The following is a 72,089-nucleotide window of genomic DNA, read 5'->3' on the forward strand; positions in this document are numbered from 1 at the left end:
TGATCAAGGTGGTGATGAGGCCAGATTAAAGCGGTCCCCAACCTTTTTGGCACCAGGGACTGGTTTCGTGGAAGACAGTTTTTCCACCCGGTGAGTGCGGGGGGTGGGGTGGGGGGATGGTTCAGGCAGTAATGGGAGCGACGGGGAGCGGCACATGAAGCTTTGCTTGCTCACCTGCCGCTTAACTCCTGCTGTGCGGCCTGGTTCCTAACAGGCCGTGGACCGGTACCGGTCCACAGCCTGGGGGTTGGAGGCCTCTGATGTAGGGTCTTGCAGTTCCATGTGAAGCCTTTGGCTTTTGCTCTGAGAGAATGGGGAGCCAGTGCAGGGTTTCAGCAGAGGAGAGACATGATCTGACTTAAATTCTAAAAAGGATCACACTGTGTGAACAGTGTACTGTACGGGGCTAAAGTAGAAGCAGGGTATTTCAGCAATTCAGGAGACAGGTGTACATGTCCTTCACAGCGGTAGTGGTAGCAGCAGTGGGAGTGGAGAGAAATGGTTAGACTCTGGATATATATTTAAAGTAGAATGAGAATGATTTCCTAACAGATTAGATGAGGGGTGAGAGTGAGACAGAGACAAGGATAACTCCAGGGACCTGAGTGTCTAGAAGAATGAAATTGCCATCAAATGAGATGTTGTGGTTGTTGTATAATACATCTACAAATTCTCTGATGTTTCTCTCCTCAAGAGGAGGAACTTAATTTCCTTCCTTTTGAGTGTGGGCTGTATTTAGTAACTTGCTTCTATTGACTAGATTATGGTGGAAGTGATGATGTTTGACATCAAAGCTAGGTCCTAAAAGGCATTGTGCCAGGCTCTCGTTTTTGGATTAGTTACTTGGAGAGAGGCAGCTGCCATGTTGCAAGGATACTCAAGCAATTGTAAGGAAGGGCCCACATTGCATAGAACTGAGGTGTCCTGATGGCAGCGATAAGTTGTTATACAGTAATCCATAGCCAGTTGAGATGGGTTAAGCCAGGAAGAGCAGGTTTGGTGGTGAAGATGAGGAGTTCAGTTTGGGGCATGCTGAGTTTGAAATGTCTATTAGATATGAAAGTGTAGATGTCAAGTAGGCAGGTGGATTTATGTCTAGAGTTAGGGCGATGTCTTGGCTGGAGATATGAATTCGGAAGTCATCATCATGAAGATAATATTTAAAGCCATGGGATTGAATGAAAATATACTGGAGTGAGTGTATGTGTTTGTGTATATTCTAAAATGTTGCCAGCGGTAGTTTCTAGGTGATGAGGTCATTTTATTTTCAAAAATGTTGCTTATCTTTTCTGATTTTCTACAATGACCAAATATTATTTAATTTAAAAAAGAATTTAAAAAATTGGGTGTCTGTGTGAAAAGCACTGGTAGAGTTGTTAAAATACAGGTTTCCTTAAGGTCTGCACTTTATTTCAAAGAGGATGGGGACCTCTGGAAGGTGAGCGAGTGAAGCTTCATCTGCCGCTCCCCATCGCTTGAATTACCGCCTGAACCATTGCACCCTCCCCCTCCCAGTCCGTGGAAAAATTGTCTTCCATGAAACCGGTCCCTGGTGCCAGAAAGGTTGGGAACCACTGCTGTAGTGAATTTAGCAGTTTCCTGATTGTTGCACATTTAGGTTGTTTCCAAATTTTCAGTATAGTGGGGTTTTTTTGTTGTTTTTTTTTGCAGTATGCGGGCCTCTCACTGTTGTGGCCTCTCCCATTGCGGAGCACAGGCTCCGGACGGCAGGCCCAGCGGCCATGGCTCACGGGCCCAGCCGCTCCGCGGCATGTGGGATCTTCCCGGACTGGGGCACGAACCCATGTCTCCTGCATCGGCAGGCGGACTCTCAACCACTGCGCCACCAGGGAAGGCCCAGTATAGTGTTTTGATTAAGATCTTTGTGCAGAAATCCTTTTCTCCATATACTGGATTTGCAGAAGTGGAATAACTCGGTGAAAAGGGTAAACATTTTAAAGGTTTCAATACATATTGCTAAATGAATGTAATTTTTCTCTATTCTGACAACAGGTGGAAATTTAGGTTGATTTTAGGTTAGAAAATTCAGGTTGAAACAATTGCCTGGGCAATATAAGAGAGCATAAAAAGCACTGCCTAATAATGTTCCAATTGTATGCACCATTAATGTATACATGTGGTGTATAATGTATGGTTTATAATATTGAATGAAGCTAGTATTTCTTATTCATTTATATTTTTCTATTTGTAAATAGAAATAATTTTGTCTAAGTAGTTTGATATCCATTGATTAATAATTTATTTATAAGGCATTGTTAATTCTTTTTTTTTAACTGAAATATAGTTGCTGTACAGTATTATATAAGTTACAGGTGTACAATATAGTGATTCACAATTTTTAAAGATTAGATTCCACTTATAGTTACTATAATATATTGGCTATATTCCCCACATTGTACAATATATCCTTGTACCTTATTTTATACCTAATAGTTCGTACCTCTTAACTCCCTACTTCTTTATTGCACCTCCTCCCTTCCATCTCCCCACTGGTAGCCACTAGTTTGCCCTCCATATCCGTGGGTCTGCTTCTTTTTTGTTATATTCACCAGTTTGTTGTATTTTTTAGATTCTACATATAAGTGATATCATACAGTATTTGCATTTCTGTGTCTGACTTATTTCATTTGGCATAATGACTTCCAAGTCCATCCATGTTGTTGCAAGTAGCAAAATTTCATTCTTGTTTATGGCTGAGCAGTATTCCATTGTGCAATCTACAAATTCAGTGCAATCGCTTTCAAAATACCAATGACGTTTTTCACAGAGCTAGAACAATTACATTTAAAATTTGTATGGAAACACAAAGACCCCAAATAGCCAAAACAGTCTGGATAAAAAAGAACAGAGCTGGAGGAATCACAGTTCCCAACTTCAGATTATACCACAAAGCTACAGTAATTAAAACGGTATGGTACTGGCACTAAAACAGACACAGATCAATGGAACAGAAAGAGAGCCCAGAAATAAATCCACACACTTATGGACAATTAATCTGTGACAAAGGAGGCAAGAATATACAATGGAGAAATGATAGTCTCTTCAATAAGTGGTGCTGGGAAAACTGGATAGCTGCATGTAAAAGAATGAAATCAGAACATCCTCTAACACCGTATAAAGCATTGTTAATTCTTAGCTATAGTAATCACAAGCATTTTTCAGAGCTGTCCAATTCAATAATTGGCCAAAGGCAAGACATTGGCAAGTAATAGACTTTATGTGTAATGTAAGTTGGATTTTGTAATTTTTAATTACTTTGCACGAGTATTCCTGTTGTATTTCATATGTTCTTACCTCTATTAAAGCTTATCCAATGTTAGGTTTTTAAGTATTTGTCTCCTTCGCTAGTCTCAATTTCCTTCTATCTGGCATAACATATTTTGTCTGTATGCATACTCGGTATTATAGCACAGTTTGTAGCGCATAAGTGCTCAGAATTATTAATTATTAGTAGTAAATGAATTAATTTCATGTCAGGTTTATATTTTAGAATCCTGTAAAGCAAAATTTTTTTCTAATATTTCATTATGTAGGAAGGGGAAGAAAGCTAATATTTATTGATTACTTATTATGTGCCAAGGACGAGGCTCTATGCTTCATATATATTATCCCATTTCACTATCACAAAACCCCTGTGAGGTAGAAATTACTACTCTCATTTTCTACATGAAAAGATAGGCCCAGAGGAATCCTGGTTAAAATATAAATCAGATCATGTCACGCCTCTGCACAAAACTTTACTTTTGTCCAGCATGGTAGCCTTTAGCCATATGTGTATCTGATCTGAAATACGGTTTGTCTGAATTAAAATACACTGTAATTGTAAAATACACTCTGGATTTCTAAGACTTAGTATGAAAAATAGAATGTAAAATATCTTGTTAATAATTTTTATGTTGATTACATTATCATTGAAATGATAATAGTTTGGATATATTGGGTTAAATAAAATGTTATTAATGTTACTTTTTTGCCTTTTGCTTTTTGATAATGGCCACCCTACCATGTATGAAGTGACATTTCATTGTGATTTTGATTTGCATTTCATGATGATTAGATGATATTGAGCATCTTTTCTGTTGGCCATTTGTATGTCTTCTTTGGAGAAATGTCTGTTCAAATCTTTAGCCAATTTATTAATCAGGTTATTAGGTTCTCTTTTTATTTGTTTTTGTTTTTCTTGCCCTTTAGTTGAGGGAGTTCCTTATGTACTTTGGAAATTAACCCCTTATCAGATATATGGTTTGCAAATACATTCTCCCATTCCTTAGATTGACTTTTCACTCTGTTGATTGTTTCCTTTGCTGTGCAGAAGCTTTTTAGTTTGATGTAGTCCCACTTACCTATTTTTGCTTTAGTTAACTGTACTTTTGGTGACATATTCGTGAAATCATTGCCAAAACCAATATCTAAACCTTTCCTCCTGTGTTTTCTTGTAGAAGTTTTACAGTTTCAAGTTTACATGTAAATTTTTAATCCATTTTGAGTTGATTTTTGTGTATGGTATAAGATAAAAATCCAATTTCATTCTTTTGTATGTGGATACCCAGTATTCTGAGCACCATTTGTTGAAAACACTGTCTTTTCCACATTGTGTATTCTTGGCACCCTTGTTGAAGATCAGTTGCATAGACTGATTTCTGGGCTCTCTATTCTGTTCTGTTGGTCTGTATGTCTGTCATTATGCCAATATCATAATGCTTTAATTACAGAAGACCTTAAATATCCCAAACAATTTTGAAAAAGAACAAAGCTGATCACACTTCCTGATTTCAAAATATATTACAAAGCTAAAGAATCTTTCAGTATCTTAAAGCATAACTTTACTCTTGTGAAAAACTGTTGTGCTGAGTTCCAAATAACACTGGGATAATGGCAGCTGCCTAAATCCTAATCTCTCCACATATCCTCCCCCAAAGCCTGTTAATTCAACAAGGAGCACAAGTAAACACATTCATGAAATTATTCTTACAGCATTAATAGGAGACCAAGGATACCACAAACTTCAAATAATCTGTAAATAGAAAAATAAACAAAATTTCAAACAGAGCTCCTGTCACTGCTGCAAATATGGAGAATGGAGGAGGAGTCTTTAGAATCTCTGTGGAAAAGAGGAGAGGGGAGCAGGAGGCTTGGAAGAAGCACAGTGAAAATCTCCCTTAGAAAGAGAAAATCTAAACTAAAGTGTTAAAAGTCTAAACAGAGGTCAGGTCTGGGAGTTGGTAATTCACAGGGAAGGAATACAGGGTATTCCTGTATTCCAGGAATACAGGGAAGGAATTTGAACATTAGCAGGAATAGAGGAGGCAGCCTTAGCAAAACATTGCCTCTGGAGTAGAAGGAGATAAAAAAGCAGTGGAAATGCCCCTCAGATCCCTGGAAGTAAAGAGAAGAAGGAAAGTAACAGGGGAGAAATTGAAGATTCTGCAGAAATGGAAAAGAACCAGAAGACATGCCAGTTACTCCCTATGACCCCTGATAACACAACATCATCCATTAAATAAACTGAACTTCACTGTGCTAACAGAAGGAAATACTGTCAAACTAGGATCCCTGTCCATGAAATGCCTAGCAATAGGAGATATCATAAATAAAGAATAAATTACAAGGTGTCTAAGGGAAATATTGAAATGAAAATTTAAGTCATTGAATTTCAAAAAAGAGTTTAAATGAGGTAAAGAAAGACAGTAAAAGGGTTCTAGAGAAAGTAGTTGAAATGGAAGACAGACAACAAAGATCCAGCATGTAATTGGAATCTCTAAAAAAGAAAAACAAAATATTTAAACCAAACAAATGCTTAAAGATATAATCCAAGAAAATTTTCCAGAAATAAAGAAAACCTAAATCTGTATATCAAACAGACCTACTTTGTACCCTTTTGACTCAGACTGCTCAACCCTAAGACATAAAATAAAACCATTAGACTTTTAAAACAAGGGAAGATTCCTCAGGACCTCAAGCGAAAAGAACAAATTATGTAATGGCTGAGAAAATTAGTTTGACATAAGACTTCTCAAGAATAGCATACAAGGTAAAGTAAGAGTAGAGCAGCATTTTCCAAGAAACTCAAGGGTAGAAAGTATGAGCCAAGGATGTTCTGTCTAGCTGTCCTTCATATCAAGGCTATAGAATATAGTTTAAAACATACAAAACTTCAGGGAATACTGAGCCCATGAGTCCTTCCTGAGCAATCTACTAGAGCACTGGTTCTCAGAGTGTAGTCCCCAGACCAGCAACATCAGAGTCCCCTGGGACCTTGTTAAAAATGTATATTCTCAGGTCCACCTCAGACCTGCTAAAATCAGAAGCTTTGGCATGGAGTATATCAGTTTGTGTTTAAGCAAGCCCTGCAGGTGGTTCTGATGCACATTCTATAGGAGAATGAACTTCTTCCAGCAAAGGGATGATTGAGGAAACTTTGGCAGAGGACTGATCACAAGCATTTAACACATTGATTGTAGATTTAAGTCTAAGACATGAGTGGCGACATGATTGAACAACAGTATGTAAAGCATTTTGTAAATTGCCAAAGTAGATAGAAAGAATACAACTGAAAGATGAGAGAATAAGAGACACAGAAAGGCAAAAGTAGAATTAGACCATTAATTGTTGTATAGGTGGAAGTCAGAGGACACCATTTAAAACTGATAAACAAGATAGTAAAAGAATAAGAATGGGCTTCCCTGGTGGCGCAGTGGTTGAGAGTCCGCCTGCCAATGCAGGGGACACAGGTTCGTGCCCTGGTCTGGGAAGATCCCACATGCCACGGAGAGGCTGGGCCCGTGAGCCATAGCCACTGAGCCTGCGCGTCTGGAGCCTGTGCTCTGCAACGGGAGAGGCCACAACAGTGAGAGGCCTGCGTACCACAAAAAAAAAAAAAAAAAGAAAAAAGAGGATTAAGGGCACCATAAAAGCTAAAATGACAAAGGTAACTAGTAGAATAGCTCAACTAAATGCAATACATGATCCAAAAAAAAATTACTAAGAGAACCTTATTAGTACAGTTGATGAAACTGGAAAATAGAATGTAGATTAAGTAAAAGTATTGATCAATATTAAACTACTTGAACTTAATAACTGTACTGTGAATATTCAGGAAAATATTCTTGTTCATAGGGAATACATGCTAGTGATAGGGTAAAATGGCATGATATATGTAACCTACTCAAATAGTTAATAACAAGTGATAAACATTTGAGAGAGAAAAAGAAAACATGACAAAATGTTAAAATTTGTTGAGCCTGTAAAGGGTACATGGGAGGGTTTTCTATACTATTCATGCACATTTAATGTAAGTTTGAAATTATTACAAAATAAGTTTTAAAAAGTTATGTCAATCAGTCATTTCCAACTAAATCATTTAGGTTACCCCAATTCCCTGTTACGTAGGTTTATTGTATGTATTTGAATGGAACAAACTTTCACTTCTTTAAAATATCCTATACTTCAGACCTTACTAATGCATATCAGTCATCTCAATAAATTTGAATTTAGTGAATTTTACGAGAACAAGACAGACAGTAATGACTAGTGTTATCTTTCTCCTCAGAAGGAGCAAAATCATGCTAAAAATTGCTAGATATAAGAATAGATTGTGGTACTAAAAATTTAAAGATTGGAATGGCTTTATAATTTTCTTAAAGCATTTAAAATTATGCTTGCCAGCAATTCCACTCCTGGGTATATGTACAAAAAAACCCAAAACACTAATTTGAAAAACTACATGCACCCCAATGTGCACAACAGCATTATTTACAATAGCCAAGATATGGAAGCAACCTAAGTGTTTATGAACAGATGGGTGGATAAAGAAGATGTGGAATGTATGCACAATGGAATACTACTCAGCCATAAAAAAAGAATGAAATTTTGCCATATGCAACAACATGTATGGACTTGGAAGGTATTATGTCAGACAGACAGATACTGTATGATATCACTTATGTGGAATCTAAAAAATACAACAAACTAGTGAGTATAACAAAAAAGCAGACTCACGGATATGGAGAACAAACTAGTGGATGCCAGTGGGGAGAGGGAAGGGGGAGGGGCAATATAGGGGTAGGGGATTATGAGGTACAAATTATTAGATATAAAATAAGCTACAAGGATATAGTGTACAACATGGGGAATATAGCCAATATTTTATAACTATAAATGGAGTATAACCTTTAAAAATTGTGAACCACTATACATACACCTGTAACATATAATATTATACAACTCTACTTAAGTTAAAAAGTTTTTTTAATTTTTAAGAATAAAAATAAATAAAAATATGATTATCATTTATGTACTCAGTATGATTTGAAACTAACAAGAGATGGAAGTTCATTTTATTATTTCTTCACATTTTTCACCCATAATTCTATCATCATTTACTATAAACCTCAGGTAGACAAAACAGAAAACATTTTGCATTAAATACTTATGCTTTTCACTTTGCACTGCTTAGTCCAAACCAAATATCCAGCAAATGAGTCTAGTTGTTTCTTTCTAAATACGGTAGAACTCAAAAGTATTAATGTGAATTAGGGTGGAAATAGTAAAGATGCGTACAAATGGCATGTCCTACTATTAAAACTGTTATTTATACCAGCTTTAAGCCAAGTTTTAAAATGGTAGTGAAGCACTTTTTCTTTTTAAAGATATGGATATAATGAGACCCTTAATAAATGAGCAAAACTTTGATGGGACATCAGATGAAGAACATGAGCAAGAGCTCCTGCCTGTTCAGAAGCGTTACCAGCTTGATGGTCAAGAGGGTATTTCGTAAGTGTTAAGGTTAAATGTCATTTTCTCTTTTCACTCAGTGTATATTTTTGTAATCATCTTCTATGGGCCAGGCACTTAAGTAGATACTACAGAAGACACAAAGATGAATAAGATACGGTTCTCACCCTCAAGGCGTTTATAGTCTATTTGGGAAAGAAGAAATACATCTAAATTACAGAGCCGTGTGTAGGAATTACTAAAATGATGATATGTATCAAATGCTATGGATCTTGAAAGAAGGGAGATCAGATTGAGAGGAAGAGAAATTTTAAGAGAAGGGGCTTCTGAAATGGTTAGGAGTTAGACCATGGGAAGTAGGTAGTAAACGCTTCTTTATGTTGAGTCAATGGTATGAAACAAAGTCATGGTCCCAGGGAAGCAGTAGAACATTTATTAAACTTTTTTTGTTATTTTGTCATCATTAATAGATTTAAATAAGGTGTTATTCTAATAGTGATTTAACAGTTAAGCAAAGTAACATTTTAATTGATCAAAAAAGAATAAAGTAAAAAAAAATTTTTGTTTCATAAGTTAAAAATTTGTGCTATCCTTCCTAGTTTAATTTGTTTTTTCTTGGTCAAGAGACCTCCTTCAAATGCCTCTTGGAAACTTTTCTTAGGTGAAATCCCTTGGGAGTTCATGTTGTCTGAAAGTTAATTAGCTCTTACCTGATGACACACATCTTACCTGATGATACATCATCTTACCTGATGATACACATAGTTTTAGAAATTGTGTGGTTTTTTTCTTTTAATTAACTTCCTCTGAGGTTGATAATCATAGATCAGCTATGTTTAATAACATGATTACATAGATAGTGCAACAAATTGCTGTTTTACCAGCTTAGCTGTATATAGTCTTCAACATTGTTCTGAATATCATAGCAGCAAAGAATCTTATGAGAAAATTACCTTTTCTTTATTACTTTAATAAATACAAAAATACTTTCACTTAAATAACTCATTTAATCTCCATAGTAACCCTCTGTATTCCACTTTTAAGTAGCAAAGATAGGACTTGAACCAAATATAACTTTTGGCTCATTCAACTTCTGGTTGAATGGAAATGTTAATTTGATTCCTTGCCTAGATTAATTTTTAGTTCCCTTCTAATGCTAAAACCATGGTCATGTGATTTTAATAGCTTTTGTTCTAAAATGTTTAAATCTTACAACTTTTACTTTTCAGATTTGTACAAACTCTTATGCATCTTCTTAAGGGAAATATTGGAACTGGTCTTTTAGGACTTCCACTGGCAATAAAAAATGCAGGCATAGTGGTAAGACTCATCTTTGTAATCTCTAGTTAAAATACAGTTATCAGTCTTAATTTACAGCAAAAATTACAAGTTAACATCTGACCTAGTCAAATATAACCTGGTCAGGTGACAACTAGATAATCATTTAGCTGTTGCTGATAAAATTATGTGAACTGTGATAATAATATCTAAAAATGAGAGTTAATTTACTCTTTTCATTTCTACTTAATTACTTATTTATAATATTTGACAGAAAGATCCTAAATCACTATTTGATTTTTCCAGGTATGGTTATATCTTATTATTCTTTTGGATTTTCAGGAATTTAAGTAATATGTTCATATCAACAAACATTTATAGAGTATTTGTATTGGTGAAATTTTATAGTTTTTTAGATTCCAAATATGTAGTTTTCAGACTTAAAGAATAATAGTTAAGAAAAGGAATAACAATATCTTTTTTTGTTGTTTGTTTTTGTTTTTTTTGCGGTACGTGGGCCTCTCACTGCTGTGGCCTCTCCCGTTGTGGAGCACAGGCTCCGGACGTGCAGGCTCAGCGGCCATGGCTTATGGGCCCAGCCGCTCTGCGGCACGTGAGATCTTCTCGGACCGGGGCACGAACTCAAGTCCCCTGCATTGGCAGGTGGACTCTCAACCACTGCGCCACCAGGGAAGCCCCTAGGAATAACAATATCTTTTGAAAACAAATATTCATAGTTTTGTTAGGACCAATTATTGTAATTATAGAGAATCCTGATAGGGGAGAATTCACTTATGAGGTAGTGAAATTATATTTAACTTTTTTTAACTGACCAGTTTTCTTAACAACAGTTGTAACTATCATCTTTCTCTGCATTGGACTTTGTCCACCCTAATTTAGAGAAACTTTAAAATTTCTGATTATAAAAATAAACTTTGGCAACATTTTGTCTGTCTCTCAATAATCAGGCATCATTTTAATTTTAGTAAATAAATACTTGAAAATTTTTATGTACCACTTTTTCAAATAATTATTTTCTAGGCACAGTTTCTCACACATAATTCTCAACAAGCAATCTATGGAAGAAGTAGATTGCCCACAATGCCAGATGATGCAGTGCTTTGTAGTCATTTAGATAATGATTCATAGTTGCGTATACTTATAATGGTGAGACACTGAGAGTCACAGATTTGCCATCCGATGTTAAGTATGATGTTGTATTCTGTTCTACTTTGTGGCATACCTATACTCTACGTTCATAGCTTTGGACAGCCAAGTCGATAAGATGGAATCGTATGTGGTTGTCTTAAATATTACTAAATTCTTTCTGTATCAGGTTCACTAATTTCCCTTATGCAAATGACTCTCTAATCATTTTGTCTAACATATTTACTCACTGCAAATTAGTAGTCTGTTGTCTCATTGTTTGTAAGGTAACTTGATTTTTATTAAACTGAAATATTTAAATATTATAAAATGTTTCCCTCACAGCTTGGACCAATCAGCCTTGTGTTTATAGGAATTATTTCTGTTCACTGTATGCACATTTTGGTACGTTGCAGTCACTTTCTATGTCAGAGGTAAATGTGGATTTGTCAAGTCTATTTAATTTATTTTAAATCTATATATTTATTTAAAGTATCAGATAGTCTTATATTTCTACTGTGCTTTGCAACTAGAAGTTGTATTTCCTATAATCTGTTACATAGACAAGTCTAGGATAATGAATATGGAAGAACGTAGGATGTCATATAATTGCAATCTAGTCAGAATATATATACTTCTTTTAAAAGAAGTGAAATAGAATGGTTTCTTTTATTTAGTGTAAGTGAAAAAAATCAGGGAAGTTATATGAGGAAAGTGGAGGCAGCAGGGCTACTTTTAGTTAAAGAATAATGGTCTTTAATTTGTTAGTAATTTCATTTTGGGTGTAATGCCTTTGCTGCTCTTTGCTGATATGTGGGTTGGTAGATAGTCAATGAAACAATATTTTGTTTTCTTTATTTTTGCATCATAAAATGATTCTATTGGATAGTGAACCAACTTTTTAAAAAAACGAATATTGTCTATTCTGATAAACTAACATTCTAATCTTAACTCTTTTTTGTTGTTGCTAAATGTTCTTAAAACTTCGGGCACGTCATTTATGATCTTTAAATAACAATATATACTTAAAAAAAATAGGAGAGACAACATGGCTATTTTGATGATTAAATAGGGTAGTTTGTGTAACAATATATTATAAAGCCCTGTAAAGATGTATTAAATAATGCTGTTCTAAGAATGGAATAATTTAAGCATGAACAGTGTAGTTGATATTTTTAGATAATTGAAACATTTAAATCAGTGAAACACAAATACTACGTTATATGAATTCAACAAAAACATACACTTTAACAGTGGATAAAAACTAATATACCGGTAAGAAGGGTATATAAAAATTTTTAATTTCATGAGATAACTTTAGAAGTATGCAGATCTCAAAATTTCGAAAACTCCTCTGTCAGTGTATAGCCGATTTATCTGATGTTCTTTTCAAGAAATGGATTTATGGACCAGTTAAAAAATTTTCTTTTTCATATGCATGTATGTCATTAAATTTCAGGTTTAAAAGGTCAACATTAGGGTATAGTGACACTGTGAGTTTTGCTATGGAAGTAAGTCCTTGGAGTTGTCTGCAGAAGCAAACAGCATGGGGACGGTAAGTACTTGCTATGTTATTAGTAATTATTTTAAGTATTAATAATATTTAAACTTACACTAATTTTAAGTATTCTAACCTGGCAAGATACATTAACAAAAGTGTGATAAAGTTGGGAGGAAACAATATTTAGAGTTAGACAGACTTGGATTCAAATCTCAACTCTACCATCTTACAAATTTATGACCTGGGTCAAAGTATTTTTATTTTGTTTTAGTTTTTCACTATCAAATGAGTAATCCTGTGAAGTATTATTATGGTAGTCTAAATAAAATGATATTTTTAAAGCACCTAGCTAACCTCTGGTATAATCATGATCAATAATTAAGTAAAGGAAAAAGAGCAAGAGAAATGTTGCTGTCTCTATTTCAAATAAAATTGTGGTGTTTAGCTACATGTTCTTAAGACATCCGAAGTATGTATTTTAGCATAATCTTGTTTTTATTTTTGTATTGTTTAAATGTAACTTTATTATTGGTGGACATGGCTAATCAAAATCAGGTAAATACAGGACTGGAAAATAAGCACAGGCAATTCACAACATGCTGACTATGGTACAAATGATACATGCGGTGGAAATTAAAAGAAGGGAAAGAACAGTGTTAGTAGAGTAGTTTATGGTTCAATATGGCCTTTCTGGGGATTTTCAGGGTGTTAGATGTGTTTATGAGCTGCTCAGAGTTCACAGCCTGATATGCTGTGTAGGAGAAGGAAGAAAACAGAGCCTAATGCCCTAGGGATTTGCCCCCAGAACACTGTCTTCTTCCTCCTTTGCCCCCAGTCTATAGGCAACTTTGTCTATTTTTTTCTATCAAAAAGAATGGCTTTCAGATAGAAGTGGCTGGAATGATTGTTGGTAAGGATACTAAAATCAAAGGTGGATGAAGAGATCTTAAGGGAATACCTTGTATGTAATTCATCAGTGAGAGGAAACTTGAATTCATTTCAAGGTACCAAGATTACTAACTAAATGAGATCCCTGAAGAACCATAGAGAACTAGAGAGTTATGGCAAGAATGAAGATGGGCACGGGCGCTTCAAGTTTCAGATGGGAGGAGGAGGGTCTGTAGATTTTTTAGACTAGGTTGCTTGACAGCTTGACATTAATGGTCAAACAAGAGACTATAACGAATTAGTAAGTGCAAGCTCTTGTGTCACTAATTGTTCCCAGAACAATAGGGAAAGGTATGGGCTGTATACTAATAACATGTAGGCCGACTTTTGATTATAATAATACCCAAATAAAGCTCATTTGACCGGTGATTCCCCTTTCCTACTCCCATATGCTATTTTATGTAGCTGGAATTTTTTAGAGTACCTAAAAAAATATGGACAGAGCTAAGCTCCTGGAGAGGTCTCTGGTGGAATGACTTAGGGCCATGCCCCCAGTCCTCTCCTATTCCTGTGCTTATTAGGGATTTGGACAGTAGGGAATATGTTCATCCTGTTTGCTGGGAAATACACTGGGTTGATCTGAAAAAGATCTTGAGAAGTAGGAGAGATGGGCTTAAAGTAACTGGTGAAATGTTCTCATGAAATCATTTTATAGACAGATACTCTTTTTTTTTTTTTTTTTTCTTTTTTGCGGTACGTGGGCCTCTCCCTGTTGTGGCCTCTCCCGTTGCGGAGCACAGGCTCCGGACGTGCAGGCTCAGCGGCCATGGCTCATGGGCCCAGCCGCTCAGCGGCATGTGGGATCTTCCCGGAGCGGGGCACGAACCCGCGTCCCCTGCATCGGCAGGCGGACTCTCAACCACTGCGCCACCAGGGAAGCCCTAGACAGATACTCTTAAACTGTTGAATTTCAGAAGGAAATGATGGGAAAATATGGGCTTTTAACTTATGTAACATATTTTTGCTTAATAATAATTCTAGTGATATACAGATCATAAATATGTGCTCTTTGTAGAAAATAAATGCTTTAAGCCTATTTCTTATTGTAATGAAGTAGAAAGAATAAATACTATTATGAAATGTTTTAAAATAGTTAAAAAGAGAAAAAATACATCAACATCTTAGCAGCTCTTATTAATACTTATTTGTGGGTATCTCTTTTCAGGAGTGTGGTTGATTTTTTTCTGGTGATAACACAGCTGGGATTCTGTAGTGTTTATATTGTCTTCTTAGCTGAAAATGTGAAACAAGTAAGTATTTTTCTCCAGTTTTTGAAACCATTTTCTTCTGATGCCGTGGTTATGGCATCATATTTCCTCTGAGTAAGCTGTGGTTGAATATGAAAATGTGTTTCTTTCATAAATCATGTATCTTTCTAGATTTTCCTTTAGTCGTTTTTTTTTGCAAATTGGATTCTGCTATAATTGAATTTTACGTTTCTTGCTATTATATCAATAATGCTTGTTCTTTCAGATCAAAACAGGCATAATTTACTGATTCTTGGCTATTTGGAATTTAGATCTCAAAAGCAGATACACACATGTTTGGTAACATATTTTTTACATTGATATTTTATAAAAAAGTATGTAAGGCATTAGCCAGCAGACTAAAAAATGAAGTTAAAAAGTGGGCATTATTAAAATCTCATAATTATTGCCATTGTCTAAAAAGATACTGTGTCCAGAAATGTACAGTGTTCTGTAGTTCTCTCCATATTATAAAGGTTTTTTTTAAGAGTGGTTTGCAGTCTTGGTAGAGACTGTCAATTAGAACAAACATGCAAAGCACTGAAATAAAAAAGCTCCCCTATCAGAATAATGCCAAAGCACATTTCTTTATGTGCTTTAACTGGTAGTTGGCCTATTATTCCTACTTCACCCTCTGCTCTTCTTTATTTTAATCAGTAACATTTATTAGTATACACAAGTGCATGGTGCAGTAGTAGGCATTATATATAGTAATATGTAGAACTTCTCGTAAGTATTTTAATGCAGAATATGTGTTCTAAAGAATCTATATGTATGTATCTAAGTATATATTTGACTCATTTTTCTAAGTTATAAACTGATTCATTTTATATTTAGACCAAGATTTGGCAACATTTTTTATAAAGGGCCATAATAAGTATTTTCTGTTTTGCAGGCCATATGATCTCTGTCTCAACTCAGCCATAGACAGCAATACATTAGATATGGCTATATTCCAATAAAATTTTATTTGCAAAAATAGGTGGTAGAATGGGTTTGGTCTGCAGGCCAAAGTTTAATAAAGCCACCAGGTTAGCTTTTTAATGTTGGAAAGGGTCACTGAGTCTTTCTCTTATAAATAAGAGAGTTGATGGTTTTATCAGCACGGCTCATTATAGATGATGTGCCTTTGAGTTTACAAGTATTTAGTTCCACAAGTCCCATATTTTTAGGGCTGCTAACTCAGTTAAGAGGCTGTTTATTGGCAAGATAGACATACCATCTTAGCAGTCATTTACATAGAATACAGTGGAAATGGTGCCTTTCTAGGATGGTGCAGCATGGTAGTACTATATCTTTTCTGTCATCTCCTAAGAGAGCTACCAACAAGCTTGATTTAAAGTTATAAACAATGCTAATAATGCCTTATAATCTTATATTTATAAGCTATGATATATATCCTTTAATTTTTTACAACTACTCTGTAATATAAGTTCTATGCTCATTTTATGAATGAGGAAACCTAGTCTCACAAAGCATGAGCAGTGTCCCTTAGGTCATGTGAATTGGGCAGAAACTTAGGTGCCTGACATAGCTGCCACATAGTATATTAATTGTTCATCACTGGACAGGACATTGTCTGATTTTAGTTGTGTGTATGTGTATGTGTGTGACATGGACTGTGTTAAGTACATAAAATAAATATAAGCTTAGGATTGGTGACTTTCTCCTATGAAATGATATCAGATGCTTCCAAAGTTGAATGGAAGAATTTAACTCATTTGCACATATCCTAAGAAGACCAGGTAGAAAAAGTGACTCTCTGGAAGGTAAAGAGAAGCTTGCTGTAGATAGATGAAAGATCTTTTGAGGCATGAAGAGCAACATGGAAAAAGACATTCAGTCAGACTTGAGACTTGAAAAGCTGATTTCACAACGCTGAGCACCTCACCTCTTCAGAGCAGACAGATGGTCATTGAAACAGCATCATCAGAGATTTTCCCTCTCTGCAGAGGTGTTCTCACACTTGATAGCAATTTCCAATAAAGGACACATGGTTTGATTAAACCTTACTAATTGCTACTACTTTTACAGTTAAAATTTGTAAGATTTTTACCTCCTTAATCTACATAAAATTAAAGGTTCAGTATTTCATCGAATCAAAGAATTAAGAGTTTAGTTCGCATACAAACGTGTACATCTCCTGCTTTGTAACTGTCACATGGCTGTTCTTCATCCCATTAAGCCACTGTGGACAATCGACAGGGGGAAAAGAACTGTGGAGCTTCCAGTGATTCTAGTCCGTGGTGGTTATAGTAGCTCCTCTCTGTTCTCACTCTAAGATACTCAAGAAAATGTCAGGTAGACAAAATAGTGTATACGGGCATGAAGAGTTGGGAAGGGATTTTACATTCAGAGGAAAAAAAATGTTGTGATACCAAAGACCATGGACTTTAGAGTCAGAAGATCTGAATTCAAATCCGTGCTCTCAGTTTTAACTCACACATTGGGTAAGACCCTCTTGTCCCTCGTCAAGCCTCGGTTTCCTTATTTGTAAAATGGGAACGGTAGCAGAATCTCCCCATGTTCCTCATAAATTTATTGTGAGGCTCAGCTGACAAAAGGTTTGCAAAAGCCTTTATAAAATGCATTATGCATTTTATATGCAGTATGCAAATGTAGCGTATTGTGTCTTTAATTCTACATTTTAGCTTTGCTGAAGAACATAATCTGCCTTTGGAATTTTAACCATTAAATTACTGAATTGAAAAGTTAATAAATAGTAGAATTTAGTAAATTTGAGATCTCAATGGAAACAACTGAATTTAGTAATTTTATTTTATAATATTTATTTCAGTGTTTTGCATTTTGGTAAACATGTGAGATCATAGGAAGTCCTATTAGATAGCCAGTCTCTGTCTCTAGAGGGCACCAAAGGATTCAAATGTTTACCTGAATCTTGCTCTGGGTATGTATCTACATTTTTATTTTACTTTATTTTTTAATCTTGAGAATTTTTATAATCATCTTTCTGCCAAAGAATACTAATTATTATGAGAGATTTGTGGTAGAATTGATTTCAAATTCCCAAGCACCTAATGACTCAAACAGTCCTTTCTAAAATTGGTTATATAACTGCTTTTCTCTTACCTGGTATCCTTGTTAGAGCTTAACTTTGATCATTATCTAATCTGATTATTGGACGTACTTCTTTGTTACAGAAGTATTTGGCTGTAAATAATTTGATTACAGAGGAAATTGGGTCAACAAATAAAATACATTCTTAAAAGCCAAGTAATGTGAATTATCAAATTTGCTTCTATTTCAAATTATAGAAAATAAAATTAAAAGTTTTAATGGACAATTACAATATAAATGAGAGCTATGCATTTCTTAAATGGTACATGGTGTAACCTGAGAGTTTGTTAGTCCTGTGTGAGTTATAAATTGCCAATATAACTTAAAACTAGTAGATATATTCCCTGCAGTTTAAGATGATATGTACATTTGTAGTGACACTAAACATTGCTTATTGTGGATAAGTGTAAAATTAAACACTTAAATTATTATTCATATCAGGATTTTGTTCTGTACTTCTGACTTTTTGGCCTTTTGTTACTGTATTTAAGGGGAGAGAGAGAGAGATGTCAAGGTGGAGGCCAGGTGGCTACTTGGGCAGGGCCCCTCTTTAAGGATTGCAGCATTTTGGTCAGGTAAACATGTACCTGTCACAAGCTAGATTCTGGGATCTCAGGCCTGGGTTTGAATCCTAGAACCAGGACTTACTGGCTTGATATTATATAGGGTATTTTTTTTTTTTTTTACACTCCCTAAACCTCAGTTTCCTCAGCTATAAATTGATATTAATACTACCACCCACCTCAGAGTGTTGTTTTGAGGGTTAAATGAGATGTTGTATAACATTTAGTTCAGTACTTGACACATAGAAAGTACTCAGAAAATACTTGCTGTTATTACTATAGGGTCTGGTTCTTAAGAATTTATGTATCCAGAGACTTGATAAGTCTTTGCGTTCCATTGTGTTCAAAGGAGGGTACAGTATTTGGGGCAAATAGATTTTCACTGGAATTTATATTATAGTTTGATCTGCCTGTGCTGTGAGTTTTTAAGATTATTTTTAAAGTCCTCTATAATTTCATTTCTATTTTTGTAAGTTGGATTATGTGATTAATTGAATCAAGGACAATTTTTTTTTTTTTTTGCGGTACGCGGGCCTCTCACTGCTGTGGCCTCTCCCGTTGCGGAGCACAGGCTCCGGACGCGCAGGCCCAGCGGCCACGGCCCACGGGCCCAGCCGCTCCGCAGCATGTGGAGTCCTCCCGGACCGGGGCACGAACCCACGTCCCCTGCATCGGCAGGCGGACTCCCAACCACTGCGCCACCAGGGAAGCCCAAGGACAATTTTTAATAAATGGAGCCTATAATCATTGAATCTCTTTTGAAAGTTGAATATAGTTTTATAGACGTGGCCGAATAAATTCTGAGGCAAAGTTGATTTATCTTGTAGAAGTTTTTTGCTCTAATAAAAATTTATTTAGCGTCTAGCATGCATGAAGATAGTTGATTTTTAACAAATATTTATTGACAGTGATGATCATTCATCAGCAGTTGCTTTATAAAATACCTTTAAAGTTAGGCTCTGATTTCTAAATTTAATTTTGAGTACTGTACATTTCTAAGAGGTACTTAGAGATTGTTTCTTACTTTGAAAAAAGTATGTTAGTAGAATACCCAGTGGCCATTCTGGACAAGCATGCGTCCACTTTTGATTATCTCAGAAGCATGTTGAGCCTTTCTAGGCATCATGAACATCACAGTCACCAAGCTTCACAATAAATTAGTAAATCCATCCTCATAATTTTCTAGGGAACTTTCTTTTCACAGTATGATAAAGTTATTTTGCAAAGAAGATTATCCCATTTTAATTATCCTTAAATTTGATATATATATTTCTAAGACACTAGAGTATCTTAAAACTGTGTATTTTATTTATTGTAAATGAATTTATCATAGAGTGTATATAGATCATAATTTTCTTCATATTTCTCCTTTATTATTATAAGTTGATGGAAGTTTTTTTCCCCCCTCTTCCTTATTCTCCTGGTAATCCTGTATAGGTTCATGAAGGTTTCCTGGAGAGTAAAGTGTTTGTTTTGAATAGTACCAATTCATCAGATCCATGTGAGAGAAGAACTATTGACCTAAGGATATATATGCTTTGCTTTCTTCCATTTCTGATTCTTTTGGTCTTCATTCGCGAGCTCAAGAATCTATTTGTGCTTTCATTCCTTGCCAACGTTTCCATGGCTGTGAGTCTTGTGATAATTTATCAGTACATTGTTAGGGTAAGTATAACGTGTTTTTAACCGTGTCATATGTTTCTTAACAAGTAAATATTTTTCACTTTGGAGGTAAAAGTAATGATAAGTAGAGACTGTACTTCAATATGTGTCACACAGGAGATAATCAGGGAACTCTGGTTTCCTTCTCGGGGATACTGCTTAGTTGAAAAAGCAGTATATGACATAGAGGTTGAAAGCATAGGCTTTGTAGTCAGATCTGGTTTTGAATCCTGGTAAGTATGTTTCTGGGCTGTATGATGTTGCTTCAGAAGGTAGTAATACCTGACTTACTAGAGTTGTGAGATTTAGGATCGTGCCTTAGTGCACTGCCTAACATGAAGCAAAGAACTGATTAGCGTTTTGTTTATTCCTTTAAGATTTAAACCAATCGCAAGAGACGGGAGTATAGACGTGATTTTATAATTTTCTTTCACTTCTGAACCTTTATTTGCTGCCACCACTTCAGCTCACTGCCACTACACTAGGCTGTAACCTCTTCATCTGATGTATGCAATAACCTCAACTCATTTCCTTGTCAGCAGTCTGGAGATTCTTAGCCCAGTTTCCTTAAAATATTCTATTGATGGGATTCAGGGGATCTGCAAATCCCTTAAAATCATTTATAAGATTTAGGGTTTCTGTATGTATATATGCATTTTTCTCCTGAGCAACTGTATAGCTTTCATCCCTCATAGGAGCCAATGACTCAAAAAAGGTGGAGAATCCTATTTTTTCCTGATACAGTCCATTTTATACATTGCTGCCAAAGCAGTTGTCCTAAAATCTCCATTAGCAATTCATTACAAATTCTCTTATGATGGATCTATGTTTCCTTTTTGCCCCATCTTAATTCCAAAGCCTGTAGACTCTTTGTTATAGCATGTGAGAGTGAAAGGGGACAGGCAGGAAGATCTCACAAGGCTTTCTGGAGTTCCTGACCCCTTGGCTGGACATGTAGGAGTTAGTGGAGCAGAAAAGGAGGCTCCTTAGGTAGAGGGAACCATGTGAGCCTTGAAGTACAGTTTAGCGTTATCCAATAATCCAAACATTTTAATAATCTTTTCATTTTGACCCTAGCTTATATTTCACCATTATATCACACAGTTCTACCTATGCTTCAGATCTTCTAAATCTATTCCCCAAATTTTCCCTGTGCTGTCACACTTCAGTTTCTTTGTTCATCCTCTTTCATTGGCCTTGAATTCCACTTCTAGTCAGGTAAAGGCAGAGAACACAGGCTGGTGAGGAGACTTGGGCTAGCTGGAAGAAGTGGCCAGTGTGGACCCAGGGATCTTGAACAAGATGCGCAGTCTGTGAGCTTCCAGATAATGAGAGTTAGAAGAAGGCTATATGAGTCAGGACTAAGAAATCAAAGCCAGAGTCAAGGCATAGGCACAAGTAATAAGGGTAATGGCAACTGTCAGGTCAAAGAGTAAGATGCTGAAACCACGAGGAGACCTGTTCTAGAGAACAGCACAGCGTTATTGAGATAGAAAGCCAAAGTCAGGAAATCTTAGAGACCAAAAGAGCAATGAAAGTAGAGTGGGGAATAAATTTCATTGGACACCGTCAGAAGTGGTTGATAACTGACTATATGGCTCTCAGCTTAGACGTTGAATATGCTTATGTATTTCCTGTTGTGGTAGGAGCCATACCCAGTGAGAACAGCCTGGGACTTACAGGTGGAAACAGGTAATCAGGAGCATTTAGCTCAGATGGAATGTATGGGCTTGAGGGAAACAATTGCTTTTGGCAGTGAAATCCTAACAGCTTGGCTACGTTTAACATAGGATGCTTAAAGTTTTTATTGAAAGAGTTATTCACATTTATAATACACGTTTGCTGCTGTGAAGCTCAGAAGTACATGATTTCGCTCTTCCATTTTTAATTCTTTCAAGTAAGTAAAGATGTAACTTAATGACATCTTATTTTTTCTTTCTCCAGAATATGCCAGATCCCCACAACCTTCCAGTAGTGGCTGGCTGGAAAAAATACCCTCTCTTTTTTGGTACTGCTGTATTTGCTTTTGAAGGCATAGGAGTGGTAAGGATTTAGTCTTTATTACTATTTTTTAAAATCTTAAGTTAACACAAGGACTTATTTACATTTAAAAATGCCTGTTTTTCTTTTGTTTCTATTATTTTATTCCTAGAAAACAATTTGCATTTTGATATGATAGACTTGAATTATAGTTTACTTCTTCTACTTACCAAGACTTTTATCTTAGATGTATCACTTTTTCTTAATCTGTAAAATGAGAACATTCGAATAGATGATTTTTTAACATTTTATCTTGGAAAGTTTCAAACCTATACAAAACTTAGAGAATAGTGTGATGAACGCCTGTGTAAGCATCACCCAGCTTCAAACACCATTAACTTATGGCTAATTTTGTTTGATCTGTATTCTGCCTACTCTAGCAAGTCTAGGTTATATTCAGACAAATCCCAAGCATCATATTTTATAGACTAGATGATTTTAAATGAATTGAAATTGTTACAGAGTTACTATTGCATAAGAAGAGTCAAATATAAATTCTCTTCTTAGATTTATACGTATCATACTTGTTTTGAGAAATGATGTTATCATAAAGCTAATACCAAGAGATACAAACATCCTGAGAATTCTGAGATCCTAAATATTTCCATTAAAGATGCTTCCAGTTCATTTCAAGCCTAGAATATGTAGATTTGGGGAAAGTTGAATATTGCTGTTTACTCCACAGCTTATGTTTCGTAGCCTGATGGTTTGGTATGGGAGCAAAACCACTCATAAACATCTATTTATATGAACCGCAGACAAAACAGAACTAAAAGACAATTTTATGCCATTTTACTTGGGTTTCTGCTCTCTCTGAATTCTCCTTTATAGAATCCTCACTAATTCTTACAGCTCCACTTATCTGTGTTGCAGACATAAGTGTAGATTTTCATTTCTGCTTTAACTAGTAAGCTCTAGTTAACTGTTGGACATTTCCAGTTAAGTGTTGTTCCTCTGACATCTCAAATTCAACAACTCCGAAGTCTGACAGATAGCCTTTTTTTTTTTAATCTAAAACCAGTTTCACTTTCTCATTTCTCTATTTATTTTAGTTTTACTTCCAGTCACTCAAGCTTGAAATGTTGGAGTATTTCTTTTCACTGTGTCCCTGGTTTCCCCATTCCAGTCAGTAATTAAGACATGTTGAGTCTTCTTTTCATATTTCCCCAAATCTACTCCATAAAGGAGATTATGTATAAAACACTTAATGCTGTTTGAGGGAGCCTCTGTAAATGTTCATTTCCTTCTCTTCCTCCTTTTCTAGCTGCATTGACACCGTTCTTGACTTTAGCTTCTTATTTCAGGTCTGGATTATCTCCGGAACATACAAATTGTTCACTGTTCTGTTTTCTGTTAATCACTTAAAATTTCCACGTAGACCTGCCTAACGCACCTGAAAAGTGGAGATGAAATTAGTTATTATCTCATGAGGTTATTGTAAATACGATGTGATGTATTACATGCAAAGCTTTTGAAAAATACCTAGCACATTGTAAGCACTCAGTAAATACTTGTTATTATTATTACTTAGTGTTTTACTGCATGGTCAAATTGTATGGCCAAAATCTCCAAATATTTGCCTAAATAATTAACCTTTCAGTTAGCCTTTTTTCCTTTAAAGGTTTTTTTTCCCCATAATGAAAATATTCATCTTATTAAATTGATGGACATTAGATACAGATGGGTAGATATAGGAACAGTTATAGACATGTATATACATGGGTTAGTGTACATACATATATTTCCTAACTCTGTCTGCTGAGAGAACTGGAAGCAGTGGCACCCAGTAGCAATGAGCACACTCAGCGCCCAGATCTTGAGTTCTAAATACAGTTCTCCAACAAAGGAACCAAAGTTCTTTGGAGAAATAGCTGATCATAGGGCTGAAGCAAGGAAATTCAGTATGGGCCTGGAGCATCTTGTAGTGCCAGAAAGTATGGAAGTGCTCAAAAAACAAAAGAATGGATGCATGTCAAAGGGACACAGGACCCAACCTGATAGAATTCATGATGACCAAAGATGGAACGATATGAGCAACAAAATAAATAATAGTGTTTGGGATTCATACTCAGAGTATAAAACAAATATACATGAATCCATACTTATACAAATAAATGATTAAATAAATAAATACATAGGGCAGATTTTCAAATAACTTATGTAGATACCCCCCCTCCAGGAGCTCTAATTTTATCCCCTCTATCTGTAGTGACTTACTTCCAATGAATAGAGTATGATGAGGCAGGAGGAAAAATCTCTACAGGCAGAGAAACCTGGCAAACACTGTCTTGCCCAAGTGATCAAAATTAACTTCATCAGTGATAAATCACGTTGATAGCATGGGTGATGAGAAGGGCACTGCACCTCTGTGGTATCCTTTTCTGAAACCTATTTTCCCAGTCTAGTCATGAAGAAAACATCAGACAAACCCAAATAGAGCGACAGTGTACCAAATACCTAACCAATGCTCCTCAAACCTGTCAAGGTAATGTATAATAAGGAAGGACTGAGAAACTGCCACAGACCAGAGGAGATTAAGGAGACAGGACAGCAAAATGCAATGTGCTGTCCTGGATGGGACCCTGGAGCAGAAAAAGGATGTTAGTGGGAAAACTAGTGAAATGCAAATAAAGTTTGGAGTTTAATAGTAATGTACCAATATTGGTTCTTAGTTGTAACACAGGTACTTAGGTAGTGTGAAATGTTAACAATAGCGGAAACTGGTCAGGAATATATGGGAGTCTTCTGTTTATCTCTGCATCTTTTCTGTAAATCTAAAATTATTCCAGAGTAAGAAGTTTATTTTAAAAAACCTGACAGATAGTTTTGCCTACTAAGAGCTGATTTCAAATCTTTTTATTTTAAGAATAAAAAAATCTGTAGTGTGAAAAAATATATAACACGTAGAAAAATACATCAACAATTATGTTTGCATATAAACTATAGAAAGATTAATTTGTGTGTACATATAAGACGGGATATTAGATTGTTTTAAATTATTTGCATTCTCTTCTTAGGTCCTTCCACTGGAAAACCAAATGAAAGAATCAAAACGCTTCACCCAAGCATTGAATATTGGCATGGGAATTGTTACAACTCTGTATGTAACGTTAGCTACCTTAGGATATATGTGTTTCCGTGATGAAATCAGAGGCAGCATAACTTTAAATCTTCCCCAAGATGTGTGGTAGGTAGACAAGAGTTTGTTAACCTAGTTTGTGTATTTTGTAGTATAATTTACCAATGTTTCATGATAAAGGTGTATTCTTGGTTTTATGATTTAAACATTTAAAATCTTTACTGTGATTTCTTTATTTGTGTAATCTAAATTTTTTTCATAATCTTCAGAAGAGATCACCTGCGATTTTACATATTCTTGTGGGATTTTTTAAAAGATTCAGAATTATAGGGTATTCCAAATTTGAGTAACATATAAGAGTAAAACATGACTTTTATTTATTTTTATTTTTTGGATTTTTCGAATTTTATTTATTTTTTTATACAGCAGGTTCTGATTAGTTATCCATTTTATACATATCAGTGTATACATGTCAATCCCAATCTCCCAGTTCATCACACCACCACCACTCCCTCCGCTGCTTTCCCCCCTTGGTGTCCATACAAAGCATGAATCTTTTAATATAGACTCACCTTATTGAAAAAATTTAATACTTATCCTTGCTGTCAAAAATACAACACTCTGGGTTCCTGATTAAATAATACAACCCATCACTCATGGCCCTCACTGTTTTACTGGTCACCTTTAACACTGTATGTGCCCCAAGTCCCTTCTGAACACAATTAAGCCACATTGTACAGTTGACCCTCAAACAACATGGGTTTGAACTGCGTGGGTCCACTTATACGTGGATTTTTTTCAATTAACATATTAGAAAAAAATTTTTAATTATTTTTTATTGGAATATAGTTGCTTTACAATGTTATGTTAGTTTCTACTGTACAGCAAAATGAATCAGCTGTACATATACATATATCCCCTCTGTTTTGGATTTCCTTCCCATTTAGGTCACCACAGTGCACTAAGTAGAGTTCCCTGTGCTATACAGTATGTACTCATTAGTTGTCTATTTTATACATAGTATCAATAGTGTATATGTGTCAATCCCAATCTCCCAATTCCTCCCATTCCTCCTTCCCCCTTGGTATCCATACATTTGTCCTCTATGTCTGTGTCTCTATTTCTGCTTTGCAAATAAGATCATCTATACCATTTTTCTAGATTCCATATATATGCGTTAATATACGATATTTGTTTTTCTCTTTCTGACTTAACTTCACTCTGTATGACACTTTCTAGGTCCATCCATGTCTCTACAAATGACCCAATTTCATTCCTTTTTATGGCTGAGTAATATTCCATTGTATATATGTATCACATCTTCTTTATCCATTCCTCTGTTGATGGACATTTAGGTTGCTGCCATGTCCTGGCTATTGTAAATAGTGCTGCTGTGAACATTGGGGTGCATGTGTCTTTTTGAATTATGGTTTTCTCTGAGTATATGCCCAGTAGTGAGATTGCTGGATCATATGATAGTTCTATTTTTAGTTTTTTAAGGAACCTCCATACTGTTCTCCATAGTGGCTGTATCAATTTATATTCCCACCAACAGTGCAAGAGGGTTCCCTACGCCACACCCTCTCCAGCATTTATTGTTTGTAGATTTTTTGATGATGGCCATTCTGACCAGTGTGAAGTGATACCTCATTGTAGTTTTGATTTGCATTTCTCTGATAATTAGTGATGTGGAGCATCTTTTCATGTGTTTGTTGGCCATCTGTATACCTTCTGTGGAGAAATGTCTATTTAGGTCTTCTGCCTATTTTTTGATTTGGTTGTCTCTTTTTTTGGTATTGAGCTACATGAGCAGATTGTATATTTTGGAGATTAATCCTTTGTCAGTTGCTTCATTTGCAAATATTTTCTACCATTCTGAGGGTTGTCTTTTTGTCTTCTTTATGGTTTTCTTTTTGTTTTTATTTTCATTACTCTAGGAGGTGGGAAAACTGGACAGCTACATGTAAAAGAACGAAATTAGAACACTCCCTAACACCATACACAAAAATAAACTCAAAATGGATTAAAGACCTTAATGTAAGGCCAGACACTATAAAACTCTTAGAGGAAAGCACAGGTAGAACACTCTGACATAAATTGCAGCAAGATGTTTTTGACCCACCTCCTTGAAAAAATTGTTGAGATTTGCAACAATTTGAAAAAACTCAGAAACTACATAGTCTAGAAATATCAAAAAAATTTAAAAGGTATGTCTTAAATCTATAAAATATATGTAGCTATACATATAACATACAAAATATGCGTTAATTGACTGTTTATGTTATCAGTAAGGCTTCCAGTCAACAGTAGGCTATTAGTAGTTAATTTTGGGGGGAATCAAAAGTTATATGCGAATTTTCAACTGTGTGGGTTGGCACCCCTCACCTCTATGTTGGTCAAGAGTCAACTGTAAGTAAATAGTATTAATATTCATATTAATATTATATACATCTTAATATTTTCTTTAATATTAGAACCATATTCTGCTAAATGAAGCAGTATACAGGGTTTTTTCTTCTTCCAGAGACTGGTCTTTGGAGATATAAAAAAGATATTGGCAGTCATTACAATGCAGACTTGCTACCTTATTTATGAAATGGAAGGAAACTCCTTAGTTTTGATAAATGCAAAGAATAAATGCTGATTTAATTAAAATCACACCACTCCCTTAGCTGCTTGGGTAGAAGTCTGTGAAACTTTAAGTTTAAATAGTACATATTTTGTAAAATAGATAACTAGTGGGAAGCAGCCGCATAGCACAGGGAGATCAGCACAGTGCTTTGTGACCGCCTAGAGGGGTGGGATAGGGAGGGTGGGAGGGAGATGCAAGGGGGTATACGTACATGGGGATATATGTATAGCTGATTCACTTTGTTATAAAGCAGAAACTAACACACCATTGTAAAGCAATTATACTCCAATAAAGATGTTAAGAAAAAATACAGCATTGTTTCCCATTAAAAAAAAATAAATAAAATAAATAGTATGTATTTTGGCTGGCTTCCTAATGAGAGTTTGACTGCTATTCAGTAATCATTTGAATCCTGGACCTTCACTGGAGTCCAGAATGTTGTTAGAACAAAGGTATGTAGGGAACTATTTATGACAGAGAGAAAGTACCTAGAATAGTTTCCAGGTTGCACAAGAGGCATACATGCAGTGTGTTTATTTATTTATTTTTAATTGTAGTTTTACTTTAGCTATGACATATTTACAAAGGTATTTCAAGATGGAACATGTTTTAATGTCATACATTTGTTTCAAGCTGGAGACATGACTACAAACAAGATATACGGTTGTTCAGCATTTATTTCATTAACCTATTTTATAGTTGATTATGTAATTTTGTTTCCTTCAAATGTGCTTCTTTTTTTTGTAACAGTTTAATGTGGAGTAGAAACTTAAACAGCTTAATATAAGAGAATCAAGGCTAAAAATTATGGTAGCTTAGTTCCTCTTTCAAAGACAATATAATGTCTAGAAAATAGGATGGTATTTTTCTCCACTTGGAATAATATTTAGACTAAATCCTGAAAACAAATTTATAAATAAATTTGACAAGTACTTTTAATGTCAACTATAAAATGTAGGTGGGGAAACAATCTCAGAATTCGTCCCTACTCTTACTCACGAAAGTATTTAAAGAAAGTCTTAAGGGCGAAGGTGAGAGTGCATGCATGTCAAGTTGAGATGTTCCTGTCCGCAGGGAATTAAGAACATGGTGAAGGAGCAGTGGGCAAGGCTGTGGAGGGAGTGCTTTTGGTATTCACAACTAAATCCTGAGCGAGTTATACTGTCCCTGCAGTAGCTTTAATTAATCCTTCCCTTTTTCTGCATCCCCTTCTCACCTCTTGCCTTATCCCTAATTGCTGTGGCTCCCCAGTTAGAACGGAACTAGTCGCAAGCCTTGATTAAAAAGGGACTATCAGATCATAGTTTCTATTCAAGAAAGCCTAGCTAGACACCTGCTTTTTTATTTTGAAGAGGAGAGCCTTGTATCCTAAGAAACAAAAATCTGGAAAAAACAGGAAAGCAAGTCAAGATACTCTCCTTTAGAGAACTTGTAACACCTTCTCATTGTGTATATATGCCTTCTGTGGCCTATAGTCTTATTTCTTTATGGTCTTCAGCTGGGACAGTTAAATAAAATACTAGCCATGGCTGAGGGATACTGGAGAGGAGATGCTTGTCTGTTATAGTGATAATCTTCCAAAATGAGAAGTTTGGACTAGAACAGTCATGGGGTTATATCTAATGTTCCTTTCTTGAAATGCTATGTATGAGTCTCTTCTCCCCGCAACCCACCCGTGCTTCAGGCAATAGGCCTAGCAATTTAGAGAATATACAGTGTACTCTTTGTTGGCTGGGCATGAAATCCAATGACTGTCACAAGAGCCTAGGGAACTCATAGCTGCTAGCTATGGGAAGCTGTAAAGGGCTTTTGATGCCACATTGACTTAAAGTCTCAGAGTTCATACGGGGTATTTCTACAAGAAAAGATTGAATTAGAAAGCAGCCCCAGAATAAAGCAAGTATGGATTAGAGAGGCTCCAAGTTATTATTATTTATTACCCTCAATCTTAGTGAGGCATCATTTTTTAAAACTAGTTACGAATACTATTGTTCAATATATTGCATTTAGCTTTTGAAGTAAAGGGTGTATTTTAAAGATGATAATGAAGTAAATTCACAATTCTGAGCTAGAACATTAGCACCTTGAGGGCAGGAGCCCTGCATCTTCTGGGTTTGTGATGCATCTCCACAATCTAGCGCATTACTCAGCATTTAAGAGGCACTTAGTAAACGTTTGTTAAATAGTATTCTAGGCATAAAAGCATTTCTCTTGTTACTACTAGTCTTAGTTGAATGATGTTTTAGCAGAGGTTTTCCAAGATTTCCACTAAAGTAACCCAAGTAGCAGACACACTTCCACTAACAGATATCAAGGATATTAGGTTTTCATATAGACAAACACTGAGAAGCAGTTAGGTGACTTCTGCTGCCTCACACGTGGCATTCTTCGTGAAGCACACAATGGATAGGGGAGATTCAACCAAAAATAGGAAAGAAGCATATAAGAACAGGGAAGGTATGGGGTAGGTATTTTAATGTATTTAGTATTTTGAACTGGGACTTCATTTTCCCCCCAAAACAGAACAGACCTTCAGTCTGAGCTCATGCTTGCAGCATATAGGAGCTAGGACGCTGAGTATTCTGGGAAGTAAAACTCACAAATAGTGGCAGGTAATCAAGCTACACTACACCTTAACTGACCCTACCACACAATCAGGGAGCTGAACTCTGAGGAGTTTGTCCCCTGAGATGAAAATATTTAGGCAAGAATGGACTCACCAAGAGGCACAGTAAACAAAGAAGTAGAGCAGTAAACTTAGGGAAACTGGAAAAAGAAGGTTTGTATATTCTGGACCATTCCCTCTGTCCTCTCCCTCAGTAATTCTTCATGATCTTCCAATATTAAAGTTGCCTATATCTAGGAATCCTGGCCCAAACGGCTTCTGCCTCTCCTTTCCTCTGTCATTTTCTTCCTCACAGTGAATATTATTACATTTAAAATGTAGGGCGTCTATCAAATTCATTTTTCATCTAACAGATATTTATTGTATGTGTTTTTTGTACTAGGAAGTGTTCCCAGGCACTAGTGATAACAGCAGTGAACAGATAAAAAAATCTCTCCCTCGTAGTGCTCACATTCTAGTGAACATGCTACAGGATTGTAGCTAGTTCTCACAAAGACTTCTTGACAGATCTTAACCCTCGAGATTCTTGACAGTCATGAAAGGTCCAAGAGGGAAAGTGACTTATTAGATTCTTTCCAAGAGTCGCTTCTGTATTCAACCTTGAGAGAAAGAGAATCAGTCAGCCACCTATTTCCCAGGTTAGCTTTAAAAAAATTAAGATATTCTTATCTATGAATTTTGTTTAGGTATTGATTTCTTAGCCGATGTGGGGAAAAGAATAGAAACATTGCTATTTTTGAAATTCTCTGTTTTCAAAACTTACGCTTTCACTGGATTATTGAGTTGTTTTCTCCCCCATAATCTGATTCTGTATATTGACTGCAAAATAATTATTTAAAAAATATATTTCTGCTCTTTACTAAGATACTACATTTCTTTGCTACCAGTATAACAGACTTTGTTTTCAAGCAAGAGTCATTTTATTTTTGAAGTATTTTTATTTGTGATAATGATTAGACGTAGTTTCTAAGAATCACCTATCCATACCCATTTTTGATCATTAATATTAATTTAATTAACATTTAATAAGTATCTATCCCCTGCCAAGTGCATGGGGGGTTATACAGAGAAGAATAAAACATAGCCTCTAACTTTCAAGAACTATGGCACTGAGTTTTGTTTTGTTTTGTTTTTAAGACTTGTTTTCTTTCTTTTTCTTTCTTTTTTTCTTTCTTTCTTTCTTTTTCTTTCTTTCTTTCTTTTCTCCCTCCCTCCCTCTCTCCCTCTCTCTCTCTCTCTTCCTTTCTTCCTTTCTTCCTTTCTTTCTTCCTTTCTTCCTTCCTTCCTTCCTTCCTTCCTTTCTTTCTTTCTTTCTTTCTTTCTTTCTTTCTTTCTTTCTTTCTTTCTTTCTTTCTTTTCTTTCTTTCTCTCTCTCTCTCTCTCTCTCTCTCTCTTCTCTCTTTCTCTCTTTCTCTCTTCACTCCACAGCATGTGCGATCTTAGTTCTCCAACCAGGGATCAAACCTACACCCGCTGCATTGGAAGGCAGTGTTAACCACTGGACCGCCAGGGAAGTCCCTGGCACTGAGTTTTAAAATACCCTTTAACGTGTACCATATGTTATTTAAAAGTTGTTTTATGTTCTTATATATCATCAAAACAAATTCCTATCACTTTAAGCAAGTTTTTTTATCCTTTTGAGAGACAGTTTACTGGGTAGATTCTTCTTTCAACTCTTCATTTCTAAAACTTAGTACCTATGGACAATTACCATAGATACATGCTTAAAACCAAAATGAGAACAAAGGTTGATAAGATATAGAAAAGTTGAGTAGAGAAAAATAGTACGTGAACATGTAGATATCAAACATAGAAATTAGTGGGTTTTTAAAACAAAAAATAAGTAAAAGTGGAAGAGTTGATTTTAAAAGACTGTAGCGCTTCTCTTAAACACTCATTTCTATATTACTCTTTGGTGGATGATTAGCAAATATACCAGCTTCTAAAAGACCCAAACCATTTTATTTCCCATTTCTACTCTGTGTAACACGAAGTGATAGTAATTACATATAGTTAATATTACTGAATGGTATTAATAATAACCAGATTCTTAACCCATACAATTTGTTTTATATAAATAGAAAAGTAATTATACTTATAAATATAATGATATATTTTTAGATATATTGGTAATCATATTTTTAAAACATGTAAGTTAAAATATAATTAGAAAAAAAGGAATGTTGTAATAATAAACTGATAAGGATATTCGTTTAATTCTCCACAATTACATATCAGAGTATATGAAGCAATCTTTTGGTTATTTTGTACATTTCAATGGCTTGACCATTTGTGTTTAAGCATCAAGCTGAGAAATATACCTTGAATCATTTTTAAATTAACATAGTATTGTTGCTGGCCCTAAGGCATTCCTTCTTGCCTTAATTACACTGTTTGTAGTATTTTCAAATCTATTTCTCTCTCTTTTTTTTTTTACAATTTTTTCACTTTGTATTTTGGGGACTTCATTTTTTTTTTAACATCTTTATTGGAGTATAATTGCTTTACAACGTTGTGTTAGTTTCTGCTGTATAACAAAGTGAATCAGCTATATGTATACATATATCCCCATATCCCCTCCCTCAAATCTATTTCTACTCAGCTTTCTTCCTTCCTCCTTCACTTGTATGATGAATACATTATAGAAGGAGACTTACCGAATTCCTTCTTGCTTGACGACAGTTTAGGAAACTGTTTATAATCTTGACATCTAAGTGATACCATGCAGGATTTGTCTTTCTCTGGCTTATCTCACTTAGCATAACGCCTGCCAGGTTCATGCATGTTGTTGTCTTAATCTAACTTTCTTTTTAATGACTCAAATGAACAGAGAATAGATTGGTGGTTGCCAGGGGCTGGTGGATGGGGAAGAAGAGGAGAGTTTAGTAAAAGGGTACAAATTTTCGGTTAAAAGATGGATAAGGTCTGAGGATCTAATGTATAACATGGTGACTGTGGTTGATATGTGTTATGTAATTGAAATTGCCAAGAGAGCAGAATCAAAGTGTTATCGCCAGAACGGAAAAAAAAGGCAAATATGTGAGGTGATGGATATGTTTGTTAATTAACTCAGTTGTGGGAATTCTTTCACAATGTTTACATATATCAAATCATCACCTCGTGGACTTCAAATGTATTGTAATTGTATTGGTCAGTCGTACCTCAATAAAGCTGGAAATAAAAGAATGACTAAGTTTTGAAATTTTTTAACAGGTTATATCAATCAGTGAAAATTCTCTATTCCTTCGGCATCTTTGTGACATATTCAATTCAGTTCTATGTTCCAGCAGAGATAATTATCCCTGTGATCACATCCAAATTTCATGCTAAATGGAAGCAAATCTGTGAATTTGCAGTAAGGTCCTTCTTGGTTACTATTACTTGTAAGTATCACTGCATATTTATAGCATAATGATTTTTATTGTTGAATTTCTTATAATGAAGCTACTTAAAAGTAGCTTTTATATATATTTTTATATATAAAAATATTTTTTATATTTTTAAAAATATATATAAAATTTTTAAAAATATTTTTAAAACAATTTTGTTCACCTAGCTGGGATACATTTTGGTTTAAAATTCTGTTATTCTATATCTATAGAAGAAAAACACAAACTAGCTCCTATCACACTTAAAACAACTAATCAAATTATTATTTTGGAAATGACCTCACTCGTGATTGAAATATAAGTATATTTAAATCACATGCGTAAACGACCCCTTATATTGTTGATACACATTTTACTCTGGTTTTCTAGTTTTCCTCAACTTTTTTGTATCTGTTAACTTTTGTATATTTAACATTTTAACTCTCCATGTCTACCTATACGAATGGGTTTTTTTCTGTTTTGGTCTTTAATAATTTCAGTGGCTTATTTTACTTATTATTTGAAGGAGTGTGTATAATCTCTTATTAAAGTTTCACATTGTAGAATGCCTCCACAAGGTAGAATTAAGGATGGAGGCTCGTGGAGAGGGAGCTTGAGTTTGGGATAGTGGAAAGAGTATGAGTTTTACAGTCACACTGGACTGACGGTTCAAACTCAGGCCTCCCACTTACTTGCTGGTGTCTTTAGGTAAGTTACAAACCACCTTTGAGTCCTGCTTTCCTCAACTGTGAAATGAAGATAAGACATTTAAAAATATTAACAAAGTAGTTAGAAATTATTGTTTTATTGTCACCACTTTTACGATAATCTCAAATAGAAAGATGACTGCAACACTGAACTAACGGGATTGCTTAGAATGATACCAGGGACCAGATTACTGGGGATTTTGGGGAACAAGCAGCTTTGGAAATTCTATAGAAGATGTGAATAACCATCTTGGCCCACTTAAGGTTAGAGAACGTTAGAACTAGAAATTCTGGGCAACTCTGTCGATTACATTGAGCAGCTTGGGGTGGAGCTTATGCCTACATTTAAAGAACTGGGTGTATTACATTGTGTTCAAAGAAAAAGCAAAACTGGGAAAATTAGATAAAACTTATTTTTCAAAGTAATCACTTAAATGAAATAAGTAAACTAAGAAGGGAAATCACATTGAGGAATGACGTCAATAGGCCCATACTTTGACGACTAATGAAACATTCAGGAGGAAAAAGTTATTTTAAAACATTTTGGAATGTTTTTTATACATTGCTTTTATTGACATTTTGACAACTACTAAATACAAAGACTTATTTCAGTCAAAGTCCTTTTATCAGTAGATGTAAGACAGTTCTATTCTGATAGTATGTCTCCTTTTAGAGTTAGTAACTGAATTTTAATAACTTCATCCGTTTCTGCACATGGGCTGCTGTCGTTATGTTGAGCTGCCTGTCTGCTGAGGTACAGACCATACTGCACATCTGTTACCAGGGTTTATTCCCAGAAGCCAGGGCTTTTCCTCAGGAGCTGAGTTCATGTCACAGAGGATTGCAGCTTTTTCTTTGCTGCTGCTTTCTTTTAGTTAAAAGTAGGTAAACCTACTTAATCATATATGAGGGTTATATTTACAGCATACTTTGAACAGAGAGAACACAAAGTGTGCCATATTCTGTCCTACTTCACTGAAACACATCATTGGACACTGAGCTTCATTTACATCTTTGGCCCATCCTTCCAAATTAAAGTAAAAGCCAAGTGATATTCATGACTCGACTGTTTTGAATCTGTTCTTCAAAGCACTTGATAAGATTCTGGGTCAGGCTCTTCATTGATGAATGCGTGGAGAGCTGATGGGACCTTGTCATATCTGTAGAGCAGGCAGTGCAGCACTAGCAATGAGAGTGGAGGCTCAGCTGGGTTTGCATGTTTCAGCATTCCATAATCCCTTCCAAGTACTGAATCCACGTTTACAGGATGGGTCTTCAAAGTAGTGGGCTCATCAGCTTGGGTTATACTGGTTATGTCCAAGTCTCCATTTAGTATTTGAATCACCGTTTCACAGTATCTTCTTGGTGGAACTCAAAAGCTTGAAAGGATGGGTCAGACTCTTCCTGCATGTTCCCTGTAGGCACTTACCTGCTAGATAGGCATTGCACAGGTGAGGGAGAAGAGTGGATAGAAACTGGCCAGAGGCCACCTTGGACTACAATAAATGCCTTTTATTTTAAAAGCAGACCTGTAGAAAAAGCTGTTAAATTTTGATTTGACACGAGTATTTTGATTCCCTGTTTGAATTGAACCTGCAAAATATGTTAAATACTGCTTATTTCTGTTATTGTCCAATTCATTGATCCTTCTACTATTTCTAATTTGAAAAGCCCTTGGATTTGAGAGTATGCTTTCTACTTTTAGTCAACTATGACGACATAAAGCATAAATCTTTGGTAGTTTGTAGAATACTAAGAAGACATACTAAAATCCTTCATTTAAGTTAGTTGTCACTGCAGATGAGAAAAAGTACCATTCTGTACCCTAATATTCTATCTTAAGAGTCAGCAGGTATATGGAGAGGACCATTCACTCTTTGTGTAATTAAAATTTATGTGCTAGAGTGTTTCTCACAGTTTTGTTGTTGATGTTACAATATCAAGCATTTTATTTTCTGATGTATCTGCTTTCACCATTTAGATGCAAAAAAATGGACCTAAATAGGCTTTTTTTTTCATGTTAGAGGAAACTTTGTACCTTAAGGATACATTCTTTTTCTCTATAATATAGTTTTGGGAAATACTGGATAAGCTTAATTAGTACTTAATAGATATATTCATAACAACTGTCTGTAAATGACATGGGGCAACCTATTTATAGTAATCCTCTAGCAAATATTTGTAATGAATAAACTATCCTTATCCCAGGCTTTCCTTTGACTTACTGTTTTTGTGATTTTTGAGTTCTTCTGTGTTGGATTTGCCTAAAGTGTATATATTTCTCTTCCTTGTCTGACTAATAACATTATCAAATAACGTTTCAAGCCATTTTTTACTTGCAAATATCTATTGGTTATATAACATTTAAAGAATGACTTTAATCAATAAATTTCATGATTTAAAAGTGTTTGATAGGGCCTCCCTGGTGGTGCAGTGGTTGAGAGTCTGCCTGCCGATGCAGGGGACACGGGTTCGTGCTCCGGTCTGGGAAGATCCCACATGCTGCGCAGTGGCTAGGCCCGTGAGCCATGGCCACTGAGCCTGCGCGTCCGGAGCCTGTGCTCCGCAACGGGAGAGGCCACAACAGTGAGAGGCCCATGTACCGCAAAAAAAAAAAAAAATTAAAAGTGTTTGATAAGTGGAATTTTAGTCTGAATGCGTAAATTATAAAATACTATAGTGTTCCTCCGAATGGTTTTCCAACATTTCACTTGATTTACTAGTAACATATTGGATTATCGGAAAACACTAATGATGAAAAATAGATTCCATTCTTCAGATGGCAAGGTTGTAGTCATGTTTGTATGGTTGTCCTTTTAAATACTGCCACCTACTATAAGTAGGTGAAGCATGTTTCCACAAAATGGATATAGTCAATGAATTTTAAAAGGTTCTAATTGTGTTTGAGAGTTATACTTTATAGTTCCCTTGAGAGAAATGTTAAAAGGATGTAGCACGCATCCATTAAACAGGGGTCCACTTTATAAAGTATTTCTAGTTTAGAGTTCCAACTACTTCAAATTCAGTTGTTTTACTTAGGAAGGTTTCTTGTACTTCAGCCTTGTAGGTGTGCAGCTATATTTATGATTTCAAAATAATTTTTAGGGTTTTAGCTTTCGTAATAATTTAAATAAAAAGTGGTAAATAATTGTGGTTCTAAGAAATGTGGTGTTTCCAAATTAATCCCACATCCTCCTGAAAAACATCGAGGGCCACAAAGAGAATAGGGGAGGGGAGAAAACCATAAACTGAAAACTAAGAAGCAAAGAAGCCAGTAGACTGCAAACTCAAGACTTAATTACAAAGAGCATGAATTAAATTGTATATATACCACAGAAAGTTCAGTAAGAGACAAAGACAGAGAAAAAAGAAAAGCAAAAGGAGGTAAACTTAGAAATAAAAGAGGGATAACAAAGATTAGAGAGAAAACTGATACCTTTTGAAGGCAAGTAAAGAAAGCCAACACATACATAATTAGAGTCCTCACAGCTGGAACTGTGGTTACATAGTCACCTTTGGTGGCAGTGGTGATATAGTTGTCACAGCTTTCATGTGAGCAAACTCAGCTGTTATTTCTGATGGCAGCTCCAACCCTCAACAGATCATTCAATGAACCATCTAAGGACAATTTGGAGAAAGAATATGAGTCTTTTCAAAACAACTTATTTAATTTATTTATTTATTTTTGGCTGCGTTGGGTCTTCGTTGCTGTGCGCGGGCTTTCTCTAGTTGCGGCGAGTAGGGGCTACTCTTCGTTGCAGTGCGCGGGCTTCTCATTGCGGTGGTTTCTCTTGTGGAGCACAGGCTCTAGGCACGTGGGCTTCAGAAGTTGTGGCACGCGGGCTTCAGTAGTTGTGGCACGTGGGCTCTAGAGCACAGGGTCAGTAGTTGTGGCACACGGGCTTAGTTGCTCCGCGGCATGTGGGATCTTCCCGGACCAGGGCTGGAACCCATGTCCCCTGCATTGGCAAGCGGATTCTTAACCACTGAGCCACCAGGGAAGTCCTGAATATAAGTCTTGATTTTTGCAAACCTTCTGTCGGTATTTGGTAAGATAAAGATAAAGATCAAGAAAGTTCCAGATCAAAACTTGCAGAAGACTTGATGGTAGCTTGGACTAAAATCCTGTTGACAATAATGGTACATTATTTTTTTTTTAACTTTTCATTTTGAAATCACTTAGAAAAGTTGTAAAAGAAAGTAGAATTACCATAAGCCCTTTACTCAATTTCCTCTAATGTTATCAGCTTACATACCACAGTATAGTTAAGGAAATTAACATTAATACACTGCTGTTAACTAATCAACCTTATTTTGATTTTGCTAGTTTTCCCACTGATACGCTTTTTCTGATCAAGGAGCCAATCCAAGGTCCCACGTGAATTTAGTTGTCACGTCTACTTAGTCTCCTCCAGTTTTGACAGTTATCTTTTTTTAATCTTTCTTTATTTACCTTGATGTCTTTGAAGTGTCAGTAATTTTGCAGAATTTCCTTCAGTGTAGATTTATGTGATGCTTTCTTATGATTAGGTTGAAGTTAAGCGTTTTTAACAAGAGTGCCACAGGTGATGCTTTGCACTTCTCAGTACATCACATCGTGGCATCAATATTTCTTATTACTGGTGATGTTAACGTTGATCACTTGGTTAAGGTGGTGTCTGTCAGATGTCTCCACTGTAAAGGTACTCTTTTTCCCTTTATAGTTGATAAATATCTTGTAGAGAGCTATCCTGTTCTCATACAGTTTTTGCCCACTAATTTTAGCATCCTTCAGTGACTTTTCCTGCAACAGTTATTACCGTGGTATTTGCTTAATAATGATTTTCTATTTCCATTGTTTCTTCTATTTTGGTTAATTGGAATTCTAATGTAAGGAATAGCTATCTCTTCTCTCTCATTTATTTAATGATTTATTTATATCACACCACCCCAGGTTTTGTGCTTTATACAATGAGCTATATGGCAGAGTAATGAAAATACATTCTTCACCCAGAACTTCATAGCAAAAATTAAAAGTCGTTTATGTAAGAAACTCTGTTGATAAGTCAAAGTCCGAGAAATATCACTCACTGTTTTGGTTTCTTTGTTTACTTTTTTTAGCTCAGAACAGAATGTGACAAGATTCTCCCACAAGCAATAGTTTAGTAGTGCCTACTTGCATCAGTTAATTTTAATGTAGTGAATGTATCCACAGTTAGTATTCATATAAGTATTAAATATTTACATAAGAAAAATTTGTATTTTCAATTTTCTAGGTGCTGGAGCGATTCTGATTCCTCGTTTAGACATTGTGATTTCCTTCGTTGGAGCTGTGAGCAGCAGCACATTGGCCTTGATCCTACCGCCTCTGGTTGAAATTCTTACATTTTCTAAGGAGCACTACAGTATATGGATGATCCTGAAAAATATTTCTGTCGCGTTCACTGGAGTTGTTGGTTTCTTGTTAGGTGCATATGTGACTGTTGAAGAAATTATTTATCCTACTGTCAAAGTTTCCGCTGGCACTCCACAAAGTTCCTCTTTAAATTTGAATTCGACATGCATTACATCTGGTTTGAAATAGTAAAAGCAGAATTATGAGTCTCAAGTCTGAAAATGATGAAAATAAGAACATTGGAACACATTGCCATACACTTAAAAACCGTTTTCTTTCGGCACAACATTGATATTTTGGCAATAAATTATAATTCTTTACCAATACTGATAAACTACGACAGATTTGTGGTTTTATGTATTAGCAGCAATTTCAAAAATTTTAGTTCTGAAAATTGAAAAAATTAAAATGTTAAAAAAATTAAAGAATGAAAATGCTTCTGTTATTCTTCTCTCAATCAAATACTTTAACCAGGATTCTCTCTTTTACCTCCATGCTACTCTATTGCCACCCAGTTGAGGAGAGAACAGGGTTTCAACAATAAGAGAATAAAAGAAGTATAGGTGACTAAAATCTGACCATCCCAATGAATTTTAAAGTATACTTTGTATATAATGTAGAAATATCTCCATTATGTTTTTATTAGAGAGCCAAATACTTACGTTTTCCCCGTGGAAGTTTAGAAAACTCTCATTAGCCATAATGTAAGAATCAGAAAATCCCCCAAACCAGAATTCTTTTTACACTATTCTTTAATGGTAGCTGATCTTCATATTGAAAACCAAAAGGCACTGTGCAAGATTCTGACTTAGTGTTTCAACCAAATTTGAGACACTTTAAAAGTTATCCAATACATATTCCCTTGTTTTTTTTACCTGAGGAAATGAATAGCCAGGATGGTTAAGTAACTTGATCAAGACCACTCAGCCTTGAGATGAAGAGAACCTGATCTTTTGATTCCCAGTCCAGGATTTTTTATCTTTCACTTCACATCCTAGAAAAAGAATCAATAATGTTGTTTGACTTTAGTATTAAGTCTGTTTAATTATATTTCAGTATTTTGTAAGTCATGACCTTTGACAAGTATATGTGACCTGAGCAGAAAGTCAGGGAACTCTAAAAAGCCTGCACTATGGCCATGCAAGCCTCAACATGGGAAAGAAGCAATGCTTTTTAAACAGAATAGAAATGCCTTGCTGATTTAACTGCTGGATGGTAGAAGGTGCCCAGCTGTCCTGTGTGTGGATTCAGCTCTCCTTATTGTTTCTTTCTTTCTAGGTTTGTAGGCACTATCTTTCCTAATGGCAAAAAATAGAGATCTGACACAATACAGGACTTGTGTACTCTTTTCGGCCTCATGGCTTTCCTTATCATAGCCTTCCATTGATCTGAATGGGCAGAATAAGAGAAAGATTCAGGCCTAGGAAAAAATCAAGACAATAATAAACTCTCTGCTAGATACTGAGACACTCCAGGCTTCTTCCAGAGAAATACCTTTTATTCCTCCATATTCTTCAAGCCCAGTAATTAACCAAAACAAAGAATCTCAGTGGGCATGGAGTATGAAAATGGTTAAGTTTAAAACTAAGAATCTTGATTTTTTTTTTAAATTCATACTTTAAAACTCATCGAACTTTTTAGTCAGGTTGGTGATACTCTAATTTGTAATACTGTAAGAGATCACCAAGATCACAGTAGTGTATATATTCTATATTTTTATATGTAAATGTTAGCTCAAGTATTTTTTTGCTTACATCATTGAGTCATCAAGTATAATCCAAAGATATATCAGAAGCTTTATTTTGGTACAAATTCTTAAGAATCAAAACTTTTTTAAAAACATTTGCATTGAGAATCACCAATAATTGTGACACTTTTATGTCAAATCTGTTATGTTGAACGTTTAGTCACGGGAGAATGCGGAAGAAGTTATAGGCAAAGTAATTGTCATTGAAACTAATGTTATATAATCTTGAATCTAAGAGTAAATTAGGTGTTTTTTAACGTATAACTTGGTATAATATGACTTGAAAACTATTATTTAATAGAAAGCACTATTTGGTTTTTGTCAGCTGTCTTCAGATAGTATTTCTAGTCTATGTGTGATATTTTATTTTTATACTTTCGCCTTTGTTTATTTTCCTTATGGAATTTATCACATTTAATGAAATTTCAAATAGCTGGTGATAGTAATATATAAATTTTTAATTCAATGAACAAATGTTGAGTACATTATCAACCAGGCTTTCTTAAGCAATGAGTGCTGACTCGACATACAGTACTCAATTCACTAAATTATCAGTACTTTAAATACAAGAGAAAAGTTGAAATGCAGAAAGGAAGAGGGGCTAAGAAGGGAGAGAGCAGTTTTAATTCTTAACAAGAAATACTATTTAGATGTATAAACGCACTCTTACTTACGGATTTTTAATGATGTGTTTTATTTGCAAAAAATCAAGCAGTATTTTTCCTCTGAAAATTTAGTTTTAATGAGTCATAACATTTTCTAAGATGATTGGAGAAGATATTTTGATTAAACCAGCTGTTGATTTTACTTTGGGACCTGGAAAAATGAGAGTGATTGCACCTGTCAAATTTTGTATCCAGTATCTTTGGTCCATTACATTATTGCTTAAATGACTTCAGCATTTCATCTGCCACCACAGTAAAGCACCCTCTTCTCTGAAAGCTAATCAGGTGCCTACGAGCCTTTTCTACTAGTGGAGTGGTGGGGGGAAAGGAAAGCTTTATTCACCTCTGATGACCTCTGAGCTAAGTCAGTCATCACTGTTTTCTTACAGCCAAAAGGGTTTCACCAGTTTCAGAGTCAACTTGTCAAAACAGTGGCTTTCAGACCTTTTTTATTTTTTATCAGAGTATTTTCTTGTCCCGCCATGGCCAGATTTCTCCACAACTGAAGTAAGACCTAGTTTTTTCTTAGTTAAAGACAAATTTGTATGGTGTTACCAAATGAAAAAAAGCACTGTGTTAGCAAGTGCTACATTATGTTTTAATTCTGTCCTCTCTGGATTCTCCTCTATTAAAACAATTTCTGCCTTTTGCCTATGTAATGCAATTAACATTTTTGTAAGCATTTTATGCAACGTGCATGTTGTAAATATCCTAACGTGGGGTGATTTCATTCACTGTTTTCATAGTAGTTACAGAAAAGCTCTCTAACTGTAAAGTACTATACAAATATTAATTGACGTCCTACATTAGTGCCATGTCCAGCTGTGGACATGCTTGCTTACTGTAGCTTCCCCGTGGCATCTTCTGGGACTGACATGCCAGAGATGGCAGTACAGCAGCTTAGTACTGCATTTGTTTACTGAAAGTATGTACCCACTCCTTTCTTCATTTGAAAGGGAGCGGATACATAATAGAGCTAATGGAAATAACAAATAAAATTATGTAAGTGATACCAGTGGCTCAATGAATATGTTCTGTTGAGAAAATAATTTGGTAAAAATATAGACCATTGATACTATAAAATGAGTTTTTAAAAAATGAGTCTTTTAATCTTTTTGGCTCAACTAGCTCCCCTTCATAAGAAAATTTGAGAGACTTTGATCTAAAAGTCATAACGAGATACTTCTTAATACTAAATGGCTGACTGTAATAGTTAACACTTCGGCAGTATGATTAACCATAATTAATCTTATTTATGCCACTAGTGCTCACTAGGCTGAACACCTTTCTGAAAGTGGTTGGTTTTGACCTAGGGGATAAGAAAACATGCTTTAGAAATGCTGTTTATTGCCCTATGATAAAATGAAGTGACAAATCACTCTCATTCTTAAAATTTTATATCAAGGTTACCTAGTTCTTATGTATACACATACACACACTCCAGTAGTCTGTGGAGTTAGATACTAATACTAATTTTCCATTTAAATTGGATCCAGGAAGGTGATGTGTTGAAAGATTACTCTGAAGATTATTCCATTAGTTTTCTTGATGAGAAATAGGAAAATATGTGCTTATACCGTGAATAAATGAAGCTATGGATTTTGGTTTTTCAAAATGATGTTTGTTTGAGTGAAAACTAAATATCAGTGCACTTGAGTTAATTCTCTTTTAACTTATTTTTCTTTATAATATGAAAAAATGTCTTAAAGTACTGTAACTTCTGAATTTTCAATAAAATATTATTTTGCTTGCAAATACCTTTTTAAATAAATTTTTCTTTTATAAGGTTAAATGACATTGAAAAAGGTCATAAGCTGGAAAGGGCACTAGTATATTCTCATAATAATTTAATAAGTCTTTGCGGTTAATTCCTTGTCATGTGACCCTCAATCTTGGAAGCTGATATTATGCACCTCTGGGATTTAAGAGCAGAAGTTGACTAAAAATGAAATGTCGTACTCAAAACCATGACCAGAACTTCCTTCAGAGTGAATGCAGGGAGGGCAGTCTGCAGATGCCTCACCCATGAGGTCATTTACCACTCTCTTAAGGTCAAGAATATGTACCAGTCCCACTAATACATTTTGCTTGCATTATGCCAACCCCAAATCAGAGACCATAAAGGTATTTATACTTTTACATAAATAATTCTGCTCTTTGAACTTAATAAAAAGACATACTATAGTTCATCAGAAGAGAAAGACCCTATACCTAAAGGTGCATTGGCAACATTATGTTTAATAGTGAAAAACTGAAAACAACCTAAATGTTCAACAATAAGGAAATCATAAATTCTGATATCTTAGCCTAGCATACAATGGGGATCATATTAATTATACTAATGTTATATTGAAGATTAGTAATTTGGTAAAGAATAAATACAATTAATTTTTAACTGCAGCTGTGTAAAAATATGCTTTTGGACCAAGAAAGGAGGATTGGCAGAAAGTGGAACCATAATGCTAGGAGAAAGAGATGGGTTTTACTGTTTTTAAGTGAGTAGTTAAAGGAAGGCTGTGAGAGAAAAATAAGATTTTGAGAGAGAAACAAGGAGTTTATAAAGCTTTAGTAGTAGTAGTACATGTTCTTGTCAAGCAACGGAAGGAACGTAAAGACCAAAAAAAAAAACAACAACAAAAAACAGCGAAACAAAAAAATACAGAGTGGGGATAGGGCTGGGTACGTAACATACAGGTATAAATGCAATGAAATACCCTGTGGAATACTTGCTGGAGGAGAAAAATATGGCCACCTTATAAAATTAGTTTTTTTTTTAATGTAAAAAGTTTAGTGTTTGTTCTTAACAGATATGCACATTCTCTCAAAATTTTGCATATAGGTTTATGGGGTTCATATTTCAAGGGGTCCACAGACCCCAGGGGAAAGAATTCTTAGAAAATGTACATCAGTTTTTGAAGAACAGGTTTGGTTCAGAGTTTCCCTATGGAGACGGATTTGTTTGAAGGCTTAAATGGTATGAAGGTCTTTGATCATCACTGTCAACCTGGTGCCATGAAGCACAGGACCACCTGTACGAGATAATAGAATGCTTCTCAAATGAAAGTTAATACATTCATCTTGCCAAGGAATTAGGGAATAACTTCCCCATCCTCCATCCTGGATCTAGATCCGGGCTACAGGACGAGGGCTGGACACTGACCACCCAGCCTGCACTGAGTGGAGAGGAAAGGTATGCTGGGTGTGAGTCAAGGCTGAGCAGGTCTTCAGTAGAACAAGAAAGTGAACAAAAGATGGGCAGTGCAGAAGCAAGCGCCTTCAGATCATGGACCTACAGTGCCTTACATACTTTTGTAGCTCCAGTACCTAACAATACTCCACGAGGGCACAGACTAGGTGCTACAGACTCCCCTGCCCTAAATCTTCTCTCCTTCCCCAACCTCAGCTGTGCAAATATCAAGGGCCTCACTCACTCCCTGCCTCAGCCTCCAAATTACACCAAATTGCCGGTTGCACCACAAACACACCACACACCATCTGGTTTTCATCTGCATGACTTCATCAGGTCTTCGTGCTGAAACTACTTCCTTCTACTCCCTCTCCCATTGTTTCCTGGCTAATCCTTGGTTATTGTTAAGATTCAGTTTAGGCATGTCTTCTACCAGGAAGCCTTCCCATCTATCCTCTCCCCCACCCAGAACGAGTTGTGTACTCCTTCCGTCACACTAGCAAATGACCTTGGGTTCATTAACCCACTTTCCACACTGTGATAATTCATTTTCTGTGTCCATCTCTCTATTAAGTTGGGAGTTCTACAAGCATACAGTGTGTGTGTGTGTGTGTGTGTGTGTGTGTGTGTGTAGTTACATATATTCATTTTTTGGTTCCCTCTCTGTCTGTCCTCCCCTAGAGAATATAAGTTCCATGAAGGAGGCAATTTTGTCATTTGTGTTCCCTACTGAATATCCAGTGCCTAGAAGAGTGTCAGTCACATTGGAGAAGCTCAAAAAATATTTGTGGGATGAATGAATGAAATGACAAAAATAACAAGGAAAAACCCATATTAAGTGCCAGAGTTCTGGCACTTAATAAAATCTTCAGGTGCAAGGGCCAAGTCAAGCTTTTTGTACTGGCCCCTCCAACCCTGTGTCTATTTATTGAATGACTGTGGCCGATGACACTCTTTTCCCACTTTGTATGTGAACTTAGCCAGCTACAGAACTATAAAGCACTCAAGTCTGAGTCTCTTATAGAAAATCCTATGAAATAGTCAAGCCTTAAAAACACATTCAGGAAATTCTGGGAGTGGATGTGAAGTCTATAAGTAGGAAAAGATTGAAAATCCTTCTTCGCAAGCCTTTATGTCTTCATGTTTTATACAAGCAGATTGTTCTGTAGGGAAAAAAATGAGGTTACACTTTCTGCCTATTGTACAAAAGATTACATCTGACTTAGAATGCAAGTGGAAAATTTCTGCCTAAAAAAGTATCTGTCTAAAATATAATATCTAGTACTGATATCTGAGGGTATTTTCCTGAACTTTTGATGCCTAATGGATCCTTGATGCTAAGACTCATACATTCAGTTTCTTGGAATCTTCTCACGCAGGAGAGTATTCTCTGGCTGTTCCAAGAAGCTACCTCTTGTCAAAGTGCATCACAGTATATGCCAGAGAGGGACCCCAGTGCAAATCAAGAATGAGAAGCTATCACTGTTGGGAAAAGTGATTGCCAAGGTGATCATTTTGTAGAAATACCTAAAAATGGAAAGTGAAATTAAGAAGAATATCAGAGAGGGCAGACAGCAGAAGGAAGAAGAACTATAATTCTTCAGGCTGTGGAAGGAAAACCACATTCACAGAAAGATACACAAAATGAAAAGGCAGAAGACTATGTACCAGATGAAGGAACAAGATAAAACCCAGAAAAGCAACTAAATGAAGTGCAGATAGGCAACCTTCCAGAAAAAGAATTCAGAATAATGATAGTGAAGATGATCCAGGACCTCAGAAAAAGAATGGAGGCAAAGGTAGAGAAGATGCAAGAAATGTTTAACAAAGACCTGGAAGAATTAAAGAAAAAACACCTAGAAGAATTAAAGAACAAACAAGCAGAGATGAACAATACAATAACTGAAATGGAAAATACACTAGAAGGAATCAATAGCAGAATAACTGAGGCAGAAGAACAGATAAGTGACCTGGAAGACAGAATGGTGGAATTCACTGCCATGGAACAGAATAAAGAAAAAGAAATGAAGACAGCTTAAGGGAACTCTGGGACAAGATTAAACGTACCAACATTCGCATTATAGGGGTCCCAGAAGGAGAAGAGAGAGAGAAAGGACCTGGGAAAATATTTGAAGAGATTATAGTCAAAAATTTCCCTAACATGGGAAAGGAAATAGCCACCCACGTTCAGGAAGTGCAGAGAGTCCCAGGCAGGATAAACCCAAGGAGAAACATGCCAAGACACATAGCAATCAAATTGGCAAAACTTAAAGACAAAGAAAAAATTTTGAAACAACAAGGGAAAAATGACAAATAACATGCAAGGAACTCCCATAAGATTAACAGCTGATTCCTCAGCAGAAACTCTACAAGCCAGAAGAGAGTGGCATGATATATTTGAAGTGATGAAAGGGAAGAACGTACAACCAAGGTTACTCTACCCGGCAAGGATCTAATTCAGATTCGACAGAGAAATCAAAAGCTTTACAGACAAGCAAAAGCTAAGAGAATTCAGCATCATCAAACCAGCTCTACAACAAATGCTAAAGAAACTTCTCTAAGTGGGAAACACAAGAGAAGAAAAGGACAAAAACAAACACAAAACAATTAAGAAAATGGTCATAGGAACATACATATCAATAATTACCTTAAACATGAATGGATTAAATGCTCCAACCAAAAGACACAAGCTCACTGAATGGATACAAAAACAAGATCCATATATATGTTGTCTATAAGAGACCCACTTTAGACCTAGGGGCACATACAGACTGAAAGTGAAGTGATGGAAAAAGATATTCCATGCAAATGGAAATCAAAAGAAAGCAATACTCATATCAGATAAAATAGACTTTAAAATAAAGACTGTTATAAGAGACAAGGAAGGACACTACATAATGATCAAGGGATCAATCCAAGAAGAAGATAAAGCAATTATAAATATGTATGCACCCAACATAGGAACACCTCAATACATAAGGCAACTACTAAGAGCTAAAAAAGAGGAAATCGACAGTAACACAATAATAGTGAAGAATTTTAACAACTCACTTACACTAATGGACAGGTCATCCAGACAGAAAATTAGTAAGGAAACACAAGGCTTAAATGCCACAATAGACCAGATAGATTTAACTGATATTTATAGGACATTCCATCCAAAAACCGCAGGTTACACTTTCTTCTCAAATGAACACAGAACATTCTCCAGGATAGTTCACATCTTGTGTCACAAATCAAGCCTCTGTAAAGTTAAGAAAATTGAAATCACATCAAGCATCTTTTCCGACCACAACACTATGAGATTAGAAATGAATTACAGGGGAAAAAAATGTAAAAAACACAAACACATGGAGGCTAAACAATACGTTACTAAATAACCTAGAGATCACTGAAGAACTCAAACAGGAAATCAAAAAGTACCTAGAGACAAATGACAATGAAAACACGATGATCCAAAACCTATGGGATGCAGCAAAAGCGGTTCTAAGAGGGAAGTTGATAGCAATACAAGCCTAACTCAAGAAACAAGAAAAATATCAAATAAACAATCTAACCTTAGACTTAAAGGACTAGAGAAAGAAGAATAAACAAAACCCAGTGCTAGTAGAAGGAAAGAAATCATAAAGATCAGAACAGAAATAAATGAAATAGAAACAAAGAAAACAATAGCAAAGATCAATAAAACTAAAAGCTGGTTCTTTGAGAAGATAAACAAAATTAATAAACCTTTAGCCAGGCTCATCAAGAAAAAGAGGGAGAGGACTCAAATCAATAAACTTAGAAATAAAAAAGGAGTAGTGACAACAGACACCACAGAAATACAAAGCATCCTAAGAGACTACTACAAGCAACTCTATGCCACTAAAATGGACAACCTGTAAGAAATGGACAAATTCTTAGAAAGGTATAACCTTCCAAGATTGAACCAGGAAGAAACAGAATATATGAACAGACCAATCACAAGTAATGAAATTGAAACTGTGTTTAAAAATCTTCCAACCAACAAACAAATTGGACCTAATAAAACTTGAAAGCTTTTGCATAGCAAAAGAAATGATAAACAAGACGAAAATACAACCCTCAGAATGGGAGAAAATATTTGCAAATGAATCATCGGACAAAGGATTAATCTCCAAAATATATAAACTCATGCAGCCCAGTATTTAAAAAACAAGCCACCCAATTTAAAAATGGGCAGAAGACCTAAATAGACATTTCTCTAAAGAAGGTATACAGATTGCCAACAAACACATGAAAGGATGCTCAACATCACTAATCATTAGAGAAACGCAAATCAAAACTACCATGAGGTATCACCTTGCACCTGTCAGAATGGCCATCATCAAAAAATCTACAAATAATAAATGCTGGAGAGGGTGTGGAGAAAAGGGAACCCTCTTGCACTGTTGGTGGGAATGTAAATTGATACAGCCACTATGGTGAACAGTATGGAGGTTCCTTAAAGGACTAAAAATAGAACTACCATATGATCCAGCAATCTCACTACTGGGCATATACCCAGAGAAAACCGGAATTCAAAAAGACACATGTGGAGCTTCCCTGGTGACGCAGTGGTTGAGAGTCCGCCTGCCAATGCAGGGGACATGGGTTCGTGCCCCGGTCCGGGAAGATCCCACATGCCGCGGAGAGGCTGAGCCCATGAGCCATGGCTGCTGAGCCTGCGCGTCCGGAGCCTGTGCTCCGCAACGGGAGAGGCCACAACAGTGAGAGACCCGCGTACTGAAAAAAAAAAAAAAAAAAAAGCTACAACAATATGTTGTACAACATGGGGAATGTAGCCAATATTTTATAATAACTATAAATAGAGTATAACCTTTAAAAATTGTGAATCACTTTATTGTACACGTGTAGCATATAATATTGCACGTCAACTATATGTCAATAAAAAAATTAAAAAAATTTTTAAAAGACCACTGCCGCAATTGCATAATTCAGTGGCAGAAGATGTTCATTAAATGGGCATGCCTTCAATGGTTCACTTTTCAACCGCTGCAGTATAGTATGTATATGAAGGAAGTGTTTGATGACTTAGGGTTATTGTAATACAGAAAACCCATACCTCAGGAGAAGAGATGTTTTAATTAAAAGTTTATTTTGGAGCTATTATACAGACTGGTGATGTGTTGTGCTCAATTCTGACAAAGGCCCAGATTCTTACAAGATTAGAAAAGTAGCCCCTAAATGCAAATCCATGTACTGCTTGGTTTTACAGAGATTAATTAGCAGTCTCTGGTAATAGTGCCTCCTGATTGCAAGTTTATGTTTAATGAAGTAATAGTGAAAATTATAACTGCCATCAACTTACAGCTATTGCATGTACACCTTTTCAGGACTTTCTGCCAAGAAATGGTCAGTGACTATAAAACAGTGCTTTTCCCGACTGAGGAATGCTGGTTGGCAGAGAGAAATGTGCTTCTAGGAGCTGTGAGATCAGGGATGGGGACATTCCTTCATGACATTAATAATGTCAATAAAGACCATTTCTATCATTTCAAATGCACGGTGCATCTCAGTGACATCTTCAATTATCTTGACAATCCTGAACTCATCACTGCAAAGATGAACTATTGCCAATTTTTCATGGTGAGGATGTGTCAGGATTAAAACAAAACAAGACATGAAGATACGGGTTGTCAATAAACAATTCTGTCCTTCCCCCATCAAGTTATCTTTCTAAATTCTAGCTGTCCTGTAAATCTACTTCTGGATTATCTTCTATGTTTCTGCTTACTTTTGTGGTCTGAGAGACATAGGAAGCAACAGGAAGGACTTACTATTCTGGGCTGATTTCTGATTAACCCCAAATGTATAATTAAATGGAAGCAGTGAGAACACATAGGTCAGTAATTTCTTCAAAGAAGACAGTTCAAACCCCACTTCTTTAATGAAAGTTTTCCTCAGCATCACAGCCTGGGATGTTCTCTCCTAGATTGGAGTGCCTGCATTTGCGGCAAAGAGTTTTGGGCAACAATTTAGTATTTAAAAATTAATCTTCTATCTACCTGTGACTTGTTTCTTCAATAAATATTTCAGTTCATTGAAAAAAAAAACACAAAAAACAAGACAAGACAAGCTAGGGTACAAATGCCTCAGTCACTAGGAATTTGACTCATTCCCAATATTTGGTGATTTTCTTTCCCATTAGAGAAAACAAAACAATGAAACCGTGGGTATATTTAAAAGCCACATCAAGATGCAGCAATACAATATAAACAAGTGTTTGACAGAGACAATGCAACCAGAGTAGATTAAGAATTTGTTTGTCGCTACCCCAAATAAACTGTCAGCTTTCGATTTGATTGTGGACTTAGAGTTTTCAAGGCACTACTCATTAAATCTCTCCATTAATTCTGGGTCCATGTTTGACTTGAATATCCAGATTTATCAGATGGCGCCATCAAACATTTACATCCCCAATCACCTATAATTGTCATTTTAATCCTCTAATTTACCAGCAGTAAAAGAGGCAGGAAAGAAACATAATGCACGTAGAGTAGAACCTAATGCTTGAATTATTGAGCTCAAAGTGAAAAAGGTTAGCAATGAGATCATCCCTCTTCCACTGACATGAAATAATTAATCTTACCATTAGTATTATGTTCCATTTTTATAATTTAAATACTTATCATGTCTCTTTCTAGTCAATTAAAATTAATGGTCCACGAGCACACTGAGTAAACCATTCGGTGGTTTGGGGATAACAAAAATTTGAGAAATGCTGGTGAGAGATTGTTGGTGGAAGGAATGGCTAAGGGAATTGGCTAGGCTACAGAAGACCTGACAGTAATAAAAGAGCTCCCCCAGGTGGTGTTTCCTGGTTGTGGACATGGAAAATTGGGAATCAGTGCTGAAAACGGGTGCAAATGTCGGCATTTGCCGTTGGTGACGACAATGAATATGGGGATGACTGAATCTTTTGAGACTTAAAATATAAGTGATGGAAATGATCACATTTTTGTAAAGTAAATTGCATCATTAGTCACCATTTTTCAATAAAAATTGAGACGCTGACAGAATGACAATAGATCAGAAACCCTTTAAATCTGCCAAACGATGCAAACAATTTTTCCTCTGACAAGAAGATTCACTTGCCAAAATTTCAAAATGCAATATTGCTTTTTATATGGTATTCGGGGCATCTTCTCTCAACGATTACTGTGAAAAAGCTCATTGGGCTTTGGGAAAAAAGAAACAGGTGAAAGAACAAATATTTTGGGTATCCACATATTTTGTTAGTCTTAGGTCTAGAAATATTGTCACAGCAAGAAAGAGAGAAACTCCCTAGATACTAAATCTCATAATATTATCACCCTTCAATTCAACCTCATTTTCAAAATTGATTAACTCAGTGAAATTGCATCATGATGGGTATAGCTGGTAGGAAAAAATTGTTCTAATGGTATGTTAGTCAGGACAAGTAATATAGCTGCTCTAACAAATCACCCCTGTAGTCTTAGGCAGAGGGAAAATGTGCTCCTAGGAGCTGTAAACATTATAAAATTACTACTTCTTGCTCATTATAAAATTTTACTTCTTGCTCATATCACAATGTGCTGTACATTGGACCCGCCTCTCCCATGTGGGGATACAGTAATAATAAGTTCTTTGCATCTTGTGTCGCTGCCACATTAAACTCATGGCCTCCAAGGTCACCAAGGAAGAGAAAGAGAAAGCATGGACAACCTTTAGTGGAGCTTTGTGGCCAGACCTAGAAGAGGGGTACATCGCTTCTACCCACGTCCTATTGCCTAGAACATCATCACATGGCCTGTGTTACTAATTCCAAGAGGGACTAAGAGAGTCTTTCTGTTTGCCCAGGAAGAGGGAATGGGGTTGACAATCATGTAGTAAGTCTCAGCTAGAGATGGTAATAAAAATACTATTTTACACCAAAAAACAATTATACTATTAAGATCCAAAAATCACGTAAATTTTTAAAATAAAGCACAATAATTTAAAGAAATTTTGAGCTTAAGGGTTTCGATGGAGTTAAACTATGGACCCCTGAGAAAACACATTCGCACACTGATGTTTGAAGAGATATCTCAGTAACGAAGTTTGAGAAGTTGCTAGCAATGTCCTCAGACTGAGCAAGCCACATGTTTTCATCTTCATCTTGGTGATCAATCAACATCAGAGAGTCAGGATCAGGTACATGATCTGTACACTTAGCACAAAGCTTCCTCTCACACATTCCCTCCCATCATTCCATTAATGGACATAACCGACTCGTGAAAGATGGAAACAGCTGAGGTGCTGATCTTATTAACACTGTGATCTGAACAAAGAGACCTCAACATGGGAACCTAAAAGGAGGAGGTGACTGAAGATTAATTGCTGTTATAAAAGGGGTGGAGGAATCCAGTCTGTTCAGACTTTTAACAATTTAAAAAAAGGAGAGGAGAAACTTCACAGTGGAGAGGAATATGGAATGATGTTTCACACGTGCTTCCCTCCTGAAATTTGTATGTAATTTTTCTCTTCAAAATAATGGCTAGGACTGCACAAGAATCAAACAAGGAATGCAGCCACTGAACCAAATTTAAAAGTCCCTTCTGAACACTGCAAGGTGTCAATAAACATTTGATGAATTAAGGAACAGAGGTAAAGAATTGGATTGCAGTACTGACAGCTCCTGAGTATAGCACCCGGTCATTTTTCATTAAAAAGGTAAAGTCAATCATTAAACTTGCTGTTTTGAGAATTAATTGCCTGGAATTTCAATAGCATTAAACATGTAATCATTACATGACTTCAAGTAGTTACTGTAAGTTTCATGTTGTTACGTAAAAAGCATAATTTAATACAGTTAGAGTAAATACATCTGGAGATAACAGGTAAACATGAAAGTAACCAAACCTTTACAATGAGTGCAGACCCTACCAAATCACAGATTAACCCTATGTGGTTTGCAAATATTTTCTCCCAGAGTGTAGGTTGCCTTTTCATCCTTTTCACAGGGTATTTTGCAAAGCAAAGATTTTAATTTTGATAAAGCCCAATTTATAAAGTTTTCATTTTTTAGCTCATGCTTTTGGTTTCAAGTCTAAGAACTCTTCGCCTAGACCTAGATCCTAAGGATTTTCTCTTACTTTCAAAACAAGTTTTACATTTTTACCTTTTACATTTAAGTCCATGATCCATTTTGAGTGAATTTTTGTTTAAGGTATGACGCTTAGGTCAAGATTCATTTTCCCCTATCGATCGATGTCCAATTGCTCCAGCACCATGCAATAAAAAGGCTATTGTTCCTCCATTGAATTGTTTTTACACCTTTGTTAAAAATCATTTGGGGTTATTTGTGGGTCTATTTCTGGGTTTTTTATTCTGTTCCACTAATCTATGAATTTATTCCTCCACCAACATCACACTGTCCTGATTATTGTAGCTATAGAATAAGTCTTGATGTTTGGTAGACTTTATTCTTCATTTTCAAAATTGTTTTAGCTCTTCTAGTTCCTTTGCTTTTCCACATAAATTTTAGGATAATCTTGCCTGTATCCACTAAAAACCTTTTAGTAGGTTTTTTTTTTTAGCATAGTTATTTGCTTACAACTTTAAAAACAACAAATGTGAGAAGTCATTGTGTAATCATTTTATGTTCACATCAATTGTGTTCCCTTCTTTCTGGAGGATTCCAGTTTCAGTCTGAGGTCTTCAAGCCTGGTAGTTGTCCATCTATGTGGGAGCACAGAATGGCTCCCATCAGAAAGAGATGGAGGTCCTCATGCTCCCTTTCCACCAGCTTCTCACCCCCAAGAATCTGCCTCACTTGGCATCCTGAATATAGTGCTGTCTAACCCCTTGGTTTGGCATCTTGCTCCTTACTTCTAACCTGCTGCTTTGTGTCTCTATTAGACTCCGTTAATGGAAGTCCAATGCAGAGAATAAAATAACCTAGGAATTATTTCAGCTATTTCTGATAGTCGCTTTTCCAGTGGTAGCTGAGAGTTGCCACCCAAGCACTTCATCTAAAGATTTTTCACAATAGGGCTCAGCAAGGCTTAGGGGCACTTGACTTCATAAATGGCACTTAGACCATTTATGTAAGAGACTTGAGCATCCCCAGATTTTGGTATTGGGGTTGAGGGAGACCTGGAACAAATCCCCCATGGATAAGGAGGGACAACTCTATGTATTATATTTTATTACTTCTTTGTGGAGGACAATGACACTGAACAGTTAAGGGATCACATTAATTATCATCCTCTGACATTATTCAGCTTTAATGGTAATAGCTCTTGGCATTTTTCAAAAGTCAGACAATGAAGTAGTAACTTCTTTAGGTGATTATACGAATGCTGCCAGGTAGTTTTACTCTCCTTAAAAATGTAAGGAGAATAAAAAAGGAGACAAGGTCAAATTAGAGCAGGTCAGATGTGAAAAAGAAGTTCCCAAAAGTGTGATAAGCATGGAAATGTTTTATTGAAAGATGGAGTGCGTTATCTTGAGATGTCTGCAAAAGATTTAAAGATTTCAGCTTGGAGCAAGAGGAATTGATTAAATTAATTCAGAAAGTCTTTACAGTCTTTAAAGTCTTTTCATTATTAAGGAAATTCTGAACCAAAATTCAGATCCTTGCAAACACATGTCTATAATAAGGTTATAATAAGGCAGGACCTCTTTGGTTTATAATAAGGCAGGACCAAACAATCCCAAATCTCTCTGAATTATTCAGACAATTAAGATTTTGGTATGAATTTAGTAAATTAATTTGGATTAATGTTGACAATTAAGATTTTATTACTGATTAAGACCTCCAAAGAAGAGTTGGCTTTGCAACGAGAATTGCAATGTTACTTCAATATGGCTGAAATATTTTGGACACACACACTCATATACCATACATAAGTGTGTTGCAGGTGAATGTGTGTATACTCCTATGTCATTAAAATTCTTCTAAAGTATTTATATAATTAAATGAAAACTTCTAAAAAATATATTTTTTATTTCAGTTACATGTTTAGAGATATAAAAGCAAAACATCTGACACCCAAATGTTGTAAATTTAAAAAAAAGAATTGAAAGCTGTGCTATAAACAATACACTATAACTGCTGAAATCCCAACACTATGGATTTAACTGAATTCAGTTTCATGAACATTGAGGGAGCATCTTCTAAGTATTGATCTCTATGTTGAGTACAAGATTTTCATCTCATGATGGTGGACTCAGCACGTATTGGGCTGTCCTCTGTCATCAGACCCCTCTGAAATAACAGCGAAGAGATACAAAGGGAATAAAGGCATTATAGCAAAGAGAATCGCAGGAGAGTTGTCAACAAATGAAGGAGACTTGAACTCCAGGACCTTCATTCAGACGTGTCAGCTCCTCCATCCATTAAGCCAGGGGTCCCCAGTCCCCGGGCGGAGGACCTGTTAGGACCTGGGCTGCACAGCAAGAGGCGAGCGGCGGGCAAGTGAGCGAAGCTTCATCTCCCGCTCCCCATTGCTCCCCGTCACTGGCATTATTGACTGAACCATCCCCCCCCCCCCAAGTCCCGTCCGTGGAAAAATTGTCTTCCACGAAACGAGTCCCTGGTGCCAAAAAGGTTGGGGACCGCTGCATTAAACCATTGAAGTCTCTGTTGCTGACTCTGGGCTCTTTCTTCGGTCTTGAAGCTGTGCAAGGACAGGTCTTGTAGGCCTACGGGGTGTAGGGGGGAAATGAACAAGGCGGGTGATGTGGTGCTAGTTGGCACTCTTGATCCCTCGTTCCTTGCCCCCATCAAGGAAGCCCAGACAGAGCAGAACTTATACCCTCACTCCAGGGCAATGAGACTGTGAGTAAATGCTCCCGTTTCACCAGGATGTATCAATGGGGTCAAACTGGGAGCTGAACTTCCACTCTCACCTAGGCCAGTACCCTACACCTAAATTGAGTGACTGCCTGCAAAAGTGAAGAGAAATAGGATCCAGGACTGATCTTGGGTGGCCTTGGCCTGCAGCAGCTTGAAGCAAGATTTCTGTTCTGCAACCAGAGATTGAAATCAGGCCAAGGCAATAAGAGTGCTGAATCCTAGCCACTAGACCAGTGGCCAGTGACAAGGCCCAGGTCTGTTGGCTTTGTAGAAATGAATTCCCACAAAGAGACAAGTAAAGTGAAAGTAGTGAAACAAGTAAAGTGCTTATTAGGAGGAAAAAGGCTACGTGTCGATAGACACATGGGCGGGCTCAGAGAGAGTCATGCCCTTGTGGTAGTTTGAATCACTTCTATGGGACATTTCTTCCAGGTTTCCTTTGGCCAATCATCTTGCTTTGCCTGGTTCCGAGTCCGTAGTTGGTTTAGCTCAGGGTCCTCCCGTGTGTGCATGCACATTTCTTAGCCAAGAAGGATTCTAGCAAGGAAGTCTATGGGTAGGTTGACATGACTAACTGTGGGGTGGTGCCCCCTCCTTTTGACCTCCGAGGGGCCTTTCTGCACATGTGTAGTCGGGAAGGCCTCCTTGACTTCGAGAATGAGGAATATCTCTTATCTGGGCAGGGCACAGCTCCTTGCTCCTGCTAATATCTTCGTCTTGGAGAATCTGTGCACAGGGGACAAACTCCAGCTGCTCAGCCTGGGGCCCGTCTATCTCCTGCCTCAGGATCTCACAACATAATACCCAAACTGTGGGGTACAACCAAAAAAATCACTTATAACAAGAATCATCTCAACGTGAATGAGAAAACACAATCCATGGACGCTGCAATGACAGAGATGTTGGCACTAGCTAGCGAGGATTTTAGAGCAGCATAAAATGAGCAATTAAGACCATGTTTGAAATAAAAGATAAAATAGGGAGTCTCAGCAAATAAATGATATATATGAGGAGAACAAAGTAGAAGTTTTAGAATGGAAAAAATACAATATTGGACATTTTAAAAAGTCCTCCATAAACTGACATAAAAAATGAGTCCTCACTGGATGGACTCAATAACAGAAAGAATGTGACAGAGGAAACAATCAGTAAACATAAAGATATGAAAACAGAAATGACCCAATCTGAACAACAGAGAGAAAATGGGTAGAAAATAAATGAACAGAATCCCAGGGACCTGTGAAACTATAACAATAGATCTAACATTTGTATAATCAGAGACCCAGAAGGAGCAGAGGAAGAGTGGGACTCAAGAGTATTTGAAGGAGATAATAATAATTTAGACCTTTTTGAGCAAAAGATTCCTCTTTTATTTTTTATTGTATTTAAAAATTTTGGAGCTTCCCTGGTGGTGCAGTGGTTGAGAGTCCGCCTGCCGATACAGGGGACACGGGTTCGTGCCCCGGTCCGGGAAGATCCCACATGCCGCGGAGCGGCTGGTCCCGTGAGCCATGACCGCTGAGCTTGCACGTCTGGAGCCTGTGCTCTGCAACGGGAGAGGCCACAACAGTGAGAGGCCCGCGTACCGCAAAATTAAAAAAAAAACATTTATTTTATATTGGAGTATAGTAGATTTATAATGATGTGTTAGTTTCAGGTGTACAGCAAAGTGATTCGTTTATACACATGCATATATCTATTCTTTTTCAGATTCTTTTCTTGCATAGGTTATTATAGATTACTGAGTAGAGTTAAAACAGCAAACATTTTCAGAGGCCTCCCCATGGTAGTTTCCATACTTTTTATATGCATCCATAGGAAAAATACAAATAGCAAAAAACTACAATGAATTTAGTGGTGCTTTTAAGTAAATCTGTATTGTGTTATCACAATTACCTTGGACCTTAGCAAGCATGGGTGTATGTGTGAAATATTTCCTCAGCCGTCCAAACAAGACTTGTTGTACACCATCGTTTGCAGATTCCATGACATAACTCTGACTTCTAAGGATGGTCACTGGTTCATCCACTTGTTCATTCATTCAACAAATACTTACTGTTCCCTTAGTCTGGCCCACATACTGGGAAGTGTAGTGTTACAGAGAGATTTCTGCACTGGCCACTGCTGTTTCGCAGCCGACCCATTATTTTCTGCTGCTGTAGGAAATGTCTCCTCTTGGCACTGGCCAGCATCAGCTTATCAGTGTGTAGCTTGTAAATCTGATGAGGACCTAGTTGGTCTTTTTCGGTTTTGTTTTCTGAAGTTCTAAAAATCTTCTTTGTGTTAGAAAGCCATTTTGGTATTTGCTATTTAATGTTCTGTAAACAATCTTTCCTTGTAGTTGGGTTTTGGTTTTGGTTTTGGTTGTCACAGTGTCCTATACTTATTCAACTCTTCACCAAAAGCCCAGTCTCATTCTGGTTGGATCTTTCTGTTATGGAACTATCTTCTAGTTCCCCATGACAACTGTTGCCTGCTTTGTCTGTTGCCATCACTGTTGCAACCACTGTCAATAGGTTTGGTCATGACTATGTGAATTACTGTCAAATGAATTGGAAATTCGGGTGAAGGGAACTTGTTTCTACTTGGATTCAATTTTAGGACTAGCAAATATTTTGTGACCATCTTGCTCTGTTGACCAAGATGGCAAAAGGTCACATTTCTATTCCTCATCTTACTAATTACTGAAATAACAATTCGGTACAATTACTAATTAACTAAAGGTTTGTGAAAATTAAATGTGATGTCAAAGGATAATTTTCAAAAATTGATAAGAAATCATGACTTTCAGATATAAAATGAACAAAGATTTTATTCGACTTCTTATATGCATGAATTATAATGCAGCAAAGAAATGTTGAAATAAATTTACAAAAGCTATTCTATGCATAGGGCAATAGTCAATTTTATCTCAGCAGGGCACATGTAATTTACATTTCCATAGACAAAAATTGTTTGCATTGCTGTCAGTTTGCAACAAATTAACTTCTGTCTCCACAGAGTTGTAAAATAGCCTAGTCAAAGTCACCTGGTGATGGAATTAAATATCAATAATTCCCGGGGCCTTCAGCCTTTTATTGAAAGGATATCCAGTAACCTCTCGCCCATTTCAAAGTCTTAAATTTTTCTCTATAGTGATAAAAGCTATAGTTTGCCTTAGCACAGTTACGGAAGGCAGAATAAAAAACGTATTTGCTAAAACTACAGAGGAAGAAATTACATCTCTTTTATGTCTTGTGCTTAGTTTTTTTTAACAGCTAAAAAGAACAAAGCAAGCATAAATATTAATAATTATGGTGAAGACATTGTAAAAACTAACTTCACTTTAGTTATCCAAAATACAAATAAAAAATGCAATAACTATTAACTAAATGCAAAATAGAAACTCATGGTAAATGTATGTTTTGCTTATACACAAAGGGCATACACCCTATCAAATGAAAATAGAGATTTGTGTTTTTTTAAGATGTGGAATTATTCCAATCAATTCTTTTCCTTTTAATGAAAAAACATGCACCCCCATGTTAGTAAGTCAGCTGGGAACATGGGCTCTTCTTGCTTAATGTAAATAGCCTAAATGTGACATTCAAAGTGATCTCAGGTGGCCTCAGCCTGCAGTAGCTTGAAGCAGGATTTCGGTTTCCAGCTAGAGATTGAAGTCAGGCCGCGGCAGTGAGAGTGCTGAATCCTAGCCACTGGATCACCGGGGACCAGTGGCAGTGACAAGGCCCTGGCCTGTCAGCTGTGTAGAAATGAATTTCCACGTAGAGATGGAAAGTAGTGAAACAGATAACGTGTTTATTAGGAGGAAAAAGGGTACTTGTAGATAGATCCACGGGCGGGCTCAGAGAGAGAACTGTGCCCTCGTGGTAGTTTGAATCATTTCTATGGGACATTTCTTCTGGGTTTCCGTTGGCCCGTCATCTTGCTTTGCCTGGTTCTGAGTCCGTATTTGGTTTATCTCAGGGTCCTCCCATGTGTGCGTGCACATTTCTTAGCCAAGATGGATACTAGCGAAGAGGTCTGTGGGTAGGTTGGCATCACTTACTGTGGGGTGGTGTTCCCTCCTTTTTTGACCACCAAGGAGGCTTTCTGCACATGTGTAGTTGGGAAGGTCTCCTTGACTTCGAGAATGAGGAATATGTGGTCTTTTATCTCTTATGTGGGCAGGGCCAAGCCTCCTCTCTTGCTCCTGCTATCTTAGAGTATCTGTCTACAGGGGACAAACTTCGGCTGTTCAGAATGGGGCCCATCTATTTCCTGCCTCAAAAGGAGTCTGAGAAGCAATTTCCTTAAATTATGGGCATTTGGTTGACTTATTTGATTTAAGATTAATTTATTCTTTTGTCTACAAGTTCAGTGCATTTTAATTTTCAAACAGTAGTTTGTTCAGCAAGCATTGATTCTATATCTTTACTAAGTGCCTAAAGCCATACGAACTAGTTTTGTCTTCTATCATGCAATATTATAAAAAATGTTATTATCAAATCAAATTGTAATCAACCATAAGTGGAAGGCTAAGATCAAAGCAAAATTTTTGAACTCAACTGGTAGGAAAGCTAAGTGGGTAAGACAGCACTGGAAAATGCGCACTTCTTTGACTTGGATTTCCAAAAGACATTAAGAGCTCAGCAGTATGTTTCTCCTGCAGCTCCCCCCCACAACCCCATACAAATTCACAGACCTCACAGAATTCTTCGTAGAGTTCAGACAAAAAGGATGCTCATTCACTTTTCCACAATTGTACCAAAACAGAATTCCACACCTTGTCATGTTAATTTCCACTACCGGAATCCCACCCCTGTCTCCTCCTTCCATACTAGACTGAGTTCTTTCTAGGGCAAGATTTGTGTCTTGTACTTAGGTAGGCACCATACGCATGTTCTTAGCACCTAGAGTGCCCAGCGTATAGTAGGCATGTTTTTTGAGTAAAAAGTTTGTTAACAGGTTAAAAGAAAGAACAAGTTGATAAAAAATGAACAATTAGAGATTTTTCTGAGTTATCAAACATCCTCTATAAAAATTCAAACTTCTCCTAAAGGATTACGGGATCACCAATAAATGACACCTAGCTGATTACTTTCTGATACCCAGCTGTAAACAAAAAGGTGTTGGAAGTTCTGATGAAAGAGCCTGGGGAAGGATGGAGATGTTGTTTCTGAGCTTGGGGCAGGAAGGAAAAGACAGTGCCAGGAATTGGGAGAGACAGCGAGAGATGGGAGAGGTTTGAGAAATAATCTCCTTTCCTTCATAGCTCTGCCCCTTACCTACTTGCCTGGGAACTGCTAGGGAACCATTTCTTTTTATAGAGAACTGTGCACAGCAGTAATAAAAGTTGATTGGGTTGATGAATGCTCACCGTCATACATCAACCCCATCATCCCACCTTGGAGGGCCAAGGAGGCCAGTGCAAAAAACAGGGTTCTTATAGCCTGGGTGAGGAATGGATTCTCCGGACCCTTCTTCTTCCTATGATTTCTGTTTCCTGGGTAAGGGAATGTCATCCACTGGGAAGAGCAGGGATCAGCCCTGCAGGAAAGGGCCCCTTTTTCTATGAGGAGAACTGAACTAGATTGCCAACTTGCATCTCACAGGCAGCCTTGCTTCTAACATCACTGAAGGCACGGTGACGCCACATGGGAACTCCCTCAAGTTCCCTCTCCTCCTTTCCTAACACCTCTCACAGCAGCACCACCTGCATTTCTTTCTCTCTTGGGTGGGCAGGTAGAGTTATAGACATGAAAAATGCTGAATCTCACAAACAAGATGTCCTCTAGTAGGTGGATAAATAGACTGGTACATCCAAACAATGGAATATTATTCAGTGCTAGAAAGAAATGAGCTCTCAGGCCATGAAAAGACATAGAGGAATTTTAAATGCATATTACTAAGTGAAAGAAACCAATCTGTAATGGCTACATACTGTCTGATTCCAACTGTGTGACATTCTGTAAAAGGCAAAACTATGGAGCAGATATCCTAGTTAATGTTTTTAGCGCTGTAAGCAGTTTGGGGCAGGAAAGAGCTCTTTGCAAGAAAGAGCTCTCTACAGGAGGCCCCTTTTGTCTTGTCACTAAACTTAAACCAGACACCCCCATGCTCTATTAGGAAGTTTTCTAATGATTACTGCTGAAGGATGTCTTGCAATCATAAGAACCACAAGGGCCGGTCCAGTGGTAAAATTGGTTTGGAAAGGGGAGAAGTCTGTGGGGACCTCACTAGGGCCCAGGTGGGTGCCCCAGGCATTTCTAGCTGATAATGTTACTATCCATGGGCTGAGACCAGCACAAAGCATTCGGGGCACCGTGCACACACACTAACAATGTTGGAATGGCCACTTCTCATTACGCACTAGAATACTGGCTAGAACATTCACCTGTCTTGAGTGGCGCATAATAGAAAATGCAATCCAAACTGGGATAAATGAGAAAGAAGATTTGTTGGTCTGTGTGCCTGGAAAGTCCAGCAGAAGAGCAGGCATTAGCCTTTCTGATCCAGCAGCTTAACAATGTCATTGCCAAGGGTGCAGTTTGCTCGCACGTCTTTCGCTCTGCCACCCAGAATGTTAGTTCCATTTACAAGCACATCCCAGTAAGTTGGAAGCTGCCTGACTTCCAAATGAAGACTTGCAGGAGAAAAGGTACATCTTCTGCCCCAGCATTCCAGGTGGAATCCTGATTGGACTAGATTAGATCATGCGCCAAGTCTCAAGAAGATGACCATGGAGAAGACAGTCTCATGGTCACAAGTGCTGCTCAGCCCTCAGTATCAGGGCTCACTGCAGGCTGGAGGGGAGGCTAGTCTCCCCAAGTACAGGGTCTGCAAGGGGCAGAGATGGAAACCTGAGTACTGTAAGCAAGAGGGGAGGGGTGACCAGTGCTGAGTAGACCCCCATAAATGTCCACTAAGTCACCCGAGGACACTGTATGGGAACCGTGAGTTTAAGTGCGATCAATCACTGGGAGTGATTGAATGAAACCAGGAGTAGAAATAGAATAATGCTGGCTGTGAATTTTGTGAGCATTTCTTTTTAAAAAAATTTTTAATTGAAATATAGTTTCAGGGGTACAGCAAAGTGATCCAGTTATATATATATAACTGAATATGTGTGCATATGTATATATAAATTTTCAGATTCTTTTCCATTATAGGTTATTACAAGATATTGTGTATAGTTCCCTGGGCTATACAGTAGGTCCTTGTCGGTCTTGTTGGTTGTCTACTTTACATATAGTAATGTGTATATTTTAATCCCAAACTTCTAATTTATCCCTCCCCACCCTTTCCCCTTTTGTAACCATAAGTTTGTTTTCTATGTCTGTGAGTCTATTTCTGTTTTGTAAATAAGTTCATTTGTATGATTTTTTTTTTAGATTCCACATATAAGTGACATTATATTTTATTTGTTTTTCTCCATCTGACTTATTTCACTTAATATGAAAAACTTTAGGTACATCCATGTTGCTGCAAATGGCATTATTTCATTCTTTTTTATGATGGAGTAGTATTCTATTTTATATATATATATATATATATATATATATATACTACATCTTCTTTACCCATTCCTCTGTTGATGGACATTTAGTCTGCTTCCATGTCTTGGCTATTGTAAATAGTGTTGCTATTGGAGTGCATGTATCTTTTTGAATTATAATTTCTACAATATATGCCCAGGAGTGTGATCACTGGATCAGGAAAAAGGTATTCCATGCAAATAGAAGTCAAAAGAAAGCTGGAGTGAGCATTTCTTTCTAGCGTTAAGGGCAGTCACTAAGTATGAAGGCCTGTTCATTTTCAGTTAGAGCAAGAAATCCTTATTTTGGGGAGTTAGGTCTGAAATGGTGCCCAGGCTGAGTATGAGCTCTTCCTTTGGCTGAGTAGTTTTCTCCTGGGCTTTAAGTAACTTGGTTGTGAGTGAGGACAAACAAAATCACTGGACTTCCTGGAGGTCAGCACAGCCTGTGATGCCGTCTGTGTTGGCTGATTTGCATTCTCAGCACACAGAGAAAATAACAACTTGAGTTTCTGCTTTTTTTGTAGCAAGGAAGCTCATAGGAGATCTCAGAAGTCAAAAAAAAAAAAGAGCTTAAGCCAAGTGTCTGGCAATACTCTGACCTGGGAAAGGAAGCCCAGACCATGGGGAAAGTGTCACTTACAGAGGCTTCACCTCTATTGGCCTGGCACACACCTCTCTGCTTTGGGCCACTTTGTGCCCTGAGAAGGATTTGACATATCATGAGTCCTGGGTTTCTTCATTGCCCTTCAACAATATTTAAGGAGGAGCTAGAGAATAGGGATGATAATGAACATGATGGAAAGGAGAGGAAAGAATGGCTGGAGAGTGTGGGGGCATGTGCAAATGTGTGTATGAGATGTGACTGGACTAGCAGAGGTGGATTGGTCCTTGGGGGCTACCTCTAGACACAACCCAGAAAGTTCCCTGACTCTGTGTGTCCTCTTAGTTTTCTTCTGTCTGTCTGAAGAATCTGGTCTGTAGGTCTGAGTCGCCTGGACATTAAATTGCTAGAAGGGTGAGCAGGAAGGGAGCAGATAGAGCAAACCACACAGTACCCACGTGGCACCCACATGGACACAGTGCCACCGCACAAAGCCAGGGAGGGGCCCGCCTTTCAGACCCAGCCAGAAAGATGAACCATGCTGCTACCAGCCATGAACTCCCACCAATACAAGGAGGAGGTTCAGTCAGGACTCAGGTGACAAAGAACAGAAACTCTCTCAAGTTAGTACAGATAAAGGGGAATTTTCTGGACCCCAGGGTAGCATGTAGGACTGTGCCTAATGGGGTCTGGGAGGTTGCTGGGCAGCTGCCCTCTCCACCTCATTTTTCTTGACCACATAACCCTTACGTTGGGTTCTTTCCATGCTTCTGCTCTGGTCTTCTCTCAGCAAAGAGCTTTCTTTACCTTCCCATAAATTCAACTTGCACGTGGCTTGTTGTACCATGGTGCTGATTGATCCCAGCCTGACAAGACTTTATAGCTCCAGTACTCAGAACCCGTGACCACCCTTCCTTTGCCAGTTAGTTAGTTAGTGAGAGCCAGCAGCTGTGTGGTCAGGGTGGCGTCCCTTGGCATAAATGTGGCCACTTAGGCTCCTTCCCTCAGTATGGGCTGTGGGGATGAGGTGGTCATGCATATTGGGGGCATGTTTATATTAAAAACTAATTTCTTATTTATTAGAAATTCAAATTTAACTGGGTGACCTGTAGTTTTATTTGCTAAATCTGGCAGCCCTACAGGGGGCACTCTGAGGGAGTCTACCATAAGGGCCAAGGAAGCGATAATCTTTCAAGAGCACCTTTTTGTCTTTCAGTCAAAATATCAGCTTTGCTGTTTGTAACAAGTTTGAATCACGTAATTTTCTGAATGAAAGTTATGAAATGGGGATAATTATCTTATTAAATAAAAATAATTAGATAAGATAATTATTTACATTGTTCCAAAATAAAATATGAAATAGAATAAAAAATAAAGCTAATGTGAGTGGGTGGCAGATTTGACCCTATGTGTTCCAGGGGCCGGACTGAAGAATCACCAGGTAAAGTAAGTCAGGCTCCAAACAAAATGTGGAGACTCAGTAATTTTTGGTCCCATTGCAGTTTTCACCTTTCCCCTGCTTTAATCCATTCTTTTATAATGAACAATTCTCATGACTGTCCCATGAACATCCAGAGTTTCTTCTGGGGGCTTCTAATCAGTAACTTGAGAAATACTAATTAGTTGTAAAATACATTTAATAATGTATCTATGGAATGATGGCAACCATGTTTATTTTTTTAGTGTGTGTAAGAATGACAAAGAAAATGCAAGAATTGTTAAGGTAATGGGATGGTGAGGGGTTTCTTTTCTTTACAATTTCATTGACAGTCGAGGTGCTGAGGTAAGGAATACAACTTTATTTGGAAAGCCACCGGCAGACCGAGAAGATGGCAGACTAGGGTCCTCCAAAAGCCATCTTATTGGGTCTGGATGCCAATTTCTTTCATAGAACAGAGAGGAGGAGGAGGTGAGGAAGTAAAGTAAAAAGGCCATTTATCTTGCAAAACATGTCCTTGCATGGCCTGCCCGGGGGAGGGGATGTGTTAATTTCTTCTTTTCTGCAGCCATTCACACACAGGTGGGCAGGTCAGATTGTCACCCTGTGAGCTGAACAAAGGCACTTTGGTTTAACATTCAGGCAGAGGGGCAAGGTTCTCTGAGGCAGGCCATTATGTCTGATTATAGTAACAAAAGCAATGAAAAGCAAAAGTTAAAGTCAAAGAAACAGATCCAACATGGAGTCAAAATTGGCTCTTCCCTGTTACAACTGGATTAAAATGATAAATGACCACTCTACCCCGTGGAGGAGTAAATTCTTTCTAGAGGAAGGTTACCTCTTCTGGAGCTTAAACACGGTTTTGTACACAATGCCTGGCAATAAATAAACATTATTAGACATGCCAAAGACAGGACACTATGACTAAAACCATGAGAAAAATAGTTATAGAAGACCCACAGGTGATCCAAAGATTAGAGTTAGCTAACAAGGATTTAAAAAGAAACATGAGGGCTTCCCTGGTGGCGCAGTGGTTGAGAGTCCGCCTGCCGATTCAGGGGACATGGGTTCGTGCCCTGGTCCGGGAAGATCCCACATGCTGTGGAGCGGCTGGGCCCATGAGCCATGGCCACTGGGCCTGCGTGTCCGGAGCCTGTGCTCCACAAAGGGAGAGGCCACAACAGTGAGAGGCCCGTGTACCGCAAAAAAAAAAAAAAAAGAATGAAAGTGCAATAAAGGCATTTCAGATATGCAAAACTGAAAGAATTAATTACTAGCAGGCTCTGAAGGCAAAAATGATATTATCCCTGAATGAAGTTTACAAATATTGGAATAAATAATGAACAATGGAAGAAGGCAAACATATCAGTAAATTTAAATGAATATTGTTTCTATAAGCTAATAATAATAATAAATTGTGACTTATCCATATGTTAGAAAGAGAAGGACACAGAAAAGGAAAGGAAATAGAAAGAGAACAAAGAAAAAATAAGAGAGAGAGAGACGGAGGTAAGGGGGAATTTAAATATATAACAGCATATACATCAGCAAAAGTGTAAAAATTCAGAGAGGGTGAATAAAGTTAAATTATTTGAAGCTCCTTGCTTTATTGGTGAAGTGGGTAAAAAATTAATATTTGTTTTCAACAATTCTAGAATTAGTATTATAGTTCCTAAGAGACTAGTAAAAGAACATATTACTTCTACATGAGCATAAGAAAACAAAAGGAATCATCAAAAAGAATCCAAAAAAAGGCTAAAAAGGAAAGGAAAAGGAACATAGAATAGGCAAGACAAATAGAAAGTACATACAAATGTATGTACAAATATATAACAGATAGATATAAATTCAAATACATCAGTAAGTACATTTAATGTAAATAGCTTTATATCATAAAAAAGGTAAAATAATTCAGACATTAAAAACAAACAAAATCTAAACACAAGCTGCTTATAAGTGACATGCCTTAAATAAATAGATACAGACCTTTGACTGCAAAAGGACAGAAAAAAATGCAACTATACCAATATCAGACAAGATAGGTTTTAAGTCTGAAAGCATTACTAGAGATGAGAGATGCTTCATAATTATAGAAGGTTCAATTCAACAGGATAATATAGCAATTCTGAGTTAGTACGAATGAAATAACATGGACTTAAGATATATAAAGCAAACACTGACAGAACGACAAGGAGAAATCAACAAATTAACAATTATAATGGGAGATTTAACATCTCTCAGTAACAGCTAGAATAAAGACACTAAATCATTAAAGCTATAGAAGATTTGAACATGATAAACTAGATTTAATGGACATATCTAGAACATTGCACATGACAGCCACAAATAGACCTTCTAGTGGGTCATAAAGCAAGGTGTGAAACAAACTTCAAAAAGTGGAAATCATACATTATATTTTCTGTCCACAATACAATTAAGCTAGGAATTAATAATAAAACATAACTAGAAAACCCTCTTATGTTCAGAAATGAATAAATATATTTCTAAATTTTTAAGAAGATGTCAAGTGATGTTAGAAATGTAGTACCTTGGACTATAGCTCAAAGCAACGCTTAAAGAAAAATATTTGTTCTTAAATGCATATATTTGAAAAGAAGTAAAGTTGAAGATTAATGAGCTCAGGAGTCATCTAAAAATTTGAAAAAACCCCTGCAAATTAAATCTAAAGAAAGTAGAAATAATGACAAGAACAGAAATTACTGAAATAGAACCAAAGTGGACTAGATCAGCAAAGCCAACATGGTTTACAACAGCCCAGGGGAAAGGAATTAAAATTTACTGCATGCCTGTTCTGTGCTTTACAGTCTGCTAGGGCCCTTAAAAATGCTATTTAATTCCTTGTAATAGCTTTATTGAGATATAATTTACATACTATAAAGTTAATCCATTTAAAGCATACAGTTCAGTGGGTTTAGTACATTCACAGGTGGTGCAACCATAATTACAATCTAATTGTAGAACATTTTGGTCCCCACACAAAGAATCCCCACACTCCCAGGCAGTGCCTCCCCATTCCTTTCCAGTCTCCCCTCCCCTTTCAAGCCCCTAGCAACCACTATTCTACTTTCTCTCTCTAAGTTTGCTTTTTTCTGACATTTCATATAAATGACCTCTTACAATATACTGTCTTTCATGACTAGCTTCTTTCACATAGCGTAATGCTTTCAAGATTCATTCATGCTGTGGTATGCATTAGTACTTCATTCCTTTTTAGAGGTGAATAATATTCCCTTATATGAATTACCACATTTTGTTTATCCATTCATCAGTTGAATGACACTTAGCTTGTTCCCACTTTTTGGCTATTATAAATAATGTTGCTGTGAACATTTATGTACCAGTTTTTTGTGGATGCATGTTGGATTTCTTGAGTTGCAGGAGTTCTTTTTGTATCCTGGATATAAGTTCCTCATTAGATACATGATTTGCAAAATTTGTTCCCATTCTGTGGGTTGCCTTCTCACTTTCTTGACAGTACTATTTGCAAAACAAAAGTTTTAAATTTTGATAGAGTCTTAACAGTTTGGTAATTTTAGCAGTTACATTTAGGTTTATGATCCATTTTTTGTTTATTTTTGTGTATAATTTAATGTTTACAACAGCTCTGTAAGATGAGTGCTATTCTATTCATTTTAGATGAAAAATAACTGTGACTCAGAGTCTAAAGTAGCTCCCCAAGATGAAACCAGCATGCACTGAAACAGGGACTCAGACTCAAATTTCAAATCAAATCCAGATACAAAGTTCACGATTCCAAAAAGCCTGACTGGCATTTCTAGTATATGAAATCTCAGTCATTTTTGAAGTTGGCACTTTATTCAAGGGTATACTCATTTCATAAAATGCTGTTTCATTTAGTGTTTAAATTGAAAAAAAATTAAAGCAGTTTGGCAAACATCTTCTGGGGCTGAAGTTCATTAAAAGGACATGTACTATAAGATGAAAATACATACCAGAAGACCAGCTAGACTCTCCAGAGCATGGTTAATGCGTCTCCTAAACCACATCCCATTACATCTTATTCCTTAATTAAATGCTACATAAACTATTAAAATGCACCATTTCTACTGTATAGCTAGCAATAGCACTACTATCAAAGGACAGTAAAGAGGTGTCTTAAACCAGCTGCTTCATGGCATCAAATAGCTGATGTTTTCTTTGGGTGAAGAAAACTCAGATGATGCATAAATGAAAAATAGTTACCAGGAGAAAGAAGAAAAATAAGTCAGGAAGGAGGGAGCCATCACTTATTTTTGAAGGCAAAGTATCTAAACAATGTTTGTTTATGAAACTGTCAGCCTAAAATGAGTCTAATGAGCTGGCCATTTAGGAATATGTTTTGCTGGAAAGTTTCAAAGCCTTGTACAAAGTGCAGAGAGAGAAAGAAGAGAAGAAGAGGGAGAGACAGAGAGATACACACAAGTGATGAATGCTTTCTTCTGTATAGAAAATCTGATGTAAACACTTGCTCCCTGATTTGGAGGTGGCCTAGAACTCAACTCTCCTATGGAGCTCCCAAGAGACAAATTAAAGTACTTGAAACTACTTCACTGGAAGAAGAGATTGGCAGCAATGGAAAAAGTGAGCCATGCAGGATGTGCTGACATTACAAGTGTATTAGCAAGAACTTTAAGGAGAATTGTGCTTTTGGTTTACTGTCTTAGTCCATTTGGGCTGCTCTAACAAAATACCATAGACTCGGTGTCTTAAACAATAAACATTTACTTCTCACAGTCCTGAAGTCTGTGAAGTCCAAGATCAAGGCACTAGCAGCACTGATTCCTGGTGAGAGCTCTCTTCCTGGTTTGCAGAATGGATATCTTCTTGCTGTATCCCTACGTGGACAAGAGAGAAATTATCTTTCTGCAGTCTCTTTTTAAAAGGGCACTAATCTCATTCATAAGGACTCCATCCTCTTGACCTATCACCTCCAAAGGCCCGGTCTCCAAATACCATCACACTGGAAATTAGGACTTCAACATAAGAATTTGGGGGAGACACATTCGATCTATAGCACTTACTAATACATGAACCGCATACTATAAGTAGGAATGTAAGACAAATTACCAAGAAGAATTTAGTGA

The 72,089-nt window shown here is 36.6% G+C and overlaps 1 protein-coding gene across 1 annotated transcript; it reads left to right on the plus strand.

Annotated features, from left to right (window-relative positions):
* Positions 1-8,671: 8,671 nt before the first annotated feature.
* SLC36A4 (solute carrier family 36 member 4) lies at positions 8,672-40,192 on the plus strand. The gene is made up of 10 exons (XM_065881766.1): positions 8,672-8,793; positions 9,984-10,074; positions 11,524-11,612; positions 12,638-12,733; positions 14,793-14,877; positions 19,953-20,180; positions 22,122-22,220; positions 25,235-25,404; positions 33,768-33,937; positions 39,885-40,192. The coding sequence occupies exons 1-10, from the start codon at positions 8,672-8,674 to the stop codon at positions 40,190-40,192; spliced, it is 1,458 nt and encodes a 485-aa protein (XP_065737838.1).
* The last annotated feature ends 31,897 nt before the right edge of the window (positions 40,193-72,089 follow it).

This window comes from Phocoena phocoena, chromosome 8, assembly GCF_963924675.1.
Source record: "Phocoena phocoena chromosome 8, mPhoPho1.1, whole genome shotgun sequence".
Lineage (NCBI taxonomy): Eukaryota > Metazoa > Chordata > Mammalia > Artiodactyla > Phocoenidae > Phocoena > Phocoena phocoena.

What these genes read in the sequence shown, in the direction of transcription:
- SLC36A4 (XM_065881766.1), top strand. Translation starts at nt 8,672, where the DNA reads ATGGATATAATGAGACCCTTAATAAATGAGCAAAACTTTGATGGGACA. An exon ending in CTTTTGAAGGCATAGGAGTG is followed by an intron (nt 22,221 to 25,234) that starts GTAAGGATTTAG and finishes TTCTCTTCTTAG; the next exon opens with GTCCTTCCACTGGAAAACCA. An exon ending in AATCTTCCCCAAGATGTGTG is followed by an intron (nt 25,405 to 33,767) that starts GTAGGTAGACAA and finishes ATTTTTTAACAG; the next exon opens with GTTATATCAATCAGTGAAAA.